This window comes from Pteropus alecto, unplaced genomic scaffold, assembly GCF_000325575.1.
Source record: "Pteropus alecto unplaced genomic scaffold, ASM32557v1 scaffold7, whole genome shotgun sequence".
NCBI classification, from domain to species: Eukaryota; Metazoa; Chordata; class Mammalia; order Chiroptera; family Pteropodidae; genus Pteropus; species Pteropus alecto.
In genome coordinates, this window is record NW_006494614.1 from 9,803,028 (window position 1) to 9,874,735 (window position 71,708).

A 71,708-nucleotide genomic window follows, 5' to 3' on the forward strand; every position below is an offset into this window, starting at 1 on the left:
AGCACCTTATCCTTTGAACATACTCCTCACGTGATATGAGCGGTTTGATGAACCATACTTGGAAGAGAGTGGGAGGTGGACGTTTTCAGATGGAAATTCTGCCGTTCTTTGATCGCCAGTGCCCTCAGTGAGCATAGCTCCCCTACACTCTCCTTGGCAGTGCCCAGCAAGATCAGGTGGTGAGGGAAGGCTCTTTGACCATCCCCTTGATTTTTCCATCCCGAAAATATTTATTAAGTACCCACTATGTGCCTTGGCCTGCACTAAACTAGAGCCTGGGGATTCCGTGGTGGGCAAGTCACAATTCTACTTTCAAAGATCTTACAAATCCTAAATGGGACACTTGACTGTCTAGTTTCTAGAAGTGTCCACTAAGCTGAAATTGAATGTTAGCCAGTAAGAAGCCATGTGTGCTAATGTCTAGGTGAGAGAGAACAGGGCTCTGGGGAGATCTCACCCTGCTGACCCCCAGGCCAGGCTGTCAGCATCACAGCTGCAGTATTAATCTGCAAAGCCGGAAGGATAGGTTGCTCAGTCTCCTGGCTCCAACCTCATGATACACAAAAATAAGCCATTCTCTTTCCTGTCACAGCAGTGCCATTGTCTCTGCCATCTCAGGCAGGGCTGCAGAACTATCACTTTTGACTTCGAAGGCTGAGCCTGAGGTATCTGTTATAGCGGCAGATGAGGGGTCAATTTTAAGGAAGGAAGCTTTCTAAGCCATTTCTGTCTGGTCTTCTTTCGCTCCCACAGGACTTTACCATGACCTTGTACCTGCGGCATTATTGGAAGGATGAGAGGCTAGCCTTCCCCAGTGCCAGCAACAAGAGCATGACCTTTGATGGCCGACTGGTAAAGAAGATCTGGGTCCCCGACGTCTTCTTTGTTCACTCCAAAAGGTCATTTACCCATGACACCACCACTGACAACATCATGCTGAGGGTGTTCCCGGATGGGCATGTGCTGTACAGCATGAGGTAACTGCCCATGGGGTCATGGTTTCTTTGTTCAATGCCATTCTAATATGTGTGGTTAGTCTCTTTGGCCCCGATGAGTTTGTCACTGTGGTTGGGTCTGTGGACTACATGGGATGGTATGAGCCTTCTCATGCCAGTTAGAACTTTCTATGATGAAATGGCTAGTAGCTCGTGAATTCTCTGTCATCGGGGATCTTAAGCCTGGGTTAGGAGACTAGTTGAGCCTGAACGAATTGCGGGAGACAATAACCTTCTCTGTACCTTCCACCCCTGAGAACCTATAATACTGGTTTCCTAGTAATAAAGATTAAAAAAAAAATAACAATAGCTACTGCTTATTGAGTGCTGTTGTATATTGGCTTTGGGGCTAACTTGAATAATTATACAGTCTCATTTACATCTTCCTAGCTTGCTTGTAAAGTTTGTTAGAATTAGATGCTGATAGCCTCGGGTAGGGGAGTGAAGGGGGCATAACCTCCCAGGTGTCTCTGGGGGAGGCTGGATGAAACCGATGATAAGAGACAGAGACAGGTGCAGATGTGAGCCATTAGCAGTCAACACCCTCAGTAGCTAGGATCCAGGCAGAGCACCAATTATTGGTGCTTCTACAGAAGACAAAACTCTAAAAGTTAAGGTTCTGTAACTTAGATGCCTGGATTTCCAGACTTCTGAAGTACACTTGGGGAGGCAGAGGCACTTGGTCACATGTGTGTTCTCCTTATTCTGAGCAGTAACTCTCTGTACAAGCCAACATGCATGTTTGGGTTGTCTAGGATTACGGTCACTGCCATGTGCAACATGGACTTCAGCCACTTTCCCCTGGACTCCCAGACTTGTTCTTTGGAGCTGGAAAGCTGTAAGTATCAGTATTCCTAATGACAGATCTTTGCCTTATTCCCTCTCTGACCTTGTGTCATTTTAGTAGCCATGAGACTGAGTACCACCTGCCAGGGTTAAGACCTGTTTCCTCCTAGGCTGGTAAAGTATTTCTCTGTTGCTTCAAACTGCATCAGAAGCAAAAGATTCAAATTAATTTTCCTCTCCCCAAAGACGCATATACAGATGAAGATCTGATGCTGTATTGGAAGAATGGAGATGAATCCCTGAAAACAGATGAAAAGATCTCCCTGTCTCAGTTTCTGATTCAGAAATTTCACACCACTTCCAGACTGGCCTTCTACAGCAGCACCGGTAGCTAACTTTTGCCGTGGTTTGATTCAAATGTGGAAGAAAACACATTAGAACTCTTCTTCAGCCTTAACCTTTTCCCTCCCAATGAAAATACATTCTCCTTATCAAAATAATTTATAGTCCTCCAAAACAGAAATAGCGCTTAAAAGCGGAGAGTGAAAAAGTTGCTGCCCTCTGAAATCCCACAGCCAGAGGTAATCATTCCTAACAATTTAGCAAACAGCTCTGTAGACATCTTGCTTTAATTATGTAATTTTACAAAAGTAGGTCATATTTTACATGGTTTTCTGTAACTTGATTCATTTGCTTTAACAATATGGATTGGATAGCTTGACAAGGCAATGTGTTATTACCTATATTTAGATCTATACATTCATTTTTAATGCTTGTGTGACCTCATCTTGGACCCTGGGTCATGTTTGAAGTTTGGAGAGGATCCATTTATCAGCTCTTCTTTAATCTCACTATGAGCTTTTGTCTTAATCTTTTAGGACTGTCATACATAACAAAGTACCACAAGCTGGGGGCTTGAAACAACAAATTTATTCGCTCACAGTTCTGGAGGCTGGAAGTCTGAGGGCCATGCTCCTTCTGAAGGATGCTGGGAGGAATCTTCCCTGGCCTCTTGCTAGCTTTTGGTGGTTGCTGTATCACTCCAATCTCTATCTCCATCGTCACATGGCATTCTCCCTGTGTCTCTGCGTCTTCACATGGTGGTGTCTCTTTGTGTCTATGTCCAAATTTCTCTATTTTAAGGACATCAGTCATTGGATTATGGCCCATCCTTATCCAAGATGACCTCATCTCACCTTGATTACATGCGCAAAAACCCTGTTTCAAAATAAGGTCATATTCACAAATATCGACAGTCAGGACATTAACATATCTTTCCGGGGGACACGATTCAACCCATGACAGCTCTGTGGTAGCAATGGGACCTAGAGGGCTTCTTACTTCATTACCTTTTGTTCCAGTTCTGAGAAGCCTGGGAAGCTTTTGTGCTACTGTTTGCCCCTGGATGGGCACCATCTCCCTGTCCGCCTGCCCCCATCCACACCCCTCTGTCCACAATATTGAACACTGGATGGATAAGAGTGAGCCCAGGCAAGGCGGTGTTGGTGTTGGAACAGCTCAAGCTATTTCACTTTATGCCCACAGTGCTCATCCTCATCTCTCTCTTCTCTTTCACTCCGATAGGTATTGCCACACAATTTCCTTTTTCATCTATTCTTGGCAAGTTCAGATCAACTCTCTAAAACCATTACTAAGAGTTTCTTGTATAACTTATTATGTGCCACTGTTTTGAGTGCTTTATATAAATTAACTAATTTCTACCCAACAAACCTTGTGTAGATGTTATTATCCTCAGCAGACTGATGAGAAAACCGAGACTAGGAGGAATTAAGTTGTTTATTAAAGCTGCACAGCTGCTTAACGGCCAGGCAATCTGCTTTAGTCATTATGTGTACTCCTCTTAAATGTTTCCTATGATAGAATAGCATGCTTGTTTTTCGTTTATTTGTTTTGTGCCCCATTCGAGCTTTTTTGGACTCCAGATTAAAATGCATCTTCTGCTCCTGTTATTTACTGTGTACCAACAAACAGATTTATCATCCCACCCCACAGGGACTGAGATCTCATCCAAGAGTGTTCTGTTTGGCACATGGAGTGTATATTTTCAAAGCTCTTGGTTCCCTCCTTGTGTTTCCAAGGCAACTCTCCCTGATTTTCTTAGACAGAAGGAAAGGATAATGAACTAGTCCTTCATGGAGTAAAAGCAGCTCAGCCTTTCCAGAAAGACCCTGTGCAAACCTAAGGAATAATGTGATGTGCTTCATAGATGCCAACTTAGGCCGATGAGATTGGACAAAGGCTGTGGTATGAATAAGTGATTCGTAGTTTCTGTCCTATTAGAAGGTCATTTTCTATCTATCCACTCCATTAAATGCTCCTGCCTCATTCAAACAACCCATGAATCTATGCAGTAACCGTAAGTCAGGTCGTTTGGACCTACCCTAATATTCCAGCCTTTCCCTATTGACCCAACCCTTTCCTTACCTGACTCAGTACTAATTTTCCACTCCAGCCAGGTGGCTTTTGTTCCCTCAGCACCATTTCTCCAGTGCAGCCTGAGGTCCGCCTGGATCTGAACCACAAGGGGAGTGTATTCGACAAGCAGAATTCTGGGCCCCATTGCAGCTACTGAGTCAGAATTTCAGGTGGTGGAGCCCAGGATTCAGAATGTTTAACACATGATTTTTATGCATGTCGAAGTTCAAAGATCATTGCTTTTAATCAATGTGTTTCTCAAAGTGTGATGCTCAGACCAGCAGCATCAGTATCACCTGGAAACTGAAGATGGAGCCCAGCAATCTGTGTTTTAACAAGTTCTCCAGGGATAATGTACACAGATTTGCCAGGGCCCATCCTCCACAGTTTCTCTTCAGCAGGTCTCATGTGGGCCCTGAGAATTTGCATTTCTAGCTAGTTCCCAGTGGAGCTCTTGCTGCTGGTCTAGGAACACTGCTTTGAGAAACGCTGCTCTAAGTCAAGATTTCCCAACTCGGGCAGCACATTAGAATTACCTGGGGAACTTTTTCTTGTCATTGCCTAGTACTTTTTTTTTTATTGTGGTGAAATACACATAACATAAAATTTAACATTTCAGCCATTTTTAAGCGTATAATTCACTAGCATTAAGTACATCCACAATGTTGTGAAACCATCATCATTATCCATTTCCAGAACTTGTTTGTCATCCCAAAGAAAAACTCTGCACCCTTTAAACAGTATCTCCTCATTCCTCACTGCCTCCCAACCCAGGAACCTCTATTTTATTTGCGTCTATGAATTTTACTATTCTAGGTACCTCGTATAAGTGAAGTCATATATTTATCCTTTTTGTGACTGCCTATTTCACTTAGCATAATGGTTTCAAGACTTATCCATGTCGAAGCATGTTTAAGAATGCCATTCCTTTTTAAGGCTGAATAGCATCCCATTGTATGGATTATATCTGTCCATTCATGCATCAATGGACATTGAGTTGTTTCTACCTTTCGGCTGTTGTGAATAGTGCTGCTGTGAACCTGGGGGACTTTTAAAACATGCCAATGCCTAGGGCCCCATCCCAGACCAATGAAATCAGAATCTCTCTGGGATAGGGCTTTGGAGAGTAGTAAAGCTCCTAAGGGTTCATTGTGTGCAGCCGGGTTGAAAGTCACTGTCCTCAGCCTGCATCACTCTCTCCCATCATTGAGCCTCTCCTCTTTCTGTCCACTTGTCCAGCTTATGTTCATCTCCTCCATGAGGTCTTCCGTAATCATTCCAGACAATGGTTATTCGGGTCTCTCTTTTCCAAAACCCAAAGCACTCATTGCTTCCACAGATGGACATTTTAGCACTTAGATATACACTGTTCTATATCTTGAGCACTTCCATCCTATAGGACTTCCATGCAATTCCTTGAAAATTTTTGAGGGAAGGAACCAAGATCAAGGCCACTGCTATATTGAAAAGACATTGTGTAAGAGGAGCTCTGGACTGAGCATTGCAGACCCAAGCTCTGACCCAAGTTCAGTCTGACTCAGGCTGAGATCTTAAACAAGCCTCTGGGAATCTCCTCATGTCCCAAATAAGAGGGTTAGACTCAGTCTGGGTTTCAATTATTTACATAACATCATTGTGAATTTTGTCTTAGTTACATACTACCTATGCTGGAGTAGACTTAATTTTTTTCTTTAAGTCAACTCCCCTCTCGTAATTTATTTTGAAAAGGAATTTTATATCACTATAATTGATGGAAAACTGGTATCATTTGCCATAAATAGAAGATGACTTTAATAATAAATATAATGAACATAAACAAAAAAGAACCCATTTTCCGTAATCATCTTGTGTATCATTGTGTGTACCCCACACTTTGAGACACAGAGTGGGACCATCTCTGAGTTCTAACACTTTCTGACAAGCCTGGGCTGAGATGCGAGTGGGGTGGGGTGTGCACACAGCTTCAGTCCACTTTACACATTCACACTGTCTTTGACACCATCTTTGGTCTCAGTGGTTGGGTAATGATCTTGTGGATCATTTGAAACCTTACAATTTTAATCCTTTTTACAACCACTAATCAGTGATTCTCAAGTTGCCAAAATGAAATGATATCTATATCCTCAGTTTTTCCTGAGGAATGAACAGATGGTAAATGACTTGCACAAGATGAATGAAGTGACTTCCGAGGCGAATGGCGGGTCAGAGGTAGAACTGATGTCAGACTTCAAAGTCACGTCAATGGCCTGTTTCTTCTTGTGATGAATGTGGTGATTGACAGAGTTGACCAATCTTACGATAAAGGGCACAGTGGTAAGAGGCCAGGTTGGCTGACTTCTGCCTCAGTGGTTTTGGCTTCGACAAAATAGAACCAGTTAAACTTCTTATGCTCCTGAGCAGTGAGTCACTCAGGAAATGTGGTTGTGGTTTGCAAAGAACAAACAAGCCAGGTGGTCATGTAAAAAGTTAGGGAAAGGAGGGCTCCCGGGGAAGGGGCTGGTTTGTGTCTCTCGAATTAGACCTCACGGCTTCTTCCTGTGTCCCCCAGGCTGGTACAACCGTCTGTACATTAACTTCACGTTGCGTCGCCACATCTTCTTCTTCTTGCTCCAAACCTATTTCCCCGCCACCCTGATGGTCATGTTGTCCTGGGTGTCCTTCTGGATCGACCGCAGAGCTGTGCCTGCCAGAGTTTCACTGGGTAAAAGTGTTTAATAAGGTGTGGTAGAGTGGTTATTTTTTTCAACTGATGACTACGTAAAGAAAAAGTAAAAACATTATTCAGAATTCTTTACTGATGGGCCATCGCAGTCAAAAGGAGCAATTTTTCCTCCTGCTTTTTGTCTTCACCTTTCCCATGCTATCTTCAGTTTCCTAGGCTACACTGTGAAAACCACAAGGAGCTAAAATGACATCAGCTCTGCTTGAATCATGTTGGAAAGATAAAGCCTATTTGGGGTATAGACTTCCACCACTGGTAGTATTGAAGCTCAGGACTTTGATAAATATGACAATTCTACAAATGCCAAAAACTTATTCTTTAAATACAAAAACTTTATTTAGACAGACTGAGAGTTTAGAAGCAGGTTCTATATTATGTGATATCTGAGGAGAGGGCTGCATTCCCTGGAATTATGGTTTTAGTCCTTCGCAGACCCTGAATTCTGGATTGAATGTTTATATTTGTCTAAATGTTAATTTGGACAAAATCAGACTGGGCCCTGAGAAATGTGAGGGTTTGACCAGCAAGGCACAGTGAAAACAAAACTGGCACGATAGGCTTCCAGGAATTTCCAGTCTTGATGTGGCTTAGATGAGGGAGCACGTGTGCATTTCTCGAGGTTTGGGAAGTTTTCCTTAAAGGTGTCTATTAGTACTGTTTTAAATTCCACATCTGAACAGGTCCTTTCTGAAGCAGTGCTGACCTTGTCAGCCACATCACAGAAAACCAGTGTCCCGAGGCACTTAAAGTGAAAGGAGACAAGCAGCGAGTCAGCCGGAAGAACGGGCTGGCTGCTTATGCAGCTGATCCTTGCACCTCTATGAAGTAGAAATATGCCTGGGGAATTTCTTGTTAGGTTTAAGAGATGGAGAATGTAAAATGGTGACTTAGCGAAATGTGAGGGCAGTTCTGTACCCTTGTCAGCAGCTGAACTAAAGCTGGATGTTGCAGGTATCACCACGGTGCTGACCATGTCCACCATCATCACGGGCGTGAACGCCTCCATGCCCCGCGTCTCCTACATCAAGGCCGTGGACATCTACCTCTGGGTCAGCTTTGTGTTCGTGTTCCTCTCGGTGCTGGAGTACGCAGCCGTCAACTACCTGACGACGGTGCAGGAGCGGAAGGAACGGAAGCTTCGGGAGAAGGTGAGAGAAGTTTCATTGATTTTCTTGTCTTAGCTCATGCTTCTGGTGGGATGAGAATTGGGGTGGAAGATGGGAGATGTTTACATAAAAGGAGAAGGATCCATTTTAGAATAGGTTCTAGCTTCTGCCACAAAGGGTCCCAAAAATCAGAAAGTCTCTGGACAAAGACTGGAAGCAGGAAGACTGTAGTTTTGTTGATGCAGACAAACCATTTAAAAATACATTGCAGGCACCATAACCCTTTAACTTTATGCGTAACTCTTTAGAATAAGGGCACTCTCCTACCTAATCCATTTTTGATTCCTGTGTAAAGTGGTGGAGTCCCACAACTGGAACCAGAATGTGTGGATTTAAAGCCCCAACTCTGACACCAGCTAAGTTATCTCAGAAGAACTGTATAGCCTCTCTGGTCTTTAGTTTTGCCTTTGTAATTGAGGGCATTTAAACTAAATCGTGGTTCTAGACCCTGGCTACCTAGCACAATCACCTGGGGGCTTTAAATTAATCTGGAGTGGAGTGTGGGCATGGCCAGTTTAAAGGGCTTCCCAGGTGACTCTAATAGGCATCCAGGGTAGAGAATCATTGGGCTAAATGATCTCTGGGGATCCTTCTAGTTCTGCCTTTCTGTGGTTCTGAGCAGCCGTAGGGCTTTGCTCTCGACCCAGGCCACCTCTTCTGCCCCTTTGACAAGGCCCAGACATGCCTGGCACCTCTTCTTGTGTTTGCTGCCTGCAGTTCCCGTGCATGTGTGGAATGCTTCACTCAAGAACCATGATGCTGGATGGAAGCTACAGTGAGTCTGAGGCCAACAGCCTGGCTGGGTACCCGAGAAGCCATACTCTGACAGAAGAAGACCGGCAAGACAAAATAGTGGTTCACCTGGCTCTGAGCAATGAACCCAACACCTCCAGGAAGAAAGGGCTTCTGAAGGGCCAAATGGGTCTGCGCATCTTCCAGAACACCCATGCCATTGACAAATACTCCAGATTGATATTTCCTGCCTCCTATATATTTTTCAACCTAATTTATTGGTCAGTGTTTTCCTAGGGGCTTCAAGGCTGTGCCTGAGAAAGGGCCTAGACTTCTATGGGAGCCGGGCCGGCCGTAGGCACGTAGACCTGCTGACCCCGCTCCCCTCACTGAACAGAGCAGCAGCCCTTGGACCCTGGAGAGCAGCGCCCCCTCCTGGAAGAGCCCAGGAGCCCTCCAGCTGCCCTTGCCCTGACCTCACCGGTTTGCCCCTCATTCATGCAGTGCTGTGTCTTACTTCATGTCTCTCTGAGGCTTTCTTCTTCTGTTCTTGTGTCTGAACAGGTTCACAAGATCCTCCCACCCCGTAAAAAAAGATTCAAATGCCTTCCAGATGTTTGAGATCCTTATGAAGCCTAGGATTTCAGTTGTGAAAAGGAAAGGAAAATGAACGGCAAGCTTAGGGGCACTCTGGATAGGAGATGGGAAATTAGAATTCAAAATAAAAATAAAACACCTGTAAACTCATACAACTGGATTAAGTGCCTAAGAAGGCAAAAAAGCTCAGATGCTAGACAGGAAATGATTTGCCTTGTGTGAGTCTGGCAACTTGCATGCTTTTGCAATGTTAGGGGACAGTATTCATTCAACTATCCATTCAACCATTCGTTAAATATCCACCCTGTGCCAAGTGCTATGGAAATAAACAAACAGAAGTCTCTTTTCTCAGAGAACTCCTCTAAGCCCGTGCCCATTCTACATGTGGCAGAAAGTGCTTCTGCTCTTTTCTCTCCCTCGACCCCTACTAACCCCTCAAACCCAGTCTGTTTGCTGGCTCTTTTACTCCTAGCCAGAAAAGCACATTCTGTCTCCTATGAGGCCCTCAGAAAGCCAGCTCAGTTCTTTTCTCCTGGAATCTCCATGCCGGACCAGCCTAGTGCTGGGGAGAGGGACGGGGCCTGGACAATTAGTGTTGCAGAACTTGATCTGGGGGCGGAAGGACGCATGGGTCTCCTGCGGAAATTTGTTTCACATGTTTTCCTACCTCTGTCTTTGGGCTTCTCCCCCAGCAGCCATGTGTCCTCAATATCCCTGTTTCCAAGCCCTGCCTCCACCCCAGGGACTCCACTTACGCCCACCAGAAGTGCCCTGTACCCTAGAATGATTTCTCCCTTATTTCCACAAGCTAGTGACTATTTCTTCTAATGCAGCTAAATTCAGATTAGAAAAGCAATTCTATTCATTGACTCTACTGTAAACTGTGTATGACCATTTCCCTCAACCCTGTTTTAGGTGTTTGCTAGTTAACGTAAGAGAATCTCTAATTAGTATAATTTCTGGAGGTATAGAGAACATGATCTTGAAATCACAGCACTTGGAATTAGAATTAGAAGGCTGTTCTGGGGAAGTAGGGAGGAAAGGCCCACTTCAGATTTTCTGCTTCCCGAAGGAAGTTGTTCTGCTCTTTTTCCCACGGCCCTGCCACCTTCCTGCTCAAGGTCTGGGTGTCTGGTCCTTTGGTCAAGAGTAGACTAATGGTACAAGCAAGAGAGCATAACCCTGCCTTAAATCAAGTAGTCGCTGGCCCGTGGAGGCTGCTCCATAGCTTATGGCTCCCAGAATTCCCAGTTCTTGAGGCGTGGAGCACACGGGGATACCAGGGCCCCCAGAAGTTTCAGGCCAGGGGCCAGAGCGCCCTGATCCTTTCTCACTTACTTCCTCTGCATGACTGACCACACAGTTATTCTCTGCATCCCAGCTTTTCTGTTCCTTTCTCCGAGTCAGGCCCCCACCTACACTCCTGTGTGACCTTTGTCCCAGACACTTGCTCTACCATTCCATTGCCCGTGTTGAGGACCAGACTCATCATCTCTGGTCATCGGCCCTGATCTGAACTGTGGATTCCAGCCCATGGTCCAGAGGTTATATGATCAGGGCTAGGATTCAAGGAGCTGAACTCTTAGTGGGACCAGCTTTGGGCAACAATACGACATAGATTATCTTGGGCAACTGCAAATTCAAGAGGTCTCCAAGACCACTCTCAGGTTTGATAATTTGCTAGAAGTTTGAGGATTCAGAGAAAAAGAAATGTAGATGCTACATGCACATGTAGAAAAAGACATGCTAGATCTGTGCTGTCCGATGTAGTAGCCCCTAACCCTGTATCTATTTAAATTTAAATTAAAGTTAAATAAAATTTAAAAAACCAGTCCTTGTTGCATTAGTTCCATTTCAATAGCTCTGCTCAATAGCCACATATGGCTGGTGTCTACTGTATTGGACAGTGCAAATCTAAAAAACTTTTCCACAGTCACAGAAAGTGCTATTAGTGCTGCGATAGATGAAAGGATCAGCCTGAGCGAAGGCATGGGCAAAGCAGGAAAATTTGGGATTGCAGAGTATAGGGTTTGTGGGGCAAGTCATCTGCTTTGGCCGAATCTTAGGCTATGGGAACAGGAGGTGAGAGACCCCATGCCAGTGCTAATGAGGACAGTTTCCCCTCCATGGAGATGTCTGGCTCAAGACCACTGGATTTCCTAGCCTCATAGACAAATGAAGAAGAAAGTATATAAATAAGGATGGTTGGATGGTATAGGCATCTGGACTTGTTGAGAAACCTTTACTCTCTAGAGACTCTCCTAAGCCATAATGCTGCTCGAAGAGTGATAATTATATTGTCATTAGATATATAATATTGCTTAGATTGTCTGATTTAATTCTAACACAACTCTGTTTCTGACTACGTTGTCTTCATAAATTGAGGCTCAGATAGTATGGTAGCCTGTTTACACTTAAAAAAATAAAGTTGTATTTTAACTAGCTTATATATTTAACTGGAGTTTATTCTATAGCAAACATATAGGCTCATAAGCAGCATTTTATCATGTGGGACCATGATATAAAGACACTGTTGTATTTAGCATCGCCTTATCGCATTGCAATTGTCCGACTCTGCTTGAGAACGGCAGAAAATTAAAAGAGATAAAGAGGAAACAAGAGTAGTAGGAGGACACAGGAACTAAGAAAATGTTGAGAACAAGGAACGATTCACCCTAGAGGCAGGAAGACAGAGGAGTAAGCATAATTGTTATCAAGGACGCTTGAACGATACTTTATTTCACGGAACCTAAGACACCATCAAATGTAAGATGCACCCATATTTTATGTACTACTAATAAAGAATAAATTCTGCTAATTAAATTATAGCATGCCAATGATTATAAGATGAATCCTGATTTCGTCAATATTAAATTGTGAAAAATATGCATACTAGAATAAAAGAAATAGGTATTATACAAAAACTGGCGATCAGACATACTTTTTTGACACCAAGGAGCTAACCTTTGTTGCAAGCTTGCCTTCAAGGCCTTATGCCCAGGTGGGGTGTGGGGGTGGTGGCCGAAAAAGAAATCAGTGGAAACGCCTTTCTGCCATTAAGGAGCTTACACTGCAGTGGGCGTGGTTCAAAAGAGGGAGAGATCACAGAATTTGAGGAGTAAATACTGACCGTTGTCAGTTTTGAGCAACAAATAGATCTAATTTAAACTAGTAGAAAAAGAGGAGAGTGTATGATAATATGGCAGAAGGAAAGCTCAGACACTCTATCAAATGTACAAAAGTCTTGGGTTCTCATTGTCCTAGTTTCATGGCCCTGGTGTCAAGGATCCTTCTCGGTTCATCCCACGTAGACTAAACCTGGGGAAGAAATTTAACTGGTCTGACCTGGGCCATGTGTGTCAAAGATGATCAGAGCTCTGTGCTGTGTGTAAGTTTAGAAAGTCAGAACTCTTTAAAAACACTTCGATTTGGTTCATTCTTTCATTCATCTGCGGAAGGGAGACTATGAATTCAAAAAAGAGAAAGCAGCTTAGTTTGAAAGAAGTAACGGATTAGGAAAATAATGGCAATAATAGTGGATAAAGTTCACGTTAAGTTTAGTTCTGCGTGAGAGCCACAGCTTTTGTGCTCATATGAACAGAGAGTGGGAATCCAGGGGCAAGAGCTATTCATTCCATGTGGAGGGTGAGGAGTTGGGGGTCTGGCAAGCAAGGGGAGATGTCAAATAAAAAGTTATAAATGCTGGTCCAGTGCTGGAGGAAGGTAAAGATTTGAGACTACCCTCCTTGATGTGTTCAATGAAACTATCGAAGTGGATAAAACTCCTGAAGTAGAAAAGCAGAATAGAGAAGGTCTGTGGATGAGAACTTGAGGGTATATATCTAAGTGGGAAGAGAAGAACTGGTCAGAAAAATAGAAAAAGAACCAGAAGACTGTTGTGCCATAGATACTGGGAGAAAGGAGACTCTCAAGTGGAAGAGGGTAATGACTATAAAAATTGAGAAGGCTAAAGACTGTGAACAGGTGTGGCAAGATGGAGGCTGGACGCAAGGTACACAGGTAGACGGCTCTCCTTGGTAAAGAAGGACTCTTCTCTCAACTACAAATGATTTAGGTGGGTAGAAGGAATTACTGCTATTTATTAGACTCTTGTTTTCTCAAAAGATTTAAAAATAACACTGCCTGACATACTCAGCCTAAATGAGGGTTATGGTCTGAATGGTTGTTTCTCCAAACTATTATTATATTGGAATTTGGGGGACTGTCCAAGAATGGTGTTTATAGCCCAGTCACCAGGTCTATGGACAAGAGCTTGGGAAGCAACAGTCTTGAGGGCTTGTATCATCCTTTGTCCCCACACACATGGGTGGGCACTACCAGGAGACAGTGCGGCCACTGTCTCAGTCATCCCAGAAAGTGAGAGAACAGAAGTTAAAGCAACTGCATTGCATCAGAGGCCAAGTATTGAGTTAATTCTCTGTGTTCACACCATGGTGAGAATGGAGTGCATGGATCCTAATTCAGCTCTCATGAGGTAGGAAGGAGTTCCCCTACTACATACCCACTAACATGTGCTGCCTTCCAGAACTGTGTTCAACACATTGAGATAGGCAGACGGCGCAAGAAACAATTGATTTCTCATAATACTTTCAGTGATTCCCTTACTTAAATGAACAGAGAAAAGGTAGAAAGAAAACCCCAACAGGTCTAGGTTGTACTGAAACGTATCAGCATGGAGTTAGCCCTAGGTGGAAACTTGGAGTTAAACTGAGACCTGTTCCTTGAGGCTGGAAGCTGGCCTGTGGATAGAGCAGCTCTTTGGGGCAGCCAGGACAAAGCATTATGGGTTTCCACTGCCTGTGCTGTTGTAGGGGAGGAAAAAGTCCTCCTTGACCCTCTTAGGGTCCCTGGTTGGATCTGAAAGTTGAACTGAAAAGGACAGATTAACAGGAGAAAAACATACAAATTTATCCAAGTTTTACATGACACAGGAGTCCTCATAAAGAAATGAAGACCCAAAGAAACAGTTAAACCTGAGTGTTTTTTATGCTAGATTTGATGAAGAGTGGAGAGTCGTGGGAAGATATGCTAGGACAAAGGGTACGAGGTAAGTGCAGTGAACTAGGGGACTTAGCAGGGCCTGTTAATTCGGATTTCTCTCTGTGTCTCTCATCTTTGGATCTAAGGCGGCTCCTATCCCTAGCATAGAGAGGGCACCTCTCACATGAGGGTTTTGAACTGCTTCAGGAAAAGATCAGAATATGTCATTTCTCACATTCCTTCAGCCTGAACTAGTCAATCAGCCAGCGTGCCATATTTTGGGGTAATATGTCCTGAACCCATCACTGTGTAAATGGTATATTCATTTAATGAATGCAAAGCAAGAGTCACAGACCCATCACCATCATCGGAGATTTCTTCCCTTTTCCATTTCATTGCACAAAGGCTATGGCTGGGGAGAGGAACAGTAAATTGGAAGCAGCTGATGCCCCCAACCCCACTGTCCCACCAATCACTGGGAGGCGTGGCATGGGTTAACATGGTACCCACAGGAAGGTTGTGTGCCCAACATGTGCCTGAGGGCAAGTGCGCTGGCCTGTTCGCATGGAAAGCTAAATCTCGTACAGAAAGGGACCTCGTCCCAGCCTGTCCAGCCTCCAGAGTCATCCAGTGAGAGTCCTCACCCACAGTATAAAAACATTCCCCATTAGCAGATTGGATAAAACATTCAATCCTCATTCTCAAACCCTCAGATGTCATTACGAAATAGCATTTGGGTCAGCCATTCAGAACATTAGGTTTGGGATTTGTTTAAAAAGATAAGTTGAAAAATAAACCTTGGCTGTAGTAAACTGGGTTTATGGTGGTGAATGCCCTTCTCTACCTTGTCCATTTAGTCCAAGGCATCTGAAATTTTAATGTGTGTATGAATCACCTGGGGATCTTGTTAAAATGCAGATTATGATTCAGTAGGTTTGGGAGGGGACCCAGGATTATGCATTCCTAACACCAAAGACCATGCTTCAAATAGTGAGGCCCTAGAGACACCTGCTCATCATTTAAAGTTGAGCTCAAATGTCACCTCTGTGACTTTTCATGACATTCTCTCCCTTCCCAAAGCAGAACTTATTATTACCTTACCTATGATCCCAAAGCATTTATGCCTTCGTGCATTGAGGCACTTTGTTTTATGTTGTGATTATTCTCATTAATCCATGCTCCCCAGCCCAGCTGGCTATGTGTTAGTCACCTATGGGGCTTTAGAAAAAAATCTCAGTGCTTTACCCCTACCTCCAGAGTTTCTGATTCTCTCTCTCTCTCTCTCTCTCTCTCTCTCTCTCTCTCTCTCTCTCTCTCTCTCTCTCCCCCTTTCTCTCTCTCTCTCTCTTCTTTCCCCTCCCTCCTGCCCTCTCTCCCTCCTCCTCCTCCTGTCCCTCTCTCTCCTAACTCTTTTTTGAAGGCTGGTGCTAAAGTCTGAAATGAATTTCTTTGGGAGAATATTGTCTCTACTTGGGTTGCATGGTTTGCAAATTGTGCTCCCTGGGACCCAAGGAGTACTCTGGGGGCTGGTGCTTCAGGGTCTATCCTGAGAGATGGGAAAACAGGAATGAGCAGAGTGTGTGGGGACAAGGCAATGGATCCTACCACAGCAAGCATAGTGAGGAAGAGAAGCCCAACCTTCCAATTTTTCCAAGAATTTGTTCATCCTGATCTTGGGCAAACCGACCAGCCAACAAAGATTACTTTGCCTGCTGTGAGCAGGTGCTTTTACAGAAACCCAGTCCTTTTGTGCTGGCTGGAAAATTACTGCTTGGCTATTGCCCATGGGAACATAGGCTATCGCCCATGGGAACATAACATTCTAACAATAAGCTTTCTGCTTCTGTACCCCCCGCTTGCACAACAGACCTGTGGGTTGACAGGTAGTGAATAGGAGAAAAATAGACCTTTGTGTTTAAGACAGAATGAGGAATGGGATTTAGGGCTTAAAAACCCTGTACCTCTACATTTCGGGGCTGCTTAATTTGGGGTCTGCGTACCCCGGGCAGACCCAGCTGGCTGAATAAAGAGTGTGTTTCCTATAACTCACTGATTTCTGGTGGTCCATGTGTCTTTCGGGGGCTGGCGGCTACAACACTTTCATCCTTCTAGGAACCCGGTGAAGTGAGGTTTATAGAAGGGATAAGAGATAAAGATGGCAAATTATAGAGCCAAGACTGGAACTGGGACTTATGGCCCCAAGTTCTTTTCATTTTTCACAGTTCCCTGCAAGAAAGCTGTGGAGTATGAGACACAAAAGGGCCTAAGGGTTGTTGTAGTCTTTTCCTATCAACACTCTTCAGGTCTCCAGAAGTCACGTGACTTCTTGGTGGCATGGGTGAAATGGAGGTGGGAGGTGGGAGGGGCAGGCTGGCACTGAGCACCCATGGAGCTGTGAGTTTCTGCTCTGACATCTACTTGTCCAAACTGCTTGGAGAACTTCCAGCCCCAGGTCCTCGTCTTCTGGTTGCCAACCCTTTTCTAGCCTCACCCTTCACCCACTTCTTTTCCCCGTGCTAAAGAATAAAATTCAACCGAGGAAAATCGAAGATCTAATTAGCTTTATTAAGCAATTCATGAATCAGGCAGCATCCCATCTAGCAGCTATAAGGGTGTTCCGCTGAGTTGTAGAAAATGGAAGGTTTTTATAGGCAGAAAGAGGGTGGGACTAAGAATTAAAAGAGTGGATTATTTCAGGTAAGGACAGCTTCCCCTAAAGCTTAGGAGGGAAGGCAGAGGGTCTTATCAGGCAGATTACCTCACTAGAGTTAATCAGGAAATTCCAGGTGGATTGGTTTAAAATTCCACTCCTGGGCAAGGCTGAAACTACAATTAGATTAGTTATTAAATCTTGGTTTGATGATGTGGCTTAGCAAAAGTGACTCCATTCTGCCCTATTGTTACTCTTTTTAACACCCGTGACCTTTCCTTTTTCCTAAGAGAAACATCGCTGCTCTATCTCCAGTAGGAAGCTGGCAGCTGCTGGCACCATATCTCCAACTCTCCTCCAGTGTCTGCCCTACTGTGGCATTTGAAGAGCTGCAGAGTTGAGCCTGGCCACAAACCGCTCCTCCTGAGAGCAGTAAGAGTGCATGTGGGTGAAAGCTGCCGCAGAGGATGTAATCACAGATGTAATACACCCTAGAATATAAGGTCCAAGGGCAGTAATTTTGTCTATTTTCTTAATTGCTGTATCTTAGGGTATATAATAGTGCTTGGCACTTGGTAGAGACTCAGTAAATATTTATGAAAGGAATGAAAAACTACTCTTTATCAGTATCCACTATGTGCTGAACACTGTGCTAGGTGTTTACTTACACCGTGTCATTTCCTGTTAGCTATTGTGATATTTTATGCCTGGAGATTAAAAGAATGCATGTTTTTAGCTATGTGACCTTGAGTAATTTATTTAATCTCTCTGAACTTTAGTTTTTCATCTGAAAAAAAAAAAAAAAAAAAGATGGTAATTCTGGCCTCAGGGTAGATGTGAGGAATGAGTGAGTTAATGTGTCTAAAGTACTCAGCTCAGGGTCTGGCCTAGAGAAAATACAAAGTAGACGAAGGAGAGAAGGGGAGGGAATGTGGAGGAGGAAGGAGGAAGAGAAGGGGAAGGAGAGGAAGGAAGAGGAGGAAGGAGGGTTGCCAACTTTTAACTTGCCAAATGAAAATATTTAAAACTGCCCCACAACTCTAAATACTACTTTCATCTATACTCACAATCATTTCTAAAACAACAAAAATTTTAACGGTGAAAATGTAAGAAGACCTGATCTCAGAATGTATAAAATCTTTTGCAAGAAAACCCAGTTTGCATTTTATCCTGACGTTTTCATCAAAGGATATATAAAAATCTTGTCCTGGAACAGCCAGCACTTTTGGGGACAACCTTTCTAAGGGAGGACTTGTTCTTCATTTTACAGATGAGAAGACAGACCCAGAGAGTTGAGTAACTTGCCTAATTTTTAAAGCAAAAGTTTGTACCCAGATACCCTCTTCTGCCAGTTATGAAATTCGTATTAGTTAATATCTACCAAATTACATGGAATAGGTGACAGCATACAACCTGGCTTGAGATTTCTCGCTTTGGCTAGAGATTTCATCCTCTTGGCTCCCTGATCTATTGAAACACATGTGATTACCTAGACTTTACTACTTCGTTTGTTCTCTCTGAATTTGGAATGATAAGGTGGCCCACCTCTAGGATATTTCACCAAATTGTGCTTTTCATTGAGTTTCTTAGAGCATATTTCTGGCCTCAGGAAAACTTTGAAAAAACTTGCTTGATGTTGTGGGGTTCAGAATGAGCTACCCCAGCATGTGTTTCTGCGATATGTGGATTATTTTGAGCTAAAGACAATTTTAGTTCAGGCTCAGGAGAAGTTTTGCCCCCTCTCTTGACGATCTGGAAGAACTTGAATTAGGGGCCTTGTCCCAAATAAGAGATTATAAACGATAATCTCTTTTTGACCCACTATATGGTAGGGCAAACTTCTATTTAGTAAACATCTGCTCTTCTTATTCTATAATGAACCCAGGGCACCTTACATCATCCCTAGCTCAGAATGTCATATATACCCATGTTCCCGTTCTGTCTCTGAACCTCTCATGCATGTTTGGTCTCTGACTCTCTCAGGTATATGGGGTTCCCATACATATGTATGTATTAAATTTGGTTATTTTCTTTTGCAAATCTGACTCATGTCTATTTGATTATTAAGTCCAGCGAGAAAAATCTTGAAGGTAGAGGAAAGTTTGTACTTATCCAATGATGTCATTGAATACCATCCAGATTTATGCATGTGAATGTCACCTATATCAGTTCCAATTAGATTCAGTTACAAGTAAAAACATAGGCTTCGAAAGAAAGAAGGCTGAAAGTGGCAATCCAGGATGGAATAGCAGCTCTGCTCCACGCAGTCTTCAGGGACCAAAAACTCAGGATCTTTCCAGCTCACTGCTTGTTGCCTCAGAGTATGGCCCTTGACCTCATGATCCATGATGGTGGCAGGAGCTCTAGCCATCATTTCTGCCACTGAAAAAGCAGGATGCTTAAAGCAGGATGAAGAAGAGAAAAGAGAGTATGCCAGCTGTCTTTCAAGGAGAGTTCAGGAGGCTGCCATGAACTTACCATTGGTTGGAACTTGGTCTCATGGCCACATCTAGCTGCAAAGAATGCTGGGAAATGTATTTACTCTGAATAGTCATATAGCTAAAAGCAGGAATTCTGGAAGAAAGGGAAAAACATATAGAGGAGGAAAGAACACTTCCTGCCATACCACCCAAGAACATGGCCACTTACGTCCAGGAAGCACCGACTGAAAATTGGTATGATGCTCATATCCAAGGACAAGACATTTACTCTTTGCCTCCTCCTTCCCTCCCTTTCACCCAGATGCCTTCTTGTTCCTATCTCAACTGTGAGGCAGATAGATTAGAAATAAGTGGGTCTTTCTAAAGCATAGTGTTGATGCCAAGAGCTTCTGTTGCAACTGAGCTCAAAGAGACCTGAATGTTTCTGTGCCCAGAAATAGGACCTGGGCACTGAGTCCCTGCTGTTGTTTATTTTGAAAGAGGGCAAGATTTCTTCTTCCCCTTCCCCCAACTCTGTCAATTTTTGGGGTGAACAAACGGGGTCAGCACATCCAAGGCAATTCTCCTCAGACAAACAGTGAAGGCCCAAAGCTCCTGCTATTGCCTATCTGTTTGTGTGACCACTCCCTGAGCTTCTCTCCGGAGGCCAAGCAGGCCTGTCCTTCCCACATTTAAAGGGGGCCTTGATTATCAGATGCAAGAGGGTAAGACAGGGCCTGCTTGGTGATTCTCAGCCTTAGGCTTTTTTCTACGAGTGTTTTTCCCCCCATTATTTTAGTTAACAATCCTGCATTGTTTTGAGATGTCCTACTGGCTTGAAGGATGTAAATGTGACCACAGAAGAGAGGTTCTTCTGAGTTTGATATCTTTAAGAAATTGAGCCAGTAAGCAAATATGGTATATGTGTGTTAAAAGTAATTTCCGGAGTAAGATAAATAGCTGGAATTTATGGTTCTGGAGGTTCTTTTTTAATAAAAGAAAAAAGACTACATTTAAAAATAACATTGTGAATAACAATATGTTGCTAAATGGGTTTGTAATCTGGACCATTTGTGTGCCTGATAGTCAAGTTACTGTTTACCTTAAGGTCATCGTGTCAAGAACAAAGATATCTTTTGTTTTCTATAACAGTATTCTGCTCTTGTCTATTGCATGTTAACCAATAGTCCACATCAATGTGGGCATCTAAATAGCTAGTATTTCTAGTCATATCTGTATTTCTGGAAAAGCTATCTTTTAATAAATTATTATTAGATAACTGTTTACTTACAGCTGACAGCTTTTATTGAGGTTTGATATACATGCAGTGAAATGCATAGATCTTAAGTGTACAAAGAGTTTTAACAAATGTGTGTACCCATTAACCTACCTTCCTATCTAGAGACAGAACATTTCTGACACCGGATAAAGTTCTTTCACGCCCCATTTCCAGTCAATCTTCATGTTCACCTCCTCCTGACCTCACAACCACTAATAGGAGTTCTATCACCATTAGATTTTTGTTATTTCTAAAACTTCATATAAATAGAATCGTAAGGTATGTACTCTTTTGCATCTGGCTTTTTTTATTCAACATAACATTTTTGAGATTAATTTTTGTTGTTGAATATATGTACGGTTCATTCCTATTTGTTGCTGAGTAGTATCTCATGGTTTGAATAAACCATGATTTTTTTATCCATTCTCCTGTTGATGGATATTTGGATTGTTTCCAGTTTGGAGAAATAAAGCTTTTTATAATAGTTATAATAAATAATTTAAATAAATAATAATTTATGCATAAAGAAACTGACAGGTTTTTGCATGTGTGTGCCTGACTTAGCACAGAAACATGCTCTTTCAAGATAGATACTCAGCTAAAGAAATGGCAAACATACAACTTGATCCTTGCTTTGGGTGGATATAGGGGTGAGGGAGAAATTTGTTGAAGTCGGTAGGGTGAGGCAAAAAGTTACCAATTTATGCAGTCTTAAAAAGCTGTTATCTTAGCAATTGCAACCAAATGAAGAAAATAAGCTTGAAAATGCATGTTTACAATTTAGAGATGAGTCACTTTTGATGGGCTATTAATTGCTTCACTTTCCACTGGAGAAAATTCTTGGACTCTTAGTTTCCTTGTGCATAAAACGGAGGCACTGATCCCTATCTAGCCCACCTCACAGGATGGTTGTGAGAAGCGAATGAGAGAATGCAAGAAAAGCATCTGTTAGTGTAAAGCTCTGTGTAAATGCAACGTGATGGTGTTGTCTGTAACAAATTCGCAGTTTCCCCATGAGAGATGACAGTGGAACATTTTACACGTGTCTTGCGCTTTTTGTTTATGAATTCATTTACTTTCCTAAGAAGTAAGTACTGTTGCTAGCATTCCCATTTTGTAGGTGAAGAACTTGAGGTCTGGACAGGTTTACCTCCCAGAGGCTACCCAGGTGTAAATTGGATAACTGGTATTTGAACCTCTGTAGAATTGGCTCGAATCGGAGCTGTTACTCTTATGATATCTGCCTTTCTAAAATGTCATTATACCTCCTCCTACAACCCGCTTTACAGTAACTGTTCTCATCCACAGCCTATATTATGGGAAGGTTGCTAGTTCAAATTCTTTGTCATGTCATCTGCTAGATACAACAGAAGAATGCTGGAAGTTTGCCTTAAATCTTAACAATTTCCCATTTTGGTCTTCCTAGAGGTTTGTAGTGAGTCTGCTGAGTCAGCCATATTCTCAGTGCAAACTTTGTATTTAGGAAACAATCAGAACCACCAACCTGAAGGAACAGATTCTGTGAGCTCCTACACATGGCTGTCTTTCCCAGGACACACAAACACACACACACACACACACACACACACACACACACACACACACACACACACACAGTAGTGGGAAGTTTCCTGTGGCATTGAATACTAAGAAGGGAGCAAGCCCATACGCAAGGCCTTCTGGTTATTTACTTGGATGTCTCTGTCCTGACTGCCTGGACAGTCTGGCCTTGCTTTTTATAGACTTCTCCAGCACCTAGGGCTCCTTCTCCTTCTGTCTAAGAGGCTGTGGATAACTGAGTTGGAGAGGCACCTTGCTTGACTGGGTGGGGACAGGTGGGGATGGACAGAGCAACATTTCTTTTACTTTTCCATTTCAAAAAGGCTAGGGACTACTAATTAACACCTGTAAATTGACCTGAAAGTAAAGCATGGTTTTTAAGCAAAATAATTATGGTGTCTAAAATTTACATGTCCCTAACCCAAAGGTTTCAGAGCATGAGCTGTGGAAATTCTCAACTTAGGTGAAAACAACTTAGCACCTCCTGAAACTACTGAATAGTCAACTCTAGAACAAACTGAGAAAACCACCTGCACTGTTTCCTAGCATTTTCTACAGAATGATTAGATGTAGGAGTCACAGACCCCAAGACTACACTACCAGGGACTGGACGGCTCTGTTTCCAGCACTGACTAAAACAGGCAGGATGTACCTAATTGAAACTAATAAAAACAAGAACCTCCTATGACTTTATAGCCATGTGGAGAAAGCAACCAAAACCAAAGAACCCTTCTGGACCTGTTTTCTGTCAGTAAATAATGTAGATTGACCTGGGCAGCCCCAACACCTCTCCCAGCTGAAACGGTCATGATTCTGGAAGACCCCTAAGGTAAGCTTGGTCCACCAACAATCAAGGACTGCGATTCCCCCAACACTTATGATTTATGTTCTCTTCTGAGCTGTCCTGGAGGTTCTCCTGGTGGCAAGGCAGGGCAGGGAGCAAGATCCAGGGTGATTTCAGAAGCCCCGAGGGAAAGCCTAACCTTGACTCTCAGAGGGCAGAGGGTGAACACAAATCCACAAAAATCACTCATTTTATCGACTCTTAAAGATCTCCAGTGTTTTTTCTATCTTTAAAGAATCAAATCATTTGAAAAAATGGAGACACGTGAATACACGCTGAACTTGCTACTTGGTTTTTATTTTTCAACAGATTCAAAGAGTAGAATTCATGTTAACTTGTTTTAAGAAATTATATGCAATTAAAGTTAATCTGTGAGTCAAGACAGTCACATGCTGAAATAAGTAAAATAGTCATACATTAAATTGGACAATTGTTACGCCCTCTTTTTAACTGAACTCATGCTGCCCATGAGTTCAGTTAAAGCTTATTGTTTATTTTATTGTAAAATGAAATTACATTCTTTTTCTTCAAGAGTTGAACAGTTGCAAATGTGGCTTCTCACTCAAAGACTTCATTCTTACCATTGCCCTAAAACCTCTATTTCATTCAAATGAATCAGTTCCTCTAATTAGCAGGGAATAATCTGAAACTAATTGACTAAAAGATCTGAGTTGTCATCAATATGCCTTGGGCAACATGTTAAGAACACTGGTGACAAGTAAAATCATTTTACTGACCAGCCATTTCAAGGAGGGAGTGGAGTATGATATCAATGGGAAAGCACAGATTCTGGGGTCAAAAGCACAGATTTTCCTGTTTATTAATCATGTATCCTGGAAAAATAATTCAATGTTTTTGGGCCTCAGGTTCCTCACTAATAAAGTGGTGGTAGTAACCTGCTATGCCTCCTTCCAGGGCTGGTGTTTGGGACCAAATAAAATCGTGGATGTGCAAATATTTTGTAAATGCCAAAGAACTATTCGACTGCAAACTAACGTAATTATTCAGCAGCAGCCAGGTTGCTTTTGGGGCAACAAAAGAAGTCCCTGTATTTTGTATTCAGCCCTCAGATCATGCAGTGCTGCTGAGGGGCACTCCTCTTCCATTCTGGTAGAACCCATGAGGGGCTCTGCACAGACACTTTGGCTTTAGGCCTAGATGATCTCACAGCATTTCCTCTTTTCCCTATAATATCTGCCACAGTGATTCCCCTGGACCATAACAAGCAGCTCAAACTCCATCAACAAGAAACTATGGGACTTCTTGTGAAGTTATACTTGAACCTAGAAGTCTATGTGTTTCCAGTAAAAACGGACTTGGAAACAAATAAAAAGCTGCCTTCAACAATTTTGCTATGATTCCAGTAGAGGGAGACAGGGTTGCACTGACTCTCCCAAATTTAATTTAAAGGTTTACAACAGGAAGAGCCTCTTCTTCCTTCCTTCTTTCCTTTCAAATCAGATGATTGTTATGATAATTTTAATGTCTCTGGGTAGAGAAAATACATTGCTAAAGACCATTATGAATTAATTAAAAAAATATATAAAGACCATTATGAATTCAACTGCACGTCCAAAACACTTCCAGACTGGGTTTGCATTTTATCGATCACAGGAGCTATGAGAATATTTGGAAATAGCAGCAAAGACATGTTATAAATTCAGTCTCCAGATGCTTCACACCTGTAGTGGGCACCACTAGTGGCCAAGCCAACATTCATTCTGTTTTCCTCTTTCCTGAATCAAACCCCTGGTTTTGTTCAAACACCTGTCCCATTCCCAATCCAGAGGGTAAGCCTGATTATTCTAGGCCAATCTGAGGACACTTTCCTTTGGTAAAGTTTACTGGTCCAGAGGTAGACTTAAGACCTTCCTTGGCCCAGTCAGACTGAAGGGAAGGGCTTATCTTCTATGCTGCGGGAAGAGGTTTTCCCTCTCTCTCACACACTGGATATGAATGAGGAAACTTGCTGCTGTTGGCAGCCATATTGCAACTACGAGTAAGATGGCCAGAGGAAAAAGGACACATGAAAGAATGGAGGGAAAGAAAAAATCCTGTCTTTTTGATGACACCACTAAATCGAAAAACTCTGTAACCTAGACTTCTTGTTTATTGAGGTAATACATTTTTGTTTAAGCCAACTTGAGTCAAGCCTCTGTTTTTTATAAATACAGTACCTACATGGGTCGATGGCCTTCCTTCAGTTTCCCCAAGGCCATCCAGTGGTCTACAGTCCACTATTCAGAAATAGTGGTTGAGGACCACACTTTTGACCTCTTTTCACTTTAAACTACCTACTGGTTTTCCATGGGTCACTTATTGAGTATACTGTTGCATATTATTTCTGTGTTATTATTCTGTTTCATTGACACAGCACTTTATAAATATTTATTATTTATTCCCCATTCTAGATGGATCTATAATTTAGAGGATTATCTCCAAGTGGGAGATTGCAGTACAGAGAGCTAAAACATGTCCAAAACACTGCAAAAAAAAAAAAAAAAAAAAAAAAAAAAAAGTCCAAGGTCACCCAAGATATTCATGACTTTGCTGAAAAACCTTGTACTTCATAAGCGCTCCTCTCATTTCTAGCCTGAAATATTCAAGTCATTTAATATAGCAAACCATGGTAGTTTAAAAAAACAGAAACCTTTAGTGCTGTCTTCCTTTGCTCTCATTTTGAAGGGTGGGGGATTATATATGTGTTTTTTCTTACTGATTCTTCATTGCTAGTTCATGTTCATAACCTCTAATTAATTTAAAATAAAAACCACATTTTAAAAACCACTTGTGGCTCCTGGTGGGAAGAGCTTGCAAAACAGCAAGTAGGGGTTGCTTCACAGGAAGGAGACCTAAGTGCCCATCTTCCCAAGGATTTGGGCCAAGTATTTAAAAGATTGTTCAGAGAATCACCACATTAATTGCTCTAAGCATTCATGAAACATTTATTATTTGACCATAATTATGAGATATAAAGAATCAAAAGGAATTTAATTTTTCAACCAATGGTATACAAAGTCTTGTGCTGGGAGCTGGTGTGATAAAAAGATGAGTAAAATGTAGTGATGACATTTAAATTGTTCTTAGAGAAAGAAGACAAATACAGTCTTTGTGAAACAAATAGCCAGCCACATTAGGCAGCAGATAATTAAATGCTAAAGTTATGTAGTACAGAATAAACACTATCAGTACATGGAAAAAGACTGCTCAAGGTGAGTTATTGTGGTCAGGAGAGGTTATTTTATGGAGTAGATGAGCTATACAGGATGAGCTATACAGGATGGTTTGAACGAACTTTCTAAGTGAGAGAATTGGGGCAATTATGGTATTGTGTTTAAAAAATTAAATCAGTGCTAATCAAAAATAATTTTAATCTTAAACATAGTTGTTAAATTTTTCCTAAAATGTATTAATACATGAGGATCTGAATTTTTTCCCTATATTCTGGAATATTTCAAAATTAAACTTAGAAAAAAATTAAAAGTATTTATATATTTTTTTTTCTTTAGGAAATAAATACATCGGGCATTTAATACATTCCTTTATTCATTCACTAAATACTTTCTGAGCACCTACTGTGAGCCAGCTGATGTTCTAAGCGATGAGCAAAATAGATACGCTTCACTGATAATTAAAATCTTAGGGAGAGCAACAATAAACAAGTAGCTAGAAATGCTTTAAAGTTATCTATTGGACATAGATGCTCAAAAAATGTTAGTTTGCCTCCTTAATCATTCATAAAAAGAGAATATCAAAAATAAGAAAACTCTAAAGTATGGTTCAGGTTCTTGACATCCCAGAAGTAACTCCAAACATAAAGTCTTAGAGGCAGAATTTATTAATTCATTTATTTATATAGTGAAAGAAATCAAGAAGACAATAAATGGGAGAAATATTCCATGTTCATGGATAGGATGACTCAATGTTGTTAAGATGTCAGTTCTTCCCAACTATATCTCTAGAGTCAATGCAATTCCAATCAAAATCCAAGCAAGTCATTTTATGGATACTGAGAAACTGATGTGAAAGTTTATTTAGAAAGGCAAAAGACCTAGAATAGTCAAAACCATTGAAGAGGAAGAACAATGTTGGAGGACTGATATTACCTGACTTTAAGACTTATTATAAGGCTACAATAATCAAGAGAGGGTGGTATTGTTGAAAGAATAGACAATAGATTAATGAAACAGAATAGAGAGCTGAGAAATAGACCCACATAAATACAGCTAACAGATTTTTGACAAAGGAACAAGGCCATTCAATAAAGAAAAGATTGTCTGTCAACGAATGATGCTGGAAAAATTGGACATCCACATGCAAAAAACAAAAGAGAATCTAGACATAGACATCTATTCATCCAGCAAGTATTTATTGATTTCTACTACTCCATAAATACAGCCAACTACTGTTCTTTAAAAGGGCTTGTTACACCTAGTTAAATCATTCTCAACTATGACATTCTAGGCAAGGCCTTGATTGCCTAATTGATTCTTCCAACTGAAGGGAAGAGAATATGCCACCTCAAGATATACCACTTTAGCATATTGATTATTTTGAATTAAAGTTACCTCAGAAACTGCCAGTGCAAGAAGGGCCTTCTGACTCCCTTTAGTCCCCCTGAAAGCAGGAAATAAATTTCCCATGTGAAACATATCCTGCTTATACCAGGAGGGTAGAAGGCATCTTTATCACCAGAGATAGAGAATTTAGGACCAAGAAGCCTGTATAAACAACCTTGTTACTTCTTCATAATTTACTATTCCAAGCCCAAACCTCTTTGTCTTGTTAATTCTTCACAAATTTGTTTCTTTGTCTAAAAGGTATAAAAGCTTCCTGCTTTAGTCATTTCTTTGAGTCTCATCTTTTTATGGGGCTTCTGTACATATGAAATTAAATTTTTCTCCTGTGAATATGTCCTATGTCAATTTAATTATTAGACCAGCTAAAGAACCTAGGAGGGAAGAAAGAAAAAATTTTCTCCCCTTACATAGGAGTCTATCAGGCAGATTACCTAATTGGGAATCAGGCAACTCCTGATTGCCTGGTTTAAGATTCCATTTCTGAGAGAGCCAAACTAGTTAAGTCTTGGTTTGGTGAAATGGGGCTTAGCATAAGTGACTCTATTTTGACTCTATTATTTTTAATTTTATTTTTCAGTTAGAAGTGGCATTCAATACTATTTTATATTAGTTTCGGGTGTATGGCATAGTGGTTAGACATTTATATAACTTATGAAGTGATCTCTCTGCTGTCTATCTTGTTCTCAACAATAGATAATACAGCCTTGATGGCTATCATTAATTATTATTACTGGTATTTTTTAAACATTAAAAGTGTGTTGAATTTTATAATAGAAATAATACAACTGACAACCTGCCCAGGTAGGGAACCCTGAGGTTCTGTGGATTCAGCCACAGGAAGGAGTGGGGGTGGGGACCTGTCCAAATCCAGCCCTCAGTTAAAGCAAATAATAATGGCTGGAAGCTTAAAATAGATGCAGGGAGGAGTACATTAACATGACATACGAAGCAGTTCAGCGCCTCTGACATTTCTCATTTTGGAAATTGCTTTGGTCCATTTTTACTTGCTTCTATTCATTGGACCAGAAAAAAACATACTTTCACTAACATATTCACCACATCTGACGATGAACTAATTTAGACCGCCAAAATAATTGACAAGGACACAGGACTTCAACCTCAGTTCAGAAAATCCCTGACATCTGACGTAGGAGGATTTATAGGTTTAGTGGAAATTGCTTTCTCCTGCTCTCCAGATTACATACTGTGGGTTGTTTTTTTTTTGCATGAGTAAACATCCTTCTAATAATGAACAGACCAATAATGTCTTAAGAGAGAAAAAAAACAGCCTTTTCCTTTTTGCTGTTTATTGAGAGAACCGTTTGGATTTGGAAACCCATGTTGGCTGTCCAGAATATGAAAATTGGCATCTTCCTTTTGTGGTGGGCATGGGTTTTGGTCACTGAAAGCAGAGTGCACTGGCGAGGAAGAGAAATCCACGAGATGTCTAAGAAAGGCAGGTGAGTGGACATTTTAGGGTAGAGGATTTAGGAAGGTGTGCAAAGCAAGCTTATGGTGTCGATGTTCTGGGATCATTTCCAGCATATGGTGCTTTATGTGGATGGCTTTTTCTTTCCTTTCCCTTTATTCTCCTGCTTCCCACCCCCTCGCTTTAAGAAGTTAGAATCGTGTTTTCTTTTTAAATAATGTTAGATCAGATACAGTGCTATCATTGCATATTCTTAAATCGCTTATGAATTGTCCTAGGTGAAAAATTCTGGAAAAAAGAGTACAGTATATATATATTTTTTAAAAAAATTAAAGGCAATTATTTGATGTCTGCCTCCTAGGTTGGAATAAATCTGCAAATTCTCAAATACCCAATGGCACCTCTAATTAGTGAGAATGATTCTTTAGTTCTAATTATTTCTGCTAGATTTGTTGGTCTTTTAAAACATTTTTTTAAAAGAAAAAAGAAGCAGCTTTCTTTAACCTATGTGGCTAGAAGGATCATAAGATTGTCCCCCACCAGTAAACTGGTGGCGGGGAGGGTGCAGGGATGGACCTGCCTGCAGACCAACTGCTTGCATGTCACCAGCACTGTACGTGCCGCCCTGGTCGTACCAGCCTGCGAAGAGGGAGCTTAGACAGAGCCAAACAGTCCCTTTGGCACTCACACTCACTCAGCCAGCTCTGATGACAGCACTGGTAATGTAAGTGCACACCTGCACACCTGCTTGCCCGATGTTCTCAAACAAATAGGACATTTGGAGAAAACCTAATCCAGCTCTCTCTCTTTACTGATAAGGAGATGGAGGCAGCTGGGGGCATTCTTGACTCTCTGTTCTCTATCAGCTTCAGGTCCAAACTGAACTTCAGCTTTCTATGTCTCTGGATGTAAATTGGATAGAGGTTGGGAATATCGATTAATATAAAAGGAAATTCAGCTTTCTGGAGTTTGGGGCTAGTGGGAGGGCTGAGTGTCTGGTTCCTCTGTGTGTCACTCCTAGGTTTGAGAATGTCCTCCATACGTGGGCTCCTGAACAGCCAGCTATAGCTCACAGCACTTATTTGGGGCTGTTTAGCAATGTCACAAAACTAGGAGTTGAGAAATCCAGTGGTCATGGGGAGTCCTTACACTGAGAGGGACTGCTGTGCCCTAGTCATATGCCCTGTTTCTGTCAGAGTCAGAAGTTGCTTGGGCAAACGGTGGAATTTGTGGAGTGGTGCAGCCATAGAGATTATTTGAACCAAATGTGCACATGAGAATTAAAAGCAACAGCAACAAACCCTATTGGTTGTCATCAAAAATCTATCAGCCTCTCTCCTAAGCCAGAGTTGGAGAGAAACCTATTGGTAAATACCAGCGATGGAGAGAAGTCCTGAAGAGTGAAACAGATATTCTTTAAAACATTACTTAAAAGAACTTCCTTTTTTATTATGGAAGACATATGACCGTTATTTAAATTTTTAAAAATGGGGGAAAAGTTTTAAAAATACACGAAAATCACCCGTAATTCCCAAACCCAGAAATAACCTTAACATTTTTGTATATTTTTTCCTAGACTTTTTTCTAAGCATATATTTAATATTAATTAGTTTGGGATTATTCTGTGCATATAGTTTTGTAAGCTTATTGTATTTAATGTGATTTTGTAAACTTGCTTACTTATTTAAAGTCCATATAATTATCATTTGAATGGCTGCATGTAATGCATAATATGCATAATAATGTACAATGTACCACATTTAAGCAGTTTCCTCTATTTTATGGACATTTAGTTGCTCCTTTTGTTATTATAAACATTCTGTATGAATATCTTTGTACAGAAGAATATTTGTCTACATACACAATCATTTAATAAGAGGACTCAGTGAAGGAAGCTGAAAATGAGGGACCAGAGAAATAGGTACAACTGGAATAGAGAGGTATCAAGGATGCTAAGAGAGCTATTTATTTGACAGTTATCAGATGCTCGTTATAGGGCCAGCATCACACTGGGCAATGGGTGCTTCATCAATGACTAAATCAGACATGGGCTTCGTCCTCAAGGGGCTTACAGACTAGAGAGGCATTGCAATGAAGTGTCAGGGTTTCCAGATGGAAGGAGTAAGCAATAGGGTCAGATCACACTAAGGTCAAAATCAGTTAGGTAGAGGGCTGAAAAGTAAGCTCTAGATACACCAGCTAAGAGTCATAAATGACCTCAGTAAGAAGAGACAAGTGGCAGTGGCTTGAAGAGAGGAGAGTAGAAAATGTAGTGAATATAGATAACTCTTTAAGAAACCAGACTGTGAATTGAAAGACAGACTGGATGAAGGTGAGAAGAAAAGACAAGCAAAAGCTTTTAGGCTAGAGGAGACTTCAATGAGTTCAAATGATGAAGGGTGGAAGCCAGGAGAAAGGCAATAATGATGTGTGAGATATTGCTTTCAAACCTCTGTCCTGGCAAAGTGAATGCCATTGCATTATGGTTGCCCTAAATATTTTGGAACTTGATTTTCTCTTAAGTTAGTAGTTTTCTCCTCATCTTGTCCCTTCATTTTCCAGATAGTTTGCTTAAACTTTTCAATCTCCACTTTGTGCTTCACGTTCTTATCTAATTATGACCTGCCACTCATCCTTACAGTTTCCTGAGCCTCCGCTGTGCTACTCCCCATGCTCGTGACACCCTTCTCTTGCCTCTTTCTCTGGTTCATTTCTTTTCTTCCTCTAATACGTAGAAGATTTGTCACATTCTCTGAGGAGCCTTCCTTGGCCCTTTTCCACCCCCTGCCTCTCAAGTCTCAATTAGGTGAACCTTTTTCTGAATTTCCATAGCACATACATACTCATTCACCACACCCCATGCTCGTGGGTCAGTGTGGAAACTGAAGCTGTATTTGTGGGGCTCTGTGACCAGACTGACCTTTTCTACGATGCCATCTGCCAATAAGACTAGAGCTGTAAAGTACCTTTAGCACTCAGGGATGCTGCCTTCTGGAACAGACTTAAAAGATCTCGAAGCTACCCCATGACCCAATCTCTTATTTCACAGCAGAAGAAACAGACTTGGAGAGAAGAGAAATATGCCATGATCTCTCATCAGTCAGAAAAGCTAGGGCTCAAGGCAGCATGCCAGGTGTCCTTCCTTGCACACTAGGTCGTTGCCTCAAAGAACTGTACAGAAGAAGAGCAGAGTGTACAAACGTCACAGCAGCATTACTAATAGTGGAAAAACTAGAGACTAGCCCCATGTTCAACCTTACGCAGCAGAGCAAACTCAGCTGGTCTGGCTCAGGTCTCTTCTCTGACTATCCAGCTTGGCCACCTTGGCCTCCTTGCTGTTCCTTGAGCATACCGAGCAAGTCCCACCTCATAGCCTTTGTCTTTGTTGTGCCTGTGCCTAGAACACTCATTTCTAGCATCGGCAGGTTATTCTCTCACCTTCTTTGGCCCTCTGCTTGATTGTCACCCTCTCAGAGTAGTGTTTTCTGGCCACTTATAGAAAACGACCACTTCCTTACCTACTCCCTAATCCTTTACCCTGCTTGCCATCATAGTCTGAATTTATGTTCCCACAAGCTAAGATGGAGCCCTGAATGTGTATCTGTGAGGATTTCCTTTGAAGTTCTGGCTTGGGCACAAAAAGTTACAGATAACTGCAAGAAGTCGTTATCAGGGCCCCCAAGCCAGAAGGGATGGTGGTGGGAAGACAGGCTCCAGACAGTAAGGACACCTGGCTTTGGGACTTGGCACTGCTGCATTCTCACTCTATGACTTTGGACAAGTCTCTGGACATCTTAAAGGTCTGTTTCTTTTGTAGAGTGGAGTCAATTATGTCTGTCACCTCAAGGTTATTTGTAAGGATTGTGTGAACCAATATATGTGAAAGTCCTTTGAGTATTGTAAATCTTAGTAATTAAGTTGCTAGGGCTCACTTATGCCACTGTATAATGGGCACAGATAGGAAATGTCTGTGCAGACCCTCATTCACCGGGAGCCCCTTAACTGTCCCCTTCTTTATATTGTGCACACCACCCGGCGACACCCTTTGATCTGCCAAACTAGAAGCCCCACAGGGAACTCGCACTGGTTTAATGCCATTGACGTGATGGAACACAGTTATGTTCCTAAGTAGTCTTTGTTATCAAAGTTTTAGAACAGGGTCAAGAATCAACCTGGAGCTAAACTTCAGCAGTTTCCACCACACTTTTTTTCTTTTTCTTTGTGAATATCAAGAAAACACTACCCCATTTCCAGTTTTCTGGCCTCTGTCCTATATTCTATGTTTTCTCTGCTGCAGGATCCTTCATTTTCTTCATCTGTAATCCATCTGGGTCTGTAGGCTTTAGCTCCATTAAAAAAAAAAAAATAGAACAGAGGTTCTTGATGTCGGCTGAGGAGATCTGAAAGCTACTGATGGCTGGGTCTCATCTTTGTTCTAGGGTGTGGCTTCAGAGTTTTTAAGCTCCTCAGGTGATCCCAATGTGTAATCAAGGCCAAGAAACATAGTATTGTGCTATCATTTTCACTATGCTGGGCTACAACTAGTTTGCTCTTCCCTTCCCAATTTGAAGACCATTCTCTTTGACGGAGAATATCAGAGTAAAATTGGATTCTGTTAGTAGAATCTCTGCCTTATTGTACTTGTTTGTTAACATTGCTTCAGCTTCTCCAAGCAGTACATTTCTTTCTACTGACTATCCTGTCTCAAAATACAACTTTGAGGAATTCTGCTTGTCTTAAGCATTTGTGAGTCTTGCCTCATTTAGGTTTGCCTCCATGGCACATTTCTTATGGGCACATTAAGCTTTATGAATACACTCTTGGGTTTGTGCTTCCTCTTCATATTTTGTACATATCTTTGTAGAATCTGAGCTCCATGCACTTCTAGGAGCTGGGGCTACAGAAGTGTAGAAGATAGAGTTCCTCCTTCACAGAGCTCACAGTGAAGTGAGTAAGATGATCAGAAAGCCCTGGCCACACAGGATAGTGAATATTTTAATAAAAGCATGTGAGGAAGAGAAACATTGACTTCAATGGGAAGTAGGGAAACCTGGGAATTCTTCCAGGAGGAGGTGATGTTCAATCTAGGAGTGTAAACCATTGTCTGGACATGAAAGGAGGTGAAGAATGGTGGGAAGGACCTACCAGACAGATGGGACAGAGGAACAAAGGCATAGAGGTGTAACTGGCAAATGCAAGTGGGAGACAGAGTGGGAACTGAGGCAGGAAAGATGGGCAGGAGCCTTATTTTGAGCCTTATATGCCCAACTTCTCTGGATTTTACTTTGAGGGTGAAGGTTTTTAAGAGGGGAAGGAGCATGATTGTGCTTTTCATTCCGTGGTGTTGGTATGGTGGTTGGACTATTAGAGACCAGAGGCGAAGAAGCCTGCTCCTTCCAATGTGAGAAATAATAATACATACGGCAGTGGGAGTGGAAATGGAAAGGCCAGGATGTGGTGAGAGATTTTGAGGATGAGTTTCAGCCAGGACTTGACTGATGCACAGGGACACGTCAGGACTGATGCACAGGGATTATGCTGACTGGTTCATATGGGGAGGCTCCCGTGGCCTACTCAGGGTCCTTATGCACTTTAGAAAAGGGCATTCCTATGAGCTGATATACCTTCTCGCAGTGGGGCTGGGGCTGGCATGCCCAGCTGTCCTCTGTGGCCCTGGATAAGGGTGTGAGAGGGAGGAGCTGAGGATGACGTCTGTGTTTTGGACTACATACAGGGATTTCTCTACTTGGCTATTACACATGCCAAGAAAGCAAGATCATTTCATTAGTTAGTCCTTGCTTCCTTGTCAAAATTAAGTTCTCTATCTTCTCAGAGATGAAATAATCAGCAAAGTAAAGTATAACTTGTCAGGTACTCTGCTATTAATTGAATGATCCCTTTGGCAGACCCCTTGCTCATCACAGGCCCCCATCCTCACTCTGTCTAACCTCTGGCAGAATTTTGAGAGAGGTTTTGGGAGGTCATTACCACATACAAACTGACTAGGAGCTATAACAAGGACACGTCAAGAAGAAGTACCAAAGATCAGAACTCTTCATTCTCTCCAAGAGGACAGAATGAAAATGGGTGTTCAAAAAATGTACCCCCTTGTTCAGTCCAAAATGCTGTCTCATATGTCATCCTTTATCATCAAAACTTGGGACATGTCTGTTTCTTCTTCAATAAATTTCCAGGGACTCAATAAATTAACTCATTTAATAGGTGAGTGGGCACCAATTTCGTGCAAGGGACATGATAGCTTCAATGTGAGGGGAAAGATAAGCCCGACCTTCCACATCTAGCCCGAATTCTAGGCAATGGGAGCCAAATCTTCCAACAAGACACTGTGGCCAACCTTCTTCCAACTGTCACAGCCAGACCCTTTGGATCTGACTCCTGGCTCCATCGCTTTTATAAGTTATTCAAACCCTCTATGTCTTAGCATTTTGGGTATAAATCGGGGATAATGATAGGGCCTACCTCACAGGGTTGTTATGAGGACTAACCCAAGTCAATACATTGAATATGAGTTAGCGCAGTACCTGGCAGACAGTAAGTACTCAAGTAGTATTAGCTATCCCTATTATCTACTGTGTGTTATCCTTCATTTCAAGATTAATAATTATATCCCTGTCTGGTAAAAAGATTCCAATGACAAGAAAAATATTTCATGATACATTGCAACTTGAATTTAAAAGCAAGTTACAGTGTCATTTCTATCTGCCTCTCTCTTCTGTCTCTCTGTCTCTCTGTCTCTGTCTTTCTTGACTGTAAGGATATATAAAGAATGGCTCAGGTTATTACCCTCTCCTTTATACATAGATTTATTTTCCAAAAATTTTAAGTTATTTTAAAATATTAAACAACAATGAAAAGACTTTATGTATCTTATTTACTAGCCTCTTCTAGGCTAGAACCTAAGCTTCATGAAAGCAAAGGTAGTGGCATCTCAGAATTTGACAAACTTCCCTTTAGTCAGTGTCTAGTTCTGTTTCAGGCTGGCCCAAAGCCAAAGTATAAATCTGGGCCAGGCTCGATCTCCATTTCAACCCCCTCTTTCGATCCTTCCTGCCTCCCTTTTCAGGTACCCATCTGAGGGGCTGACTCCTTCCATCTTTCACCTAATATGTGTCATGAGCCCTGGGGGTTAAGTACTGTGCCAGGTATTGAAGATGAAGAGGCCTCTGCCCTCGGTGACTTGTGGCCTCATCCTGCTCCTGCTGACTATCCATTGTGATGGCATGTAACCCCCAAGGGCAGCCCTCCCTTCAGGGTTAGCTCTTCCCCACTCCTGGACCCACTCCTGCAGAGCCCACGCTTGTCTCTGCTCCATTTTGTTACAGAGGACATAATCCCTATGCATCAGTCCTGATGTGCCCCTGTGCATCAGTCAAGTCCTGGCAGAAAACAGCATTGCACTCAAAAGGGCTTAACCAAATTAAATAAAGGGACTACTCACAGAGCTGTAGGCAGGTTTCAGGGAACCAACCAGGTGTGCCGATACCCTCAAGGACTAGCAACAGCAGGGAGCCATGAGATGAGTACCCACAGGCCTGAAAGGGAAATAGTATTATTGGTGCTTATTGAAGTACAGTGATTATAGATAATCACAGAGCAACACAGACATTGCTACTCCCTGGCACAAAAGCAGGGAGAGAAGGAGAAATAAACACTCTACTCTCTCATCTCCTGCCAGTGCCCATTTGGCTGAATTCATAAGCCGAGGGCAAGGCTGCCCTAGTGATATAGTCAACCTGGAAAGGCGTTACTCTCCATACTAACAGGTTCATGGTAGACCCAAGTTAAGGATGGCATCAGTTTCGGGCCTGGGTAGACCAATGGGGGAGATGTTTTAGGTCAGACCTCTTCAAATCAGGCCTTCTAAGTAATTAATCCTCCAATCCTTGCACCTGTGGGTACTAGAGAAATGCTCCTCAAAAGGCTAAACTAATGCATTGCAGCGTCATAGTTTTTTTTTCTTTTATATTTTATTCTAGTTAGATATGGAGCATATCTGGAGGGTGAGGGGTGCTTTGTTGATTTGAGTATCTAGAATGTCTCTAGCATCCCTTTATTTTTAACATTCGTAGTAGGCCTCAAAGACAGAGCCGAGAAGCACAAAGATGTCCATAGCAAAGCAGGCATGTTCCTGGGCACACACACACCATGCTAAAGATGTCTCTTCTCCACACCTCAGCTGTAGTGATTCTCAGCAGCACCCTCAACCCCATCATGGAGCAGGAAGCAGAGGGTAGGGGACAAGAAGAAGGGAGAACCAAAAAGGAGAAGATGGGACGGGGTTCCTGGCTCCAGCTGGGAGAGAAGAGAGAATTTGGGTGGCAATGGGGACTGGCTTTCCTCCTCTTGAAGTTCCCAGCTTTTTTCTACCTTAGATCTGTAAGCCATGTAGCTTGGGTCCTGATTCACTAGTTCGAATTCTTTCCCTGGGCCGTTTCCTTTGCTGTGGGCACAGTAATTTTCTTACTTTATTTTTTAATTTTGTTTTGTATGTTGAAAATAGTTTTTATTTTATAGAAGACTGTATATATTCATTTCCTAGGGCTGCCATAACAAATTACCACAAATGTGGTGGCTTAAAATAACAGAAATTTATTCTCTTATAGTTCTGGAGGCTAGAAGTCCAAAAGAAGGTGTCAGCAGGGCCAGGCTTCCTTTGAAGTCTCTAAGGAAGAATGCTTCCTTGCTTCTTCCAGATTTCTTTCTTTTTTTTTTTTTAGCATTTTATTTTATTTTATTATTAGTTTCAAGTATACAGTACATTGGTTAGACATTTATATAGTTTATGAAATGATCCCCCCAATTATCTATCACTCATCTGGCTTTACACATAGCCAAGTAATTTCCTTGCTTTAGAAGGGAACTTCAGTTCAGTAATGACAATGGCTCCTTCCATTTGTGTGCCACTTCAGAGTTTGCTCTTGGCACCCTTGTCAGGTCACAGAGCTTTACCTTTTATCAGCTGAGGTAATGGGAGTCTCAGGTCTCAGGGAAACAAGTTGCCTAAAGGCACAGAGCAGGCGGTGTCAGAGTGGAAGTCACAGCCTTGTTCTTCTGTCTCCCAGTCACATTTTTCTCTCAGAGTGATAAAGGGTTTCTTCAAGAAAGAAGATAGCAAAGTACTTAAAGGTGGACTAAATTAGTTTTAAGGGAGGAAATTGTGCATGTTGAGGATAAAACGCATTAGGTCAATGGTTCTCAAAGTGCTATCCCTTGACCAGCAGCAGCCATCATGGCATCTAGGAACCTCTTAGAGAAGCAAATTCTTGGGCCTCAGCCAAGACCTACTGAATCAGAAACTTTCCGGGAAAAGAGATGTTCAGGAATCTAGGTTCGAAGAAGCTCTCCAGGAGATGCTGATGCAGGCCAAAGTCTGGGCACTCCTGCATCCAGGGGAAAGGAAGTGTGTGGGAGGCGGCACCCTGGGAGAACAGGCTGGTGTTAGTATAAGTAAGAGGTGGGAAGGTAGGTAATTGTTTCCGTGGATTCTGCAGATGGTGCTGATGAGTAAATGAAGCTGGTTAAAGGCCATTGCAGCATTTTTTGTAATAGCAAAAGACTGGAAGCAACTCAAATGTCTACCAACAGAGAACTGGTCACGTGAATTACAGTGCATCCATGTAATGGAACACTATGTGGTATAAAAAAGCACAAGAAGCTTGGGATACTTTGATGTGGAAAAAAAAATCCAAAATATAATTAAATAAAGAAAAAAGGAAACATAAGAAGAGTTTATATAACATGTTAACTTTGTGTATAAAATAGGAGACCATATGTGACGACATGATAGCAAACACAATATGATTTTTTTAGATTCTCACTCATGTGTAGAATCTAAAAAAAAAAAAACAGAACTAGTAGAAACAAAGAGCAGAGATTGGTAATTGCCAGAAGTGGGGGTCAAATGGGTGAAATGGGTGAAGGGCGTCAAAATGTACATACTCCGTTAAAAGATAAATAAGTTCTGGAAATTGAATGTACAGCATGGTGACTATAATTAATAATATAATATTGTATAGTTGAAAGCTGCTAAGAGAGTAGTTCTTAAAAGTTCTCATCATAAGAAAAAAATGGTAATTATGTGAGGTGATGAAAGCTAACTAAACTTACTGTGGTAATTTTACAACACATGCATATATCAAATCATCATGTTGTACACCTAAAACTAATATAATGTTATGTGTCAATTATGTCTCAATAAAACTGGAAGAAATAGGAGAATTAAAATATGTATTTGTATTTACTTGTACCTACAGGAAGTCTGGACAGATAGACAAGAAACCAATAAAAGAGGTACCTGTGGATGAAGGATTGGGGTGAATGGAGGCAGAAGTGGGAGACCAAATTTTCACTGCATTTTCTTTTTAAAAAATTGTCAAACCTTGCAAATATATTACCTATTTAGAAAAAGTGAAAACAAAATGTCCCTAGGTGCAATTCAGAAGTAAAAGCACAAAAAACTCCCTCCCAAGGAGCCAAGATGGTTGGCATTTGACCCAAGGGAAAGTCCATTCTCCCGCTACAGAGGCCAACAGAGGTCAGAGTGCCGGGTTTGCCCACACTCATTGTCCTTCCTCTTAGGCTCAAAACCTCCCAGAACAGCCAAGGAGCTTTGGGGGAGTTTGGACTTATTAATAAGGCTGAGACCAGTAGTTCTTGGCCTTGCTTACAAATTAAAGTCATCTAGGAAGATCTAAAAAATACTCATGTCCAGGCCCCATTCCCAAACTGCTCAAATCAGAAAATCTGAAGTGGGGCCTAGAAACCTGTATTTTTAAAGCTCCTCAGACAGACATAGTTGTAAATCACTGTCTTAGACCTGAGTCAGTTCATTTATCCAGAAAGCTGGAGAAAGGAAGAGAGGATATCTAGTAGCTTAAAAGAAGAGATAACGTATCCCACTGAACCTGTCAAGATTAAGTCTGAATGCAAATTTTTAAAATATGGCTTAATTAGAATATGTGATCAACCTGTTTTTTTTCCCCTTCTGCAGCCCAATTCTGAAACGAAGCCCAGACATCACCAAATCACCACTGACGAAGTCAGAGCAGCTTCTGAGGATAGATGACCATGATTTTAGCATGAGGCCTGGCTTTGGAGGTATGAGACGTGCACTCATGGGAGCTGTCTTCTTCCTTCATGTCTGTCTGTCTGTCTGTCTGTCTATGAGCAGAAATCAATTAGCTTTGCTCTCCCCTGATCAAGTCTGTCTCTGTGCTCAGTGAACAAGGCACTGAGTTCACAGCATCTTCTGAGCATTTGCCCTGCCCAGTCCGGCCCGGGCTCTGCTGAACTATTCTCAGGAGGTGCCCACTAGTAAGTAGCCAGACCAGACCAGCCAAGCTATCTTCAGGCCACTGCTTCTAACAAGGACGGCTCAGGATCAGTGAGGCTAGCAGCTAGCTGTTGGAGGGGCAAGAGGAAGATGGGGCAACTGCTGCTCAAAGCTGCCTCCTGAAAATTCTCCAAAATAACAAACTTGGACTAAATTTGTTCTCATCTGGGAGCTGACAGACAGAACCCTGGGTACATATCTAAGGGCAGAGTGTGGTCTGCTGAGTTTAATTAAATGAAAATAGCTTGAGAAAATAATCATTTTGTGCAAAGGGATGCCAAAGCCCTTTAAAGCTTAGCCTGCAGCTGTGAGATTTCAGCCCTCTTAGTGTTAAATAGGGTTTTTGTCCTCATGGGTTTTCCGCCCCCCTGGGAAAAAATATTTATTTTAGAAGTCATTCTCATGCCTTTTATTTCTTCCAGTCACCTTCACCCAAAGAATAAACAAGTTCTAGAAGGGAGTCTCTAGCCTATAGTCTGTTGCTGTTGGGTCCAAATTCACTTTTTCACTCCACAATGATCTAAATGCGCTTCGTGCTTGCCCTACGTGCCTGGAAGCAGGGAGGAAAAAGGGCAGCAATCTACTTTCTTTAGAATTTTTTTTACCCTTTATGAATATTAAGTTTTCATGGCCTAGAAATGCCAAAAAAAAATCGAATGGTTTCAAGACCAACTTTGTGTATCATGTCCCCCCTGGAAGCTACTTCGTCATGTGGCAAAGATGCAGCTCTATGGCCCCGGAAAATCATCTGAGTATGACTTTGGCTATGGGTGCCTATTTATCAAGCAATGCTTTCCTCGTGGCCAGACAGAGACGTTGACTTCCATGATGAAAGAGGGTGAAAAATCAGGAGGAAAATATATAAAATAAAGTGGATGACCTCATGCTAAGGAGTAACTCCTTAGATCAGAACTAGTTTTGATCAGCTTTGGCCTTGGTCTTCATTGTACCTTTAGATGAGCATGTATAACCATATATATATTAATCTCCTTGTTTCAGAATCACTTGGGATGATTCAGACAAAAAACAATTAATTTTACCTTTGCTGGAATGGTCTAGAGAGCCAGCCTATGGTTCCACCCCTTTTTCTCTCTGGTTTGACTTCATCTTGGCATGTGAGAACACCAAAACTTCAACTCTGACGTGACACCAAGGTTCCAAATAAAATGTTTCTTAGGCCTATCTCTTCCACAGTAAAAGTTCAAGTAAAAAGAATAAATGCTTTTTGCCACACTCTGCCCACAGGCCCGGCCATTCCTGTTGGTGTGGATGTGCAGGTGGAGAGTCTGGACAGTATATCAGAGGTCGACATGGTAAGTGCTTCTCTTTCCGGGGCTGCGGGCAGGGGGATCCACACAGGCCCTGCTCTGGGGCAGAGCTCTGCACCCTGAATTCGCTGAGTCTCACAACTCCCCAGGGACTGGGCATTGTTACAGATGGGTCAAGGAGGTTTAGACACTTGCCAAAAGCCACCCAATTGGTATGAAACAGAGCCAGATGACAAAGTTGATCTTCCCCCTCCAGGGACCAGTCTCTTGGCAAAGGGATGCGTTCTCTGGGCAAAGGCTCTCAAACATAAACAGCAGGGTCCAAAGTTGCAGCTGCCAAATAGCCAAGCACATTCTGCTACTAAGGATTCTGTCCTGTTGTGGAAACACAAAAGAAGCAGATGTGTTCCCTCAGTTCTCCCTTTTTAGTGGGTTTATATATATATATATATATATATATATATAAACATTCTAGAACTCCTTGACTTATAGGACTTTTAGGGCCTTATCTTAGCTTGAGTTCCCCAAGAAGTAGACCTGAGACAGTATTCTGGCACAAGTAGTTTATCTGGGAGTCAATGCCAGGAAACACAAAAAAAGAGTCGAGAGGTGAGAGAAGGAAGGGAAGGAAGCAAAAGTGGCTATGCCATGGAACCAGTTACTACCAGGGTATGAAATGCTGTCCCACTGGGGTACTCTGGGAGTCAGGACAGAACACGCCTTGGGATTATTTCAACCGAGGAGCCAGGGAGCTGGGGCACTTGTCCACCTGCCTCACTCCCCAGCTCCCCTCTCTGGCTAAAGGCTGCTTCCAGAGGCATTAACTCTGGCACCTCTAGTTTGCCCTGTGTGTCGGCCTGGGAGCCCTCAGGCGGAGGGGCACGGTGCTGGCAGTAGCAGCCTTCTCAGTGTGGAGGCTATGACAGGGAATGATGAGGAGCTCAGGGACACCTTTCTTTAGAGGCCTCTTGCTGAGTTCTTCTGCAGTGTCCTCTTCCTCCTACTGCAGCAAACCGCAGAGACTAGAAGCAAGATCTCATGGTGCTCAGTTTCATTTCCCAGCCAGGTGATGGCTCCACGGAAGTAGAGAATGTCCTGCTGATACCCCATGGGTTCAGTGTGTGGAGTTCCCCTCTCTGCCCTCTGGCCCCAGGACTTCACGATGACCCTCTACCTGAGGCACTACTGGAAGGATGAGAGGCTGTCCTTCCCGAGCACCAACAACCTCAGCATGACGTTTGACGGCCGGCTGGTGAAGAAGATCTGGGTCCCCGACATGTTTTTTGTGCACTCCAAGCGCTCCTTCATCCACGACACCACCACGGACAACGTCATGCTGCGGGTCCAGCCGGATGGGAAAGTTCTCTACAGCCTTCGGTAAGGGCCTTCCAGGCCCCGCCCCACTCCCCCACGCCGCACCCCGCGCCGCACCCCGCGCCTTTTCACCCGTGGCACTCTTTTACACCGGAAGCATGGAAGGAAAGCAAATCATTTGTTTTAACCAAGAAAATCATTGTTTCCACAACAGCTCTTTGCTTTCTGGCAAAGAGCTAGCTTCTAACTTTTCGGGAGCTTCCAACTTTTCAACATCAAGTAAAACTAACTGTACACATGAGTACAAAGTTAAAGAATTATTCAGTCTTGAAAATACACTTGGGGAAAATTCTCCAGCTGATAGTTATGATTTATACCCTATCCTGTATGTTATGTTTCATTGAAAAACTTTACTATAATAAAAATTATTTCTCTGGTAGAAGTCAGAGAAATAGATAATGCATTCTTCTCAGTCTTCTCTCCTTCGACCTCTCTGATTCCCATTTTTTGGATACATTTTAGAACTTTGACATTTTCCGGTTTAATCTGCTCTCATAAATCTAGACAATCACTTTCCTGAGTTTAGTTTAGACAATCAATAAACAATAATTCTAGCCTAATTGGTAGCATTTGCCAAATTCTGTAATGTAAATATGCCTGTCATGGCTAATTTCAAGCTACCAACTTGATGTCACTGAATGCAGAGTGGGAAGAAATGGGTGGCAACACACCATTAGATAGTATTTTCACCATATAAACATAATAGATGTAGGTAACTTCAGGAGTATAGGTAATAGTAAAATGTAATAAAATAATTAGGAAGTGATGAGTTTTGAGTATTACTTTTATTTTTAATGTAACTTATTTAATTTTAAGTTTATGTAACTTAATTTTTAATAAGGCTATGTCTAACAACCAGCTTGCAAACTCCTTGAAACTCTATTGGTCAGCTCTCATGTGCTGAAAGATGTCCAATCCAGCATATCATTGGATGTGACCTCACAAGGAAGAACAGAGAAAACAAGAGCATGAAAAACCTCCTGTATGTTCAGGATCAAAGTCATCAGTGAGCCTCCTTGTTCCTAGACACGTGATTTGATTTTTTTATTGCAAATAAAGTCATGGGTTTGTTTGATTTAAGAGGGGAAAAGAAGAGGCCTAGATTACTGAGGACTACCACTTTGAGATTTATTTGGGAGGAAGCATGGAGTAGCTGGGTATTGTCAACTCTGTCAGCACAAGTTAACTCCTAAAATACATCCTAATATACCATCCTCTTACCTCGTCCACTCATTTATTCATTCAACAGCATAAATTTTTATTAAGACCTTTTGGGTGCCAGGGTGGCCCCAGAGTTGTATATATGAAAGCCCTGCCAGGTTCCGTCTTAAGCTCTGGGGACATAAGGTGAAATGATATGTCACTGCCCTCAGCATGATTTCAGGCTAGTGGAGGAGATTAACATGGAACTGGATGATTAGAATGCAACTAGAGGTATGGACTCCACGCAGAGGATGGGAGGGCAGGGAGCGACAGGTAATAGGAAGGTGATAGAAGTTTCCTAGGCATCAAGATACAATAAGTGAATTCAAAAATGAGATACTCTATCATGCTAGATAGATTTTATTAAGGAAATGTTGAAAAACCAATGCTGTGGCTCTTGAACTTCCAGTCAACTTCAAGATATGGAAAAGTCAATGATGTGGAAGGAAAAAAAGAGTTGTGAGATTTTTCTTAGAAGAGAGCTGTGGAGGTGCTATGAGTGGGCTTGCTCTGGGACCACTCAGAGTCTTTGGTACATGTGTGCCTACTGCATAGTTAGAGGGTGAGAGAAGAACTGTCTAACCACCCCAGGGGGAAGAGCTAGGAGAAGCTTATGCTCTGGTGGGATCAATTTGCATTCCTAGGGTTGTCGACAATAGTTAAGTGTGTGTGGAATGAAATGTGGGTGGGTCAAGCAAGAGATAGGGTGGGTTGTAGCTGCTAGAGAATGAAGGTACCCAGCAGTGAGAAAGAAGAACCCAGGAAAGAAAGTCTCAGCTTCAACCATGTAGCAGGCTTAGAGATCGTGAAGCCACCTAGCCTAAGAACAGTCCTGCTCCTACCTCCCTTTTCTACTCATATCCATGCAGGAGATGATCAGGCATGGGCAGAAACAGACCATTTGAATGCCAACGCTGTACCTCAGCTGGGCGGAGGAGGAGAAGTCTTGATTTGAACGAAGCTCGAAGTTGGTTACTATCTCGAACCAAAATTCTTTTGATTTCTGAATTGAGATGTGTTTTGTTACAAAGGTATGACTCTCTATTACATGAGAGTGAGCAGAAAAATCACAGGACCTGCTAAGTTTCCATGGAAGACAAGTGAAGATCTCCCAGTGAATTAATTTAAAGGGACTTGGGAAAACAAAAAACAGACAGGATAGATTTCACCACAAACTGTGCTCTTTCATTGTGTGGGTTCAAGTGGAAAAGTGTCAAGTCAGGCTGCAAAGAATCAGTCTGATGAACCTCCACCCCCAACATAACCTGTTTAATTAGCATATCCAGGGGAGATAAGACTACCCAGCTGCCAGTAAAACAAAATTCCTCCAGAACACAAGCATTCCACACCAAATGGAATGGGGAAAATAAGACAAATATTTGGATGATTCAGTTTTAAGAAAGATCTTTTCTTTGAAATTTCCATTAAATTAAAAGTGATTTTTTTTTCTTTTTGGCCATAAATTATCTATATAATTTCCACAACATGTGTATAGCCAATTTTCTGTAGTTGAAGAAAAAACAGTATATTCAATACCAGCCAATGACCTGCCATGAGATTTCCCCACTGGATGGGAGATCTTCTGTGACTGATGATATCTCTGTTTATTCTTTGATGCAGAAGCTTTTTTGTGTGTGTCAACTTGGAAACAAAACCATTAGATGTCAGCAAGTGCTTGCATGTTGGTACAGTAAGATCTTTCAGTGTTTTTACACTACTATGATTTTTATTACTATTATCTACTAAAAACACCTATGTCCACTAGTAGATATTATCAATATAAAAATATCAACATTGTAAAAAAGTGCTGAATTTGGCAACTGGTGTTAGTGCTTTTTTAATATTGCTGAAGTATTGTACATAAATATTAAATATCAATATAATCAAGAAAAGAACCGAAGAACTTAAATTTGTCTAAAACAGAAGAACAATATAGGCATACCTTGGAGATATTGTGGGTTTGGTTCCATATCTCAAAGATAAAGTGAATAGTAATCCTTTTGCTGGTGGATGGTCTTGCCTTCAATTTCTAAAAAACACATCTGTGAAGTGCAATAAAGAGAAGCACAATAAAAAGAGGTCTATGCCTATATATGGTCTTACAGTTTCTTTGAAGAAACTGTATCATATGAGTTTATTTCACATTGTTATATTGATTGAGACTATTGCTTTTTTAAAATGCTCGAATATGATAGGAATTAGCAGAGGCATTCTATCTGCTTCACACTGACCCCGGACTTAAACATAAATACTTGAGAGTATTACAGTGAGGGTATCACTCATTAACTACTCATCTTAAGCCTGACACATTGCTTATGAATTATAGGAAAGAGGCAGTTACATTGGAAGGAAGCAGAGGCTCTTTCTGTTTGTTTTAGCATTTTGCACGTGTATTTTGCTTCCTCTGAAAATCTGGACTTTGTCTTTTGTTTCTAGGGTTACCGTGACTGCAATGTGCAACATGGACTTCAGCCGGTTTCCTCTGGACACACAAACGTGCTCACTTGAAATCGAGAGCTGTGAGTAGCCTTGTGCCAGACATCAGCATATAGCTCCTGAGTAATTCTGAACACCTCTGACCAACTTTCAGTAGTAGGAGCAGTAGGTGGACATCAGGTCATCCACAGGCGGCATTTCTTCCTCCTCAGAGAACATCAGGTCTGCTTTTAAGCCTTTTGAGTTGGACCAGGCCCACCCAGGGTATCCTAGATCATCCCCTTTACTTAAAGTGACTGGTTGTAGATGTTAGTTCTACAAAGCATCTTCTCAGTAAAACCTAGATTAGTGTTTGATTGAAAAACTGGGTACTACAGCCCAAAGGAAACATGAAACCAACTACCACACAGGTCAAAGGTCAGAAATAGAATAAAAGAAAGGAATAAAATAGAGCATCAGTGAGCCCTGGAAAGCACTTTATATACATGAACAGACTGGACTCACATCTCTGTTAGGTTTATACCTGTTCTGCCCAGGCTGCAAGTAGATGTGTTCAGTTGGAATAAGAAGTGTACTCACCTAAAGTGCCAGAGGCTGGGGAAGTGATAGCACCAGAAGGAATGATCCTCACGGGGGAATCACTTTAATTTTACCTTGGGTAGGAGCAACTGGAGGCCTACTAAGAAGGGACTTGGTCCTTTCTTGCTAGAATGCAACCCTTATTACCTGAGAGTGTTCAACGGTATTCACTATCAATGATGCATCACTATACTTTGAAAGAAGAAAGGAAAGGGCCAAATTACCCTGGTTTAGAAGGCTAAACCATATAAAATTTCGCTATCATTTAACTGGCAAAAGATTTTTAAACAGAGCAAATTACAGTTTCTAATCTTCAAAAACATCAATTTCATTTGGTTTAACCTAATAAATGGCAGGCCGAATTGCAAGGTGAGCCCTTTTGCAGGAATTATGAGCATTTAGGCTCAAGAGCTTTGTTCTGATGACTTCCAGAAGACGGGAGAATTAGATGTATCTTTTTGGATTTTGTTTTTCTCTGTTTAGAGTGCAGTTTGTTTATGCAAACGATCCATTACAATCCCAATATTTTGTGTGGCAGATTGAGGGCAGCTCCCACAGAGCCGCACAGACAGGCCAGTCTTCCCATTGTTCTGTGCCTGATGCTCTCTCATCTTTTCAGATGCCTATACGGAAGATGACCTCATGCTATACTGGAAAAAAGGCAACGACTCCTTAAAGACAGATGAGCGGATCTCACTCTCCCAGTTCCTTATTCAAGAATTCCATACAACCACGAAACTGGCCTACTACAGCAGCACAGGTGTGTGGCATGTGCTAGCCAGGCGAGGGTGGGTCATCCTCTATTTTAGAAAAGGTGTGAACTGGTTGTCAAGTGAGCAGAGCCAGCGCCGCTTGAATTAGAAACCGAAGATGGGAATCCTAAATCAGGTCTAGACGGTGGCGAGCATTGAGTGGAGGTGATTTTTTGATGCCACCAAGCGTCAGGAGTGATAACCTAGAAAATATTAGTAAGGACTTAAATAAGGCATGTGAGGAGGTTTGTCTGAGACAATCACATTGCCAGTGTAGCAGTGGGCATCTTACTCCTGATATGATTACCAGAGCCCCCTCCTCTGCGGGCGAGAAACAGTCCAATATTAGGCCTGTTTCCATTTACATTCTCTCTGCTTCAGCCAACCCCTTTGGGGGTGCTCCACTGTAAATCAATCACGTCTCACTATACTGCTTGCACAGGTCCTTCTTATGACCTTCTTGCGAGCCTTGGTGCAGGAACCTGGTCATTTTCCTGTGGGCAGTGCCGTTGTTTTTTGAACCAAGGGTCTGGACAGGCTTGCCAACCCCTTTCTCCTGAGGACACGCTCTGTGGTCTCCCTCCTGGCAGCTGAGGTTAACAGCTGAGGCCTGTGCTCTCCAACTCTTGCCTCTTTATTGAGTAATCACTTTTCAGGATGATTTTGCTCCAATCCTTATGGAGTCTCTATTGCTAAAACACTGTATGACTGACTGCACAGGGAAGAGCAACCTTTAAGTGTTTCTAATCTATAACAGCAGGCAGCATTATTCTTCCAACATACCTTGACAATCCAGCACATCTTATCTTCTGTATATATCACGCACGAGTCTTGGTTCTTCAAGGGACTCCCATTCCTATGACCTTTAGCATTCTGATATTCCCTGCTGTCTTGGTCTATTCAGGATACCATAGCAAAACACCACAGACTGGGTGACTTTTAAACAACAGAAATTAATTTCTCACAGTTCTGGAGGCTGGAAAATTCAAGATCGAAGTGCTGGAAGATTCAGTGTCTGATGAGAGCCCGATTCCTAGTTCATAGACAACCACCTTCTCACTGTGTCCTCACAAGGTGGAAGGGGTGAGGGAGCTGTCTGTGGTCTTTTTTATAAGGACATTAATCCTATTCACGAGGGCTTCCCCTTCATGAGGCCACCTCTCAAAAGCCCCGCTTCCAAATACCATCACATTGGGCATTAGGTTTCGACGTATGGATTCTAGGGGAACGCAAACATTCATTCGGTCTGTAGCAGGAGTCCCCAACTCTGGGGCCATGGACTGGGATGCCGTGGCCTGTTAGGAACTGAGTCACACAGCAGGGGGTGAACGGCATGTGAGCGAGAGAAGCCTCATCTGTATTTGCAGCCGCTCCCCAATGCTAGCATCAGCATCTCAGCTCCACCTCAGATCATCGGGCATTATATTTTCATAGGAGCACCGGTTCCTGGTGCCAAAAAGGTTGGGGACCGCTGGTCTGTAGCACCTCTACAATTACTTTCTGGAACTGTTACAATTATAAATAGTGCTTTGTAATTGCCCAGGATGCCAAGTTTTCAAGTTAATGTTGCCAAGTCCTCATTTTCTTTTTAGTTCTCATCATCTCAAGCGTATCCTGCTTTTTCCTCTTTCTTTCATTGTTCCTCTATTTCTTTCAACTCCTCCATGCATATTTTTCCCTTGTTAAGAACACAAAGGCCAAGCCGAAGCACAACGGGACCTGTGATTGTTCACTCTGTTCCTAAATGCAGTGTTGTGTTTAGCTTGATATTTTAACTTAAAACTAATTTTCTTCCATAAAGAGATCCAAAGGGGATTGTTTGAATCCGTACTTCTCAAACTTTAATGTGCGTATGAATCACAAAGGGAGTATTGTTAAAAGCGGATTCTGATTCAGTAGATCTAGGGTGGGGATCAAGAGCCTGCATTTCTAAGCTCCTAGGTGATGGTAATGCTGCTGGGTCCTATCCCATAGTTTGAGTAACAAGAGTCTTAAATGACCTTCTCATGGGGTTCCTTTTATGTATAGGACAGGGGTCAAAGATTTATTGAGATGGATTTGCCCCTGTGATGTGGGTATAATATAATCCCTCTGTTCCATGGTTTTTCTCACCTCTACTTTGTAAAGGTGTGGTAAGTTTCCAGTGAAGTGTCTAAGGCATCTATGATTCCCTGAATAAAATTTGTTTTATGAAGGAGCTGGGTAGCTCTGGTGTGTGCTGTCTTGTCTTCCTGTGTCCCCCAGGCTGGTACAACCGTCTGTACATTAACTTCACGTTGCGTCGCCACATCTTCTTCTTCTTGCTCCAAACCTATTTCCCCGCCACCCTGATGGTCATGTTGTCCTGGGTGTCCTTCTGGATCGACCGCAGAGCTGTGCCTGCCAGAGTCCCCTTAGGTAAGGAATATTTTAAGTGCATATTCCAGGTATCTGAAAATATAAATAATTCCTTCCAGATAAAACCATTCATTTCAGATTGGTCCTAAACCCATTGGCATTATAACTTGGAAACACTTCAAATTATTCATTCACAGGTGAAATGCCATTATTAAAAATCTAGAAAACTCATTTCCAGGTCTCCATAAGTGCCCATGCAAACAGCCCATCTTTAGTCTCGTTTGAGCCGTATCCTGGGGTGGGTGATCCTAGTTTGTGGGTGCTTTCTCTGTCTGCTCGCATAAGGAAATGACATTCTACAACAGGATTTTTCAAAAACTGGCCCAGGGGATCTTTGTGACAGAATCTCCAATGGAAATTTTTAAAAATGAAGAACGCTGGGTCCCATCTACCTGAATAGAATCAGAATCTTGAGAGAGAACCACAAACCTGTGTTTTGAACAAGCTCTCCCATTAATTCTTATACGTGCTCAAGCCTGAGAACCCCTGCTCTATGAGAATTCCATTGATAGCTATTTGCCATCGACTCTACCCCCACTTTAAGTATTATGCCCACTTAATCACACACCACCATTGCTCATATCATTTGGGGGCTTCAAAAGAGAGGGTGACCCACCCGATTTCAGTGAAACTGGATTGGACATGGCCCTTAAGATGACCCCAATCCCCTGTGATTTGGTGTCTGCCAAACAAATGTTCTGAGCTTAATTTGAAATCCTGAGGAAATTTCCACTGACAGATGCCTTGTCCTTTAACAGTTGTTCTATAGCTTAAACAGTTACTGTACTAAATAAACATACATTCTAGTTTTAAATATCTGTCTCCCTTAAATGAGGTTAACATCATCATCCTTGGTAAAACTGGACACTGCTGAATAGTCAGACAGGTCCAGCAAGGGGGTGGCTGCCAGAGATGCCCTGACAGCTGATGACAGAGGCCTGAGACTACAGGACTAGCAACAAGGACACAAATATTAAAGTAAATCTGGTGTACTTTTTTCCTTTTTTAGAGAGGTAGTTACAAGAAACATATATATCTGCTCATATATGTAATCTTTGTTTTAAACACAAATGAATGGAAATAAATCTTACTGCCAGAATGTCTGGGGATCCCTTAGGAGAAGAAAGTGATACAGGTGCTACAATGAATATGAGGTATACAGAGGGGAGAAGAGTAAGCTTGAGGGGTGGAGGAACAGGAGAGGCTTCATAAAAGCTAAATCTTGAAAGATGAGCAGGTGTTTGCTAGACTGAGGAACAGGGATGGAGATATTTTAGGCCGAAGGAGCAGGAAGGACAAAGAACGGTGGCACGGTCATCTGGTGTGCTTGGTGAAAGGCAAACACGTGCTTATTTCTCACTTTGTTTGCAGGTATCACCACGGTGCTGACCATGTCCACCATCATCACGGGCGTGAACGCCTCCATGCCCCGCGTCTCCTACATCAAGGCCGTGGACATCTACCTCTGGGTCAGCTTTGTGTTCGTGTTCCTCTCGGTGCTGGAGTACGCAGCCGTCAACTACCTGACGACGGTGCAGGAGCGGAAGGAAAGGAAGCTCCGGGAGAAGGTGACTTTACTATAAGCTAAAGGGATGCAGCCCGGTCTAGCTCTGGACCTTGGGCAGATCAGACCTCTGTGAAATGGGGTTAATGATGCCCTCTCCTTCACCTGCTTTCCCCGGGGTTGGTGTGAAGAGCAAACAAAATATGTCAAAACAGTGTGACATTTACTCTGGGCTCTATTTTTCATTGATTCAAACATTTACTTAGCATCTACCATACACCGGGAGGTGTTAAGGCAAGTTTACTAACACATAGTTCCTTTAATCTTGGTGGTGTTCATAGTTTAGTGATAAAAATAAATGACGATTCAACATGGTGGAACCAATTGTTTATGAACTTAGAGGCGTAATAAAAGAAGTTTCCAGGGAAGCACATCCTTCCTTCTAGGAATTTTTTCCTCATGTGTAACCTCAAACATCTCTCATCTTTTCTCAGATTATTTTCCCTTCCACCTGACTTTTCTTTCTCCTGTCTGCAGCTCAATGGTTATCTCCTCCAGAAAACTCTCTATGTAGTAGTAAACTATCCCCATAATGCCACCTCTTTCAAACTCCCCCTTCCCTACTCCTCTCTGTTTCTCAGTAATGTTATCTGTAAACACTTTTATCAGGGCTCCTATTGGTTAATGATCGCGTGGAGAACAGAGCAGTTCCCTGACTATAAACATTCTTGTTGGTCTCTGATATGATGTGGTTTGCTGAGTTGTTATGTGTAAGCAAAAATAAGACCTGCTATTTTAGAATGTTTACGGTGCCACCACCATTATTTTCTCATCTCCCATCCCTAATTGGGATTAAAAGAGACTAGAAAAAGGCCACCCCCTCCACCTTGCAGTTTCTTTCGAATGGCTTCTGAGAGTTGAAGCTGAGCTTGCATCCCAACGTGTATTTGCTGTGTTCGCAGCTTCCCTGCACCTGTGGCTTACCTCAGCCACGCACTGTCATGCTGGATGGCAGCTACAGCGACGTGGAGGTGAATGACCTGGGCAACTACATGCCAGAGAATGGAGAGAAGCCAGACAGGATGATGGTGCAGCTGGCCCTGGCCTCGGAAAGGAGCTCCCCCCAGAGGAAAAGTCAGAGGACCAGCTACGTGAGCATGAGGATCGACACCCACGCCATTGATAAATATTCCAGGATCATTTTTCCAGCAGCATACATTTTATTCAATTTAATATACTGGTCGATTTTCTCATAGATGCCTGTAATTTCAGATTCTTTTGTGTGTACTACAGAAATACCTGTATGATGAAAAGTAAGATTATGATAAAAAAAAAAATGTTCCCAGTACCCACCCTTGCCCAGCTTTCCAAAACTACATTGACAATTCCTGGTTTAATCTGCATTTATTAACCATCTATTGTATATGCAGCCTTATGCTAAGTGCTGCAAGAATATGACACCATAGCAAACTGATGGTAGTTGTTTCTGAAAAAACACACTGCCAGGGTTGTGGGCACACTGTATTTCAACCTCTTTTAGACCCCAGATGCTTAGTCACATGATTTCCTTCATGGCAGCACCGTTACATTCTTTGGGCTAGGTGGAATTGGGGCACACCTAAATCTCATTTGCATGGAACACATGTGCACCTAAAAATCCCCACTTTGACCAAAATTCATGATACAGTTTATAGCCTATTATCAATTTCCGATGTACTGCCTCATGTTTATTTGAATACAAGGCAATACTAATATTCCTATTTTTATTTACATCTTGTGGTTCATGAGGTTTTACCTCCTCACAAGAAATGCTCTTTGGATTGGTGCAGTTGCTTCTGATTTGGGTGGGAATTCTCCTGGTAGGGAAACTTTGAAGATAAGGGTGTATACATGCGTTTTGTCAGTTCTGTCATAGAGATAACTAGACTAGAACACTTGTGTTTGTTTCCTATTTTATAATCACTGCTTCATGTATCTCCACTTTGGTGCATGTCCTAGTTCAAAGTGAAGTCCTTTCTCAGCAATGAGATATCTTTACTAAAAAACTTGGGAAAAGACATTTTTTTTTTTTCCGAGTAAACATTTCAAGAAAATGCAGAATTTGAGACTATCTGTAACTCACTAGGATGAGAAATATTCACATGGTTTCTGAAGAGAAAAAGAACACCAAAAAGAAAAAGAAATGAGAAGACATGACTGGTCATCTGCATTTATACTCAGTAAATACTAGCATCTCCTATGAACCAGAAAACGATGGCCCCTAATGTTAGGGTATGGGATAAAGGAGAGGGTTCTAATTTGATGTATTATTTTAAACAAATAGTTACTTATATTCTGTATCTATAGGATCGACCTCCACCAAACTTACCCAAACAGCATTTGTTTGAAACTCACTTTAATAAAGTGAATTCTACACATAATAATGTCATTTTCATTCTAAACTTAATTCGACTGGTCATCTATACTAACATGGTATTTCTTTATATGCAAGGCTATACTTTATTCCCATCTGAAAAAATTTTTGCATGATCCTAATTACAAGGCAATCTCCCATTTTTCCAATAAAAGCTCATCAAAAGAAAGTTTTTTTGACACTCAATAAACTTAAAAGGATGTAGAATAGTCAAATGTTAACTTTTAATATTAAAATATTTATTTTTAAAACATTACTTTTTTGTGTGCATATTTTATGAAATAATTTCAATCAAATTCTTCACAGGCAGGGGCTTTGCCAGGGGCTTCTTCCTCATGACCAGGGCCACCCAGAGTCTTCTAGCAGGTTTCCAGGCCACATCATCTGAAGTTCCGTCTTTTGGGTAACTCCGCCATTTGAAAGAGAATATAGGATACTGTATTAGTCCGCTCAGGCCACTATAGCAAAGTACCATAGACTGGGTGGCTTATACAGTGTATTTTCTCTTAGTTCTGGAGGCTGGAAGTCCAAGATCAAGATGTCAGCAGGTTTGGCTTTTCCTGAGGCCTCTCTCCGTGGCTTGCTGTGTTCTCTCATGGCCTTTTTCTCTGAGTGCATGCATCCCTGGTGTCTCTTCCTTTTCGTATAAGGACATTCGTCATATTGGATTGGAGCCATACCCTTCTGATCTCATTTAACTTTAATTAACCTTAACCTCTTTTAAGGCCCTGCCTCCAAATGCAGTCACATTGGGGGTGAAGGTTTCAACATATGAATTTTGGAGGAATACAGTTCAGTCTACAACAGATGCCCACAGGAATTATTCCTTTGCATAACATTGTATCTAATGCATCTTATAGGTATTATCTCTTTATCTTTACAGAATATAATCACATACAGTATTGTTTTCAAAGGTGATCTTTAAAATTGATATCCACCCTAGTGACTTTGAAGAATAAGTGATTAAATTTATAGTAAATTTCTTTGCTACCTTTTCTAGGGAATCTCTAAGTTGATCTCTATAAGCATTTGTAACTAGCATTGATTGAGGTCGTTTCCATGCTAGTATTTTCTCAAGGCAGTAATCTGCTGTCACAGCTATGTGATTAAGAGAAAGTTCTGTAATGTGACTTTGTAAAGACCCAATTATAAAGCAACTCCCTCTTTTCTGATGGATAAGGTTTTTGGAGAAAACCTCACCATATAAGTGGGCATCTACAGTACCTAATAAACTTTTGCTGCCATGACTGGGGAGTAGGGAAATTTGGTTAATAAGTAGGTACCACATAATCATATTGAATAATTTATTTAAAGAGTTATAATACTATAAAATACACTTGAAAACAGTATCAAACATAATTTATTTTTTGCCTGGTAGTTCAGAAGATGCTTCAAGATTTTGAGAATTTCTTGTTATGGTTTTCGTAAATGTGGACTTCATAAAGATGTACAGAGTGTTACTCAAGAGAGAACTGGGGTTAGAGCAGCTTTTTATTAATAGCAATAGTCTGTTCCTTTGTTATATATTCCTAAACAATATTCTTAGTTTTTTCATAGTTCATATTTTATAGAGAAGAGTTGTGATGGTTTATTAGTAAAATCTAGCTTTACAAAAAAGTACTTCACATTCACTTTTTCATTTGAACCAGACTGAGGAAATTTTAAAGGCTGAGAAAGTTGACTAGCATGCAGATAATATGGTTAATAAGTAAAAGACTCCTAACCCAATTTTCATTCACTTTATTACAAATAAAGAATAATGAACAAGTAAACAAACTGTCACACACAATACATCAACTCCAATATGAGGAAATTTTTTTACCCATCAAGGACACTCTTTAGGCAGAATAGTACCTTTACTGCTTGCTGGGTGATTGTTTTATTCCCTATAGGTTGTTCTTCTCTGCTCAGAATTGACATTCACTTTGATTTATTAACCTTAAAATTCAGGGGCTCGTCCTCATCTAAATGAACCTGTCTCAATTCTAAATTCCTAGAACTAATTCAAGTGTCTCCCCACCCTTATCAGAATTCCATTTCAGCTTGTATAGGTGTTCTAGAGAGCTAAAATGGTCCATCAAGAGACATGAAAGGAATTAATAACTACAGCCAGAATGATTTCTTGCTCAGCCAATCCTGAGCTCAATGATGGCTGTCTGCAAATGAGTCCAGAACAAGAAGGATCCTTCGAGTTTAAAAAATAAAAGATAAAAACAAAAAAACAAACTGGCAACTGGTTCAACACCAAGGACATACTTTTGAATATGCAGAAAATCTATTTCTTTGGCAGAAAGAATGGATAGATCAGGTCATATATTAAAAAATAATAAATATGGTTGTGATATACTGGAGAACAGAAAACAAGTTTTGAAATTATTATTGTCATCTTAGAATAAATTTGTGCTTTGTGAATGTCTAAGCTTTTGTATTTTTTCCTATTGATTTCCTAAACTCTTTTTTATCCAACTTTGGATCAATGGAAATCATATTTAGGCCAGGTGAACTTAAAAAATGGCAGAGGGTAGGTAGGTTAACGGTAACATCAGAAGCTAGAGAACATGGACTAAAATCTGACTGGAGAGAGATACCTAGAGATAAAAATCCAAGAGAACTATGGTTATAATCTCTTTCTACCTGGAATTTCCTATTACAAGCTCTTCACACACACACACGCACACACACGCAAATACATATACAACTCATATGTATGTATATATATATATATAATTTTTTGTTTTACAAGAGACCTTCTCTTAAAGAACATACTCTCTATCTAGGTAGGTTTTGTGACTTGGGATGTATAAGCAGAAACTAAAAGCCTTCTGAAGACTATGGAAGATATACTGAACAGTTGCTATGGATAACCACTCCATCTCTGAAGAAATGTTATGGCTGAACAATAATTTTATACCCCTTAAAACTTTCAGAGATTAACAAGGCTTGGACAATAATTTAAAGCTACAGGTTTCAACTACATCTAAGTCTACTTCTTTAAAGGTGGCATCTTACCCCTCTATCAAGTAATAAGCAAACTTGAACTCTAATTATAGTCAAGGGTTACTTAGGTTCCTCTTTAAAGTTCTCATACCACAAAACATGATTTTCCTGTGAAGAGTGTGTCAGGTCAAACAACAAGGCATGAAGCAATTGTTAATCTATATCATCTACAGGCAATACAATGTTGGATTTAGAAAGTTTGGTATGCCTTGAATAAATTAATCTCAAGTGGGAAAACATGAAGTTTTGATCTGCTTTCCATTCTCTTGAGCTGAACAAAATACTTAGGTATCAGTGACAGAACAAATACATTAAAAAAAATTCAAACCGTCTCAAATGCAATTTATTGTTCTCAATGGGGTGATGTTTACTTAGTTTTCGACCTATACAAGATTCTTGTCTATTTAAGACCCTGACCTGATATTCCTATTTTTTATTTTTGAGGTTTATTTTTTAAGGTGTTTGGATGCTTTGATCCACTGAACTAAGCAAAGTCAATCTTACATTTTAATCACTAGAAAAAAAGAACAGATTTGAACTTTATCTTGGAAGCCAGTTTTAACAACAAAAAAACACATGGACATTGTAATTTTTCTCATATGAGGAACTTATTCTTTAGGCATTAAGAATCTAAAAACCTGTTCTACTGTATTTGAGTTATTATGTGGAACTACTTTGTACGAAAGTTAAAAAAAAATTTAAAGAAGATTCAATATTATAATTATGTATCTAACTCTTACCATGTACAATTTACATTGGTATTTTTAGCCTGAGACTAGAAAAACATTCATTTTTAAATAAAAGGACTTAAATGTTCTTTAAAAATGCTCATTATATGAAATATGACATTTATAGTTTAAAAGCACACCAACATCTGTAATACTGATGAATTAATGAGAGCATAATGCATCACAGCATATTTAGATAACAGTGTTTTATCTTCAGATATTTTCATTTTATATATATGTATAAATATGTTGAAAAAATCACAATTGCTATTAAACATATTTATTAACATTCTAAATTTTCATGCATTTTTAAACATGTATTAAAATATTCTTTAAAACTACTATAATCTGATGGTAATAGACAGTGATTGCTTAATTTAAAATATAAACTTCCTACATATCAAAATGCACCGTCCTCAACTATATAATTACAAAACACTTGCTAGAGTATGTAAAAAAATAAGTTGCATATCATACCTTACAGCCTTTGTGTTAGCTAGCACAAAGATAACTTTCTTTTACAATGAGAATTTACTTTGATAGTTTGAAGGCTAGTACTATGAAGGGGACATTTTCCAAAAGACTAAGGAGATGCTTCAGGTAAAAAGTTAGAAACTCAGAAAACATAAAAACTGTCAGAAAGGCTTTTTAAAAAGAGCATATTTGATAATCATTCTTTAAAAAAAGGCTTTTTATATAAATTTCTTCTGGTCAAAAGATGGACATGACTTAGGTATTTCTAAATATTTTACAAACACTTCTTCAAAAGTTTCCAAGACAGTAGCTTTCAAGTGTTCCTTCAATCTCAGTGTTGCTCAAATGAAGTAAATCTTATGATTACTTTTGGGGGCATAGGCCATGTCTAACTCTCCTCTCTACCTCCTAAAAGTAGGCACTCCGCAATATATGTTCACTAAACTCAGCTGCTAAAAGTAAGTTAAAATATCAATATGATATATTAATAAACAGCCCTTGGAGGATTGTGGGAAATCAAAACTCTTTCAGTTTACATAAAATTCATAAACACATGAAAATGTTCTAGTTTAGTGCGCCAGCTCTAAAGGATGTTATAGGGAGAAGGAATTAAAAGGTAATATTTTCCTGAGTTGTTCCTATAATATGAAGTTTGTTGAAACCAAGAAGCAGTCTGAAAATTTTAAGAGGGAAGCTAAACATTAGCTATACTCAATCTTATTATATAATATATAGCAAGTTAGTTATAATAGTACCTGCTTTAAAAATCAAGTCACTGAAAACATTTTCAATCTGTATTAAATTTAAATCATTAATTTGAATTATACTTCTTAAAGTCTATTAATTTAACAAAGATAGCCAAAAGTTGATATTTGAAGAAAAGGCTTTCAGTTAAAGGTGTGAACAATAAAAGATTACACAAGGTATATAATAAAAGCATTTTCCATAAAAAGAAAGACACCTCAAGTATACCTCTAGTTTTAATCAGAAACGAATTCAATGTTTTAAAAATCATATTTTAAACTTTGCACTAAGTTGGCTTGGCCTTTTTTTCCAACTGAGTCAGGTTTTGGTGTACCTGAGACAACTTAAGCAAACTGAAAACACACTGACTTCAAAAATATATAATCTCGTAGAGGAATAACATACTATATACACACACACACACACATACATACATACATATATCTATCTATATATACACACATACATACATACATATCACTAAATCTAAGTGATAATAAAATGTCATCATTGAAAGTAATTCTGGGAGAAAAACTTAGTTGCTCCCTTCCTCAAGAACAAGATACAAAAGTATCAATGTTTAAAAGTTTTATTCATTGTCAACCTCCTAAAAATAAGCTATCTCTTAAGTATAGAGCTAAATATAACCATTCTAAAAATGACACTTTTCATCTATAATCTAATGCTTCCTTCTTTAACTTTCAAAATCTTTGGAAATTTAACCCAAAATATGAGGACCAAAAATGACAATTTAAGACAAGTATAAACATTTGTGACAATTTAGTACAATAACTTAGAAAACATTCTACTGAAGTATGAGTTCCAAAAGGAAAAACTATCACTACAAAGGAAGTATTCTCCTAAATTCAAATGGCATAACTAAGATTAACTATAGCTGGTTGCTCTGGACATGAGAATTTGATTCCAGCATTTATTTATGTATTTATTTATACTTTATAGAGTAATGCGGCTCAATTAACTCACTGATATATAAAAAGTAAAAAGGCATTTTAAAATCTGAATATTACAAAGCTGTTAAAGTAAAATAATGTAAAACGTCAAGATAAGATCTGAAAAAAACTCGTATTTCTAGATAGATGCTAGAACATCAGTTCTCAACCTCTTTTCTGACACGATAAACTCATGACATAACATACCCCAATGTGGTAAACCCTTATTTTGACCAAATTTTTCAAAAACTGAAAAAGGGACAAAGTATTACAGAGACTTGAAAGTGACCCAAATCTCAGTGGCACATCAATATTAGTTCCTCACCATGGTGGTGGCAGACAGCATTGGTGCAGATTTTACCTATTCCCTGCATGCCAGCTGCAACTCCACAACTTGCTCTCCCACACAAAAATACTTATCAAAAGCAAGTGAAGCAACAGAAGGCTAATGTCGAATTTTCTCTAATTTATTTTCTTAAAGTAAATTAATCACAAAAGAAATACACTTTGTATGAGTAACAATTAACTTGCGACACTTCAGAAAAGACGGAAGAATATTAGTGTGTTGAGTTACCAGTTAACAATCACTGTTTCTAGAATGTTATCAAGGCTTTAGATAACAAAACCAAATTCCTCAGTGCAGAAATTTAAAACATAATTGAGACATTTATAAAATTGATAATTAGTAGTTATTTTATACTAATCATTTCTATAAAAACAACTTATTATAAAACAATTTATACCAATTGTTTATATAAACCAGAGGTCTCGGACATATCCAATTCTCAGCCTGAAGCCTTTGTTGATCCCTTCGCTGTATATAAAATATATACCAACCAGAACTATTTGAGATTATAAATAATCAAAGGGTGGCATGGAGGATCAAACTCTAAAAGCTGACATGAAAAGACTGGTTTGCATAGGGGAAAGTCTTAAGGCAGCAGGGTAGCGGCATCTCAGAGTGAAGTACATGCAAAAGAAACAAGCTCCTGAAGTGTGGAACTCCCAGTGCAGACAAATGGCTGATGCATTACGATGGTCAAGTCAGAGAACTGCCATCTAAATCCCTTTTCTCAATGTTTTCAATTCAGATATCTGAAGTTTTATCCTAGGAGCACACCTGATCATAAGATGTAAATCAAAGAGAAACAGGTTTTTACTGTTATATAGAACAGGAGCTGGCAAACTTTTTCGTAATGGGCAAGATAGTAAATATTTTAGGATTTGCAGGTCACATCGTCTGGTCTCTGTTGCTTTTTTTTTTTTTCCTTCCTTACCAACATGTGAAAGTGTAAAAATTTTTAGGCGCTAGAGATTTAAAATTAGGCTGTTGCCAACTCGGGCTATAGTTTGCAGACTCCTGATATAGAAGATAAGCAATTCTCAAGTACTCACTCTCCCAAAAACTATTAGGAATTAGATGCTTAAAGGACTGTAAATATAAGTGATTTAATTTAACTTTCCAAATGGAGAGTTGAAGGCTCATAGGGGCCTAAGTGACTTGCTTGCAACAAAGAAGCCAAACACTCACCTTTCTCCCCTTCTCCTTCCATTTTGGAATGTTTACCCTCAAATCTAAGGACTCCCTTTTAAAATAAAGTATACTTTATTATAGCTTTACTATATTTACAGCTTTTACCAGGTACTTCTTTCATATTATCATGTTCAAGAAATTCATACTAAAATAAGAACCAGGAAAAACTTATAATACTTTTAAATTAATATTGGGCTAGCATAAGGCTTAAGGAGGCTCAGAATTGTATCCCTTAAACTCAGTAAACTATAATATTGTCCAGCCAGGCTGGACAGGCTAGCTTCTGAATAGAAGCCTCAACTAGGGCTCAACTAGGTAGATGGGACCAGTTATATGACATTAATATTCAAGATATGTAGATATTGCTCCTCTCTCATTAAGTCCTTTTAGAATACACTGGGTTATCAAGCAAACACCTTAAAGAAGAGCCCAATCCTATCCATCTACAATTCTTCCTATTACAGTGATATGGAATTAGGAGTAACATTTTAATGCTGCTTCTCAGAGTTAACTATATATCAGAAGGAACATTTTTGTTTTCCTTCAAATGGTAAAACTAAAGCTTATTCTTTGTACCTGAGTTTCTGGTTGTTTTCCACAACGTTTCTGATTAAAAACCTATTTTTATCATCAATAAAGAGATTCTCTAAACCAAAACATATATAGTCAGATATCACAATGAACTTTCTCTAAATTTAGAACTTGAATTTTAAAACTTTATATAACAATTTTACCACCCTCTACCAAAAAAAAAAAAAATTTTTCATGTGTCAATTCTGAATATAAAGTTTGAAATCTCTTGAATCTTTTAAAATATACTCATACAACATACGAATTTATAAACTATCACTGATAAACCATGTATCATCCAGGTTGTTTAAGAAATGCCATCACATATTAGCTTCTGAAAGATCACAATTCCATCAAATATAGATTTGTGAAAATTTTAATTTTAGACATGAGGTAATGTGTTTATGTGTTTTCTCCACATCATGCCCTCGCTTTTCAGATAGGAGGAATATAACTCCTTTAAAGACTGAAAAACAAGCATGTCCTCCTTTTTCATCAAAAAAAATTAAAGAAAAAGATCACTTCTTAATGATTCAAAAGTGTCTCCTAAATCTTCCTTTTATTCTGCTCTATTTAAAAACTCTTCTTCTTGAAGCTTCAATTTAAAGTCCTCTCTGATTCCTTCTAGCAATTCTGGTTTAAAAATAACATCCAACGCAGTCATTGCCAGAGCTTTGGCTGTACGCAGAGTATAAAACTGAGCTTCCTGTGAACCTAAAAGGTAGAGAAAATAAGGATACCTCCATGTTCATCATAAATTAATGTATTAGTTTTCACGTTAGCTCTTAATAGCTAAATTGTTTCTCCACTGCCCACCACGATATCATGTTTCCCGAGGTGATGTTAGGTAATGTAATAACAGGCTAAACTAAACAGTTGGAAAGGCAGCTACTGCTACAAAAAGACAACACATACCAAAACATCCACTTCTAACACTTACCTGCGGCTTCAGTATACTGTTCCGTATGATTCAAGGCTTCGGACCCAATGTAAAAATATGGATGAATCCCAGGAACCACAAAGCTAACATTTCCAAAATCAGTAGATCCTTGAAAAGGTAAGGCAATCCATGAATTTCTAATTGCTAGTTCAATAGTTACTAGACCATCCTTATTCATTCCCCTTAGTACCTGTCATGATTTACTGCTTCTTCCCTTCTAGAACTTCTCTACTCCTTTGGCTTCTACGAGTCTACTCTCTCCCCAATGCCTGCCTTTCTCTCTGTCCGCTGTCTCCTCCTCGATCATTTCCTTTGCTTGTCTACTAAGTGCTGGAGGTCCCTAGGGTTTCATCTTTGAGTTTCTTCTTCTTCTCCCTCTGTGTACCTGGGAAATCTCATCAAATCCTATGTTTTCAATTACCTTTCAGACACTGGCAACTCCTAAATCTCCAATCTAGACACCTTTTGCGGATTCCAGAGTCAATGGGCTACTGGACAGCTCCCCTTATAATCCTATAAGCACCTCAAATTTAACATACTAACCATTTATACCAACCTGCCATACCCCAAACTGCTCATTCTCTTGAACTCCTTATCTTAATGAATGCCATTAGCACCCCATTTTTATCACCAAGTCTTTCTGAGTCTACTTCATCAACATCTCTTATTATATTTTTGGGAGATACATCTCCAACATGCAAATGTAAAATGCTTTTAAAAGGAAAAAATCTAAAATAACCCCAATACACTTCTGATTGTTTAAATTCTAATAGCTGTTTGTTACTCCTCAGAATCTGAAAATGACTCCATATAACTAAGTACTTAGTAACCTGCACATTGATGGCTGAGAATGAAGTAAAATTCTATTTAAAAATTAGAACTAAGCAAATTTAAACACTACAAATATATAGAATATAAAGCTAAAAGTATGTTGGCTATTTCTAAATTCAAATCTGCTCATTTGATACTCTACATTCACTGAAGAGTTCATTAGTTTCTTTCCCCTAACCATTAAGTTTGTGAAAAATATCACTAAAAATATCAGCAATACCTCCCTATCTCCAAAGCTGCTAAACAAAACCATTTAAGATGGTATTTCCCTTCCTCCAGTAGCACAACATATATGAAAGAACTTAGTTACCTGAAGAGCCATTCAAAACTGCATCTTCTGAAATGAACTCTATTCCCAGCTTTTCCCCATTTTCAATATAAGCTTTCCAAAGGCACTTATTGGGAAGGACATTATAGTAATCATGTGCTCCACCTTTAATTTCTACCTAATAAAAAATTAAAAAACAAAATTTGAAATAAAAACCCTCAAATTTACTATTTAAATTTCTAACCAGCAATTAAAAAAAAATTTTTTTTGAAAGAGGTTTAAGAGCAGGCACTTTTCCTTCTGGATATGAACTCTCTCAAATCTCTTCAAAAATTATGTATTTTCTATAACAAGAATTCTTAGGACACTATCTCCTTTGTCACATATGCACTGAACCACATGACATCACCAGGCTCTACTAGCCAGTGAGTCTCAACTTCAGTCACCTAAGTAAGGGAGTGTGTGTGTTTGGGGGGGACGGTGGGGCAGTCATCAAGTAATTCTGATGCAGGTGGTCCAAAAACCACACTCCGAAGAAAACTTCTTGAGGCTGTAGCGTCTAAAAGAAAAAAATTAAGCTTTACTAATATTCTCTATACAAACCGACATTGATACCATTGCCTGGTCTGAAAGGTATAAAGAGAAAGATAGAAGACTCACGATTTATAGTTTTGATTAAGTCAAAATGGGCAATACTGCCTCAAACTAAAGATAATACCTATAACATTAGCAAAAGCCAATTATAAAACGGCAGAGATGACATTTCTTCTATTCTTAGCAACATCTAAGTTAGAAACAATGACGACCTTATCTGATATCATGTCAGCCAAAATGTAAAAAGTTATGAAAAGACTATTTAAAATACAGATTTAAATCCAATAACAATGAATCTTATTCTAAGGGAATACTGTATTTTGAAATACTAGCTAATGATAATAGTTCATGTATTTATTTTATAAATAAGTATTTTAAATATTTATAATTATAAACAAACAAGGGATAAATGCTTAATTTTTCACTCTTTGGACAACTTGACGTATCCTGTCTGAGAATCACTGCTACTGGCTGAGATACTGTTACTATCTGAATAAACCATAAACCTCCAGCCTAATGAGGGCAGGAAAAAAATAAGGTGCTATGTATGAGGGTTAGACCCTAACTCTTCATAAACATTATTTCATTTCATTCTCACAAGAACCTTAAGATAGATTATATTACTATCTCCATTTTTCAAGAGAAAATGGAAGCCCAGAGATATTAAATAACATTTCCAAAAGTTACAGAATCAGTGAGGGTGAGAGGCACAGATTCAGATCTTGTCTTTCCAATGAGATTACAGGTTCCCTCTAGGGCAAGATTTATATAAGTTCTTCTGTAACTTCTCATCCCACTGTATGCCTTACATGATTGGTATATAAATGTTACTGACTTTATGGTTCAAATGAACAAAACCTCTTGACTAACTTCCATTTTAACTTTTTAACATTTTAACATTCTATTCCATTTTAACATTCTATTTTAACTTTCATTCCAGCAAGCCCTTAGTATTTATATAACTACACATATCTGTAACTTCACCAAAAATAACTTTTGCTGATTTTGCCATAAATTTCCTTTACAGAAACTACAAAGAGCAATTCTAAAAGCATAACTACTAATAAGGAAGGATTTAACTTGCAAAAAAGCAGGAATTCTATCTAAGCAGTATTAGAGTTATTCTAATTACTGTGTACAAAGATGACTGTAGTCTTCCCTATGCAGACAATGAATAAAATAAATAAGAATTAAAGATTTTCACATCAACTATTCAGCCAACTGATTTTATGTATTCGAGACATCAAATGAAAAAGAAGCAAGTACGGTTCTTATATAACTTAGTATAAATAACCCCAGCCCACATATATACCTTTGATTATCTTAGATTAACTCTTAAAAGTCCTTACTGTGCATCCAGTAGATAAAGCTGCAGCTTTAAAGCAATCTTCTGCCTTTTTGGTCAAAACTGCAAGTTCTCTCATTGAAGGTGCACGGAAGTAATAGATTAATTCAGAATAAGAGGGAATGATATTGGGTTTTACACCACCATTTTTTATTATACCTATAAAAAGAATCAAATTATTGGAATTGAGCTTGGAGATCATTTCTTTAAGCTTCAACACATCCATCAAGTTTTACAGCCAATATGTACACAGTGAACAATAATTTAAATTTATTTGTTTCATAAAAGTATGAATCAAAAATTTTGTGATGTTTTACAACAGAAGTTCCTATACATAGAGTAATACTTTGATTAACAGGAAAAGAAAAGAATTGATTACATGTACTTTATTCTAAAGAACTTACAAGAAGTTAGGATTCCTGACTATAAAAAAAACTTAGAAATTTTTATAACTATATTAACCCTTCTGGAAAATACTTTAATTTCAGTAGGCTTTATTACAGTCGTACATTTTAATAAACTTTTGATATAAGATAAGAAAAAAACCGATAGTATGAGTTCTATAATTATCCTCGTACCTCAAGAATCCCGTGAATATTTAAAATGACATTTTGCTCTGGGAAGATAATTTTCATGCCAAGGAGAAACCAATGCAGGTCAAAGATCACTAAATCGAGATCACTAAGTACTATTAACTGTCGAAACAAATGCATCTATTTGGAACTACACAGAGAAGCAGGATTTATCCACTGAAATTCTAACTAAAATAGATATGCAAAATCTAATTTTATATGACCTGTTTTTAACAAATATTTTTTTACATATTCATGTTTATTCCTTTTAAAGAAACTAAGGTAGGAAATTGGTGAAAATGTAATTACAAACTAATTTCAGCCTACAGCAAAATCAGGTAAAGAATATTAAAGTATAATAATTTCTCAAATCATAAGGAAATAAACTAAAAAATAAATTTGTACTTTCAAGACAGTACTTTATTACTGTATTTATATTAAGACAATACATATAATTTTAAAAGATGTTACTTAGGATTAACAGCACTTGAGTAAATACAACTAGTCATTGTAACTTTTTTAAATTGAGGAAATGACAAAATTTTGTTATCATTGAGATAGTCAGTATAACTGGAAAATCAAGTTCCAACTTTCAAATAAACAGAGAAAACACAGGTCCTTATATAAAACCATTATCTCTAATATCAAAATGACCATTCCATTTATATATAAATAATCTTAACTGTCTTTTTACCCACGCATGGACAAATATCCTAGAATCCTGTCTTTAACTTCTGAAAATGTTTACAAATTTTGGAATATTCCTATAAACTACATAAAATGTTTCCAATTTAAAAAAGTAAATTATATTTTACTGAAATATATTAAGCACCATCTATTACACAAAGTATGTGACATTCATACCATGAACTCTCCAGGTTGGTTTCATTTGTTGTCTTAACACAGAGAGGTTGCTGTAGGCGAGAACAGCAGCATCTAATGCATTTACTCCCTCCCAGGGATAAGCTGCAGCGTGAGATGCTTTTCCATGGTACTTCACAGTCATACTAGGAAATAAAACATTATTTGAAATTACTTTTTTCAATGTCACTGAATAAAAAAATCCAAGTAGTTAGCATTACCCAACTATTATTCAAAATTCATTCTGCTAGAATTTTTATTTGCAAATCATTTGTAGCGATAACAGTAATTTATATAGCTTAGTTGTACTTTATTACATAATACAGTGAATGACACAAAGAAGGCATTCCAACATAAGAAAAAATTGACCTCCTGTACAACTTAAATCTATAAACAACTCAATTCAAACAAATATGCAATACTGTATTAAGTGCTAAAATTATAGAAAAGATGATCCTGTCACGTTCTATACTTCATTGTGATAGTTCTATACCAAAGGTCTACAAAAACTCAGATAATTGTCTTACGGGGGAGGGAGGAAGGTCAAGGGAAGAAAAAGGAGATGACATTCGAAATGGGTTAGGACAACCTCTAAAACTCAGATTATACTCACATTATAAGATATGCTAGTATTAAGTCAGTTGTTCCTGACCAGTATTTTATTAACGTCCCAAAATACCTATAACACTAATATCTTAAAATTTTATAAATTATTGCTATTCCACTCCAAAGAGTTCTCATACCAGTCTAAGTACTCAGATACAATAAAAAATAACGAAGTTTAGAAAGGGGATTGTATATTAGTTATTTATAAAGATAACTTGCTTAGATAACATTTTTTAAGCCAAATGATTAATGGTACCCACGTTTAAATTATTAAAAAGCCACTCTAGACCTTTTTTTTAAAATGTGCTAGATTCAGGAGCCCTTAGAATGCTCATGGTTATTTCCTGACTGATTTCGAACATTCTATTAGCACAACAAGTAAAAGCATCCAAATATATTTTTAAGATTGTAGGATACCTGTTATTTCCTTTGTATCTTATCATTATCCTGAAACTTGAATTTTAATGAACTGTGATAAATTTATAAAATAGAAAAGAATGTCCTTTATGAAAATGGCTCTAGCACCATTTCTTCTATGGTTCAGATCTTTGTATAATTAAAGCAAAATAAACTACAGGAAAAGAAATGTTAATGTTTGTTTTGTATCAACATTTGTATTTTAAGCTTAAAAAGCATATTTTAAGCTAAATTAAATGGAATGATTTTCAAGACATATTGTTTAATTTTAAAAAGCGATAGCCAGACCAACAATATATTTAGCAGAATACCTCAGGGTTGAAATTTTAATTTATACATGTACCTATTTACATCTATAAACAAAACCTAAAACTCCTGGAAGGACACATACCTTTAGAGAAGAGCTTAGATGTGGGAAAGGTGGTCAATAGGGATATAGTGCTTTTTCTTATTGTTAGAGATTTTTAAGACAAACAGATTAGTAATTTTGTTTTTTTTAAATTTATTTATTTCAATTAGTTTCAAGTATACAGTACATTGGTTAGACATCTATATAGTTCATAAAACGATCCCCTCAATTGCTCCCTCCCTCCCTGACCTTCCACCTAGCCAATGTATTAATGCTAATTACATCCCCTATGCTGTGCTCTCCATCCCCGTGACCATCAGCTAACCCTTTACCCCATTCTCCCAGTCCCTCCAAACCCCCATCTCCTCTATCACCAAACTGTCCTCTATATTTGTGAGTCTGTTTTTAATTAGTTTGTTCTTTTTATTCCTTATATTCCGCATATAAGTGAAATAATAGTGTTTATCTTTCTCTGTCTGACTTAAATACCTTCTAGGTCCACCAAAGCAATATCTTTTTCCATTCCCTTCCTTTTAGTCTGTGTCTGTCTTTTAACCTGAAGCGAGTCTCTTGTAGACAGCATATGTAGGGGTCTTGTTTTCTTATCCTTTCAGACACTCTGTTTTTTGATTGGAACACTTAATTCTTTTCCATTTAAGGTATTTATTGAGAGAAATGTAGTTGTTACCATTCCTTATTCCTGTTTTTGATACTTTTTTTTCTTCTTAAAGAAGTTCTTCCAACATTTCCTGTAATACTGGCTTGGTGGTGATAAATTCCTTTAGTTTATTTTTGTCTGGGAAGCTCTTTTGAGAAATCAGCTGTCAGTCTTATAAGTGTTCCCTTATAGATAACTATCTGTTTTTCTCTTGCTGCTCATAATATTCTTTCTTTGTATTTAACCTTTGGCATCTTAATTATGATATGTCTTGATGTGGGCTTCTTTGGATCCCTGAGTTTTGGGATTCTCTGAGTTTCCTGGGGTTTTATGTTCATTTCCTTCACCAGGTTAGGGAAGTTTTAATATTATTTCTTCAAACAGCTGTTCAACATCTTGATTTTTTTCAGTTATGCTGATCAGATGGATATTTGGAGCCTTAATAGTGTCCCATGTCCTCCTTAAATTATTTTTATAGTCTTGACATCTTTTTTCTTGCCATTCTGATTGAGTGTCCTGATCGGCTTTCCTGTCTTCTAGATAAGGCATTTGATCTTTTATCACTTTGTTTATTCTTTTGTTTATTCCATTTAATATACTTCTCATCTCAGATAATGTGTTCTTCATTTCAGACTGGTTTTCTTTTATAATTGCCGTTTCCATTTTTATGTTTTTTATCTCTCTGAATTTATCTGCATTTCCCAAAAGTTCATTGAGTATCTTTATAACCAGTGTTTTGAGCTCTGCATCTGCTAGATTGCTTGACTCCATTATATCTGGATCTCTATTCTGTGCGCTCACATGGCTTTTGCTTCTTTGTCTTCCCATTTTGGTTGTCTTTCTGTGTCTGTTTCTATGTACTAAGCAAAGCTCCTAAGTTCCCAGTCTTATTAGTGTGGATTTATGAAGTAGGTGTCCAGTGGCACAGTCTTGAGAGGGGTTCAGCTGCAGGCCAAATTTAGCCCAAGCCTCTGCCCCCTCCGGGGCCACCTGTTAAGATTCAGCAAGCAATCCACAGATGCTATGCTTATAGTTGCCTCAAAAGGCCACATCAGAAACCGAGGCCAGCTGTCTCCAATGTAAGTCTAGGTTCTGCTCAGCAAGGAACACCTGACTCACTGAGGATATACCTGGATGTGGCTTGGGTGGGGCCACAAGTTCGGGGAAGCAGGGTTTCAGGGAATCTTCTGAGTGGAGCGACCTCTGTTATCCAATTTGATGATGTCTCAGCTATGGCAGCGCTGTATCTGCGCACTGGGATGGGGGAGGGCACAGTAGGGAACAATGGATACCACCAGCACCTCTGTACAGAGTGAGTCTTGCCTCGGTTCTCGCTCCAACAATGTCTCCCTGTAAGTCCCTGGTGTCCCCCGTGTGCAGCCTAATCGGCACTGGTGCTCATAGCGAGCAGGTCTGTCACTGAGAAAATTCACTCACGGACACTGCTCCTTCTAGAGGTTTCTGCCGCTGCTGCTGCCTCTGTCTCACTCCACCACTCGAGACCAGGCAGCCCTGTGTCCTCGCCCTGTCCTACCTTCTGCCGTTGCAGGGTGCTTTCTTGGATTTCTCCCTAGTTGTATGGCTTGTTCATCTAGATCCCAGGTGCATTCCTTGTTGTTGCTCTTTGTTTCTGTCACAACTTTGATTTGGTTGCCAGAAGGATGAACAGAGCCTCTATCATCTATGCCATTTTTTCCCTCTGATTTTAGTAATTTTTAATTAAATTTTTGTTTTTCTTCTCTTTTCCATCTTAAAAAATGGCCACTGAAAAATCTAAAAAGCCAGACACAAAGA

The 71,708-nt window shown here is 39.9% G+C and overlaps 3 protein-coding genes across 7 annotated transcripts in view; 2 read left to right on the forward strand and 1 right to left on the reverse strand.

The window, feature by feature from the left end:
* Nucleotides 1-10,250, forward strand: part of GABRR2 (gamma-aminobutyric acid type A receptor rho2 subunit) — a 29,632-nt gene extending 19,382 nt beyond the window's left edge. Inside the window, exons 4-9 of the mRNA XM_006926312.3 lie at nucleotides 754-977; nucleotides 1,751-1,833; nucleotides 2,028-2,168; nucleotides 6,766-6,918; nucleotides 7,891-8,087; nucleotides 8,823-10,250. Coding sequence (XP_006926374.1) covers nucleotides 754-977; nucleotides 1,751-1,833; nucleotides 2,028-2,168; nucleotides 6,766-6,918; nucleotides 7,891-8,087; nucleotides 8,823-9,134 — 1,110 coding nt within the window. The 3' untranslated portion in view covers nucleotides 9,135-10,250. The remainder of the gene's footprint in view (nucleotides 1-753; nucleotides 978-1,750; nucleotides 1,834-2,027; nucleotides 2,169-6,765; nucleotides 6,919-7,890; nucleotides 8,088-8,822) is intronic.
* An 18,406-nt stretch (nucleotides 10,251-28,656) lies between these two features.
* On the forward strand, nucleotides 28,657-53,777 carry GABRR1 (gamma-aminobutyric acid type A receptor rho1 subunit). Of its 4 annotated transcripts, XM_006926314.2 has the most exons (11): nucleotides 28,657-29,228; nucleotides 36,112-36,211; nucleotides 37,288-37,338; nucleotides 40,209-40,315; nucleotides 41,796-41,863; nucleotides 42,972-43,195; nucleotides 46,832-46,914; nucleotides 48,030-48,170; nucleotides 50,407-50,559; nucleotides 51,931-52,127; nucleotides 53,026-53,458. In XM_006926314.2, exons 4-11 carry the CDS (start codon nucleotides 40,297-40,299, stop codon nucleotides 53,317-53,319), a joined length of 1,179 nt encoding a protein of 392 aa, XP_006926376.1. In that variant the 5' UTR covers nucleotides 28,657-29,228; nucleotides 36,112-36,211; nucleotides 37,288-37,338; nucleotides 40,209-40,296; the 3' UTR covers nucleotides 53,320-53,458. The 4 variants fall into 4 exon arrangements, with proteins under 4 accessions (XP_006926376.1, XP_006926375.1, XP_006926378.1 ...); XM_006926316.1 differs by lacking the exon at nucleotides 36,112-36,211 and having other exon boundaries at nucleotides 29,089-29,228; nucleotides 37,291-37,338; nucleotides 53,026-53,777; XM_006926315.2 differs by lacking the exon at nucleotides 36,112-36,211 and having other exon boundaries at nucleotides 29,101-29,228; nucleotides 53,026-53,764.
* Nucleotides 53,778-59,992: 6,215 nt separating this feature from the next.
* Nucleotides 59,993-71,708, reverse strand: part of PM20D2 (peptidase M20 domain containing 2) — a 15,540-nt gene continuing 3,824 nt past the window's right edge. Inside the window, exons 3-7 of one of the 2 annotated variants that reach the window (XM_025042730.1) lie at nucleotides 67,888-68,030; nucleotides 66,456-66,610; nucleotides 64,555-64,690; nucleotides 63,414-63,521; nucleotides 59,993-61,489 (exon numbers count right to left, since the gene is read on the reverse strand). In XM_025042730.1, coding sequence (XP_024898498.1) covers nucleotides 61,473-61,489; nucleotides 63,414-63,521; nucleotides 64,555-64,690; nucleotides 66,456-66,610; nucleotides 67,888-68,030 — 559 coding nt within the window. In that variant the 3' untranslated portion in view covers nucleotides 59,993-61,472. Of the gene's footprint in view, nucleotides 63,188-63,413; nucleotides 63,522-64,554; nucleotides 64,691-66,455; nucleotides 66,611-67,887; nucleotides 68,031-71,708 lie in introns of both variants that reach the window. The other variant, XM_006926317.3, reaches the window with a different exon arrangement.

Excerpts from the sequence above, each read along its gene's own strand:
- GABRR1 (XM_006926313.2), top strand. The coding sequence starts at position 29,107 with ATGTTGGCTGTCCAGAATATGAAAATTGGCATCTTCCTTTTGTGGTGG. Across the intron at positions 29,229-40,208 it reads GAGATGTCTAAGAAAGGCAG|CCCAATTCTGAAACGAAGCC; the intron begins GTGAGTGGACAT and ends CCCCTTCTGCAG. Across the intron at positions 41,864-42,971 it reads GTATATCAGAGGTCGACATG|GACTTCACGATGACCCTCTA; the intron begins GTAAGTGCTTCT and ends CTCTGGCCCCAG.